The following is a 72,089-nucleotide window of genomic DNA, read 5'->3' as shown; positions in this document are numbered from 1 at the left end:
TTTTACTTCTATGTAAGAAATGATAGATGTATTTCACTAGGGAAGTAGATCTAAGAAAATCATTAAGGGCATGTTTTTTTGTTGGCATAGGAATAGAAAATTAGAATGGAAATATGGAATGGGAATGGAAAAGAGCAATTCCATTCTTGTTTGGTTAACCTGGTATTTGACTGGGAATATGTTACTCCCTTGTTTGGTTGTACAAAAATGGAATAGGAATAAGGTGAATTTTTGTATTTTTAAAAATAGATATAATAAAAAATGTTTAAAGAAAAAAAAATTGAAAATTGAAAAAAATTAAAAATAAATTTAACCAATTTTTTTCTTTTTTTTTTAAAATCAGATTGAGAATAGGAATGGCCCATTCCAATAACAACTATTTTTTGGAATGGACATATGCTCATTTTAGGGGCAAAATTGGAATATGTTTGCCTATTCCCTATTCCAATTTGGGGTATCAAACAGAGAATACATTTCCTATTCCTATTCCAACAAACAAATGGTCCCTAAAGTGTTTGGATATTTGTGTGGTTAAGGCCATTTTGGGTTAGGATGCAATTTGAGCTTACCATAGCCATTATTTTATCTCATACATGTCAATTATGGTTTTAGAATTCCTCTTATAAATGGGGGAGTTGAAGGAGGGGCATTGGTTTTTGTGTAAAAAAATGTGTTTAGGGCCAACTTTTAAGGGAAACCGATAATAATAATAAAAAATTGACTATGATATATCGGTTCCCCTTCTCTAGGATTATTATGTTATTTATCATCATGGTGGAGTTGAAAAAATTCATACATCACCGCATTGGATCCGATAGTTTTTGAAGGAAAAAAAACTTGTAATTGCTAGAATTTTGTATTTTTGAAGAAGATTTTCAAGGTCAACCTCAATTAGCTTGAAGGATAGATTGAAAATTTTTTGCAAAGAAAAGCATACAAATAACAAGGAGGATGAAACTTCCTTGATTGGATTCATAAAGGAAGAAAATATGTTGGATGCAAGTGATGGGTTCTCTACCTAGCAGTGCTTTTTTTTTACGTAACTCTAAACTAATCTAGCACATTGGTCCACATCAATTTCGAAAACACCATTCAAGAGGAATTTGGAATTCCAAAAATTATTTGTGATTCATTCTTGAAACATCCATAATTTGAAATCTTTATTGCAAATTTAAAATTATGAAAATTTGTATTTCAAAATTATGAAAATTTGTATTTCAAAATTATGAAAATTAAACTATGCATAATTTATTATAGAACAAAATTTGTAATAAATAATGTTTAGTAATATATGATAAATAAATAATTAAAACACTTAGAATAAAACATATACATATAATATCATATTAAAATTATAAATTGATTTACAGCTAATAAATATATTACAACCATATTATCACATGAAATATATCTTATTCTAAATATGCTCATATTATAATATTAGCTACCACTTATTTATACCATTAACAAATATATCTATTGAATTATCTCTAAATCTATACGATTACTATGATCTATAACCTATAATAATGTTGTAGAAATAAGTATTATTTAAATGATATAAATAAAATTTCAATGTTAGATGGTAATATAGATAACTATCTATGATAACAACATTCTAATAATATCATCTATCTATCTATCTAATACGAACATTAATGTCTATCTATCATTCACATCTATCTAATATTAATATTAACATAACTAATATTAACATCTATTTGTATATTAAGCAACTTTCATGTCGTAGCTAATATTAATATAACATTATGTGTCTAATAATAACATTTCAAACTTAGATTAATGTATACATAACTATGTAATGACAACATGTATGTAATAATAACGTCTATATCTACCTTTAAAAAATCTATTTTTATTTAATAATTTATAATATTTTGATGCTAGATTATAATATATATTAGGTTCTAATTAAATTAGAAAGCTAACATTAACATCTCTCTAATGTTAATATTAAATCTCTAATACTAATAAATATCTATATATTAAACAACTTACATGAAATAATGGACTTTGAATGAATAGTGTCTATTATTTATAGATTTTGTAATCATTTATCTAGTCATCTATTGAATAAATAATTTATTTATTGTCTAATTTTTTTGTTACTTATTTATCTAGTTATTTGTCTAATTTTTAAATTGTGTATACATCTAATTAAATTGTATAACTATTTTGAAGTCAATCTAAGTAGAAAATAATCAACATAATAGTTTATTCACTTAAAATCTAAAGACTTCTATTTTGATCATTTTTTTCTATAATATCTTTCTAATTCTACCTCAAAAATGATGTTGGATGCAAGTGATTACTTCTAGACATAATAAGAATGACATGATGAATGATTTTACTAGAAAGCAAGATCAATGTTGTTGAGTCCTGCCTAATGTGAGAGAGGAATCATATTCTAAATAGAGGGCAGGGTGGAAGAGAAAGATATGAGAATAGATATTTTAGGCTTATCTCATCGTGTGATAGTTATCAATAAATGAATTTATCTCAATTGTATGATTTTTATCAATAAATGAATTTTAAAAGTTAATGTATATTAAATTATTGTTGTTGAAAAGAAGATCCATTTGAAATTTTTTAGATGAATTATTGAACAATTTATAAAGACTTACATTAAAATAAGTATAATCATTTCTAAATATTTTACTAATAGGGTTTTTTAAAATGAAAAATATTACATTTTCCAAAAATGGGAATAAAGAATTTATAATAAATAAGTAGAAACTTTACAAATATTTTATTAATTGACTCTAAAAAAATTTAAAAATTATATTTTCCAAACCCGGCGATGAAAAATCAGTAGAAAGATTAAAAACATTTTGTTAATTGAATTTTAAAATTAAAATATTACATTTGTCAAATATGTAAAAAGAAGAAGATATAACCTACGAATGGGAAAAGTAGGATGAAGACTTAACCAAAAACCAATCATCATCTACAAAACCATGAACACCTCATTAGGCCTCTGTTACCCATGAAAAAATCAAGAAACCATAATATGTAGACATACAAGTGATGAGATATGTCTCATACTAAAAAGATTCACTTGCACAATCTCTGGCTAAATATCCTCAAAGCAAGAGGAAAACCTCCCTAGCTAAGCAGTGTATCACTTGAAACATTTTCAGCTAGTGCAATAGATGTAAAGCCCAATTAGTAGAGAATAATTAATTTGGACATATGATTAAATAAAAATGCCCATTAGATACTTTTAAATAATTACGATGAGTTCTAGCATGTGCCAAATGTAATTGGCATAAGTTATGAGCATTCATTTCAATAAATGATATCTACAAAATGAAAATAACTTAAGACTTTACCTCCATTCTGGCTCTATGTCCAAGTATGTTAGATGATTATTACAATAGACATATTTCTTTAGAGACACTCCATGGATGAATTATTTTGATCCAAAAAATATTATCCTAACTTCAAGAATATTTGAGGTAAGTTATAACAATCTATTGGTCTTAGATTTCTTAGAAAACTCCTCCGTACCTACATATTCATATGATCAACAATATAAATTATAGAGTTTCCACCTTCACATTGTCGAATCATTTATCCACTTTAAAATATTTTTGCTTTCACCAAATTTGATGTTGATAGCATGGCTAGATTTATCTTATCAATTAAAGATCTCACACACACGTTAACCATAATCTAAGTTATTAATGAGTCAATTTTTTCTTGGGGTATGAAAATCATTGAAAAGTACAAAAAGTAACATCTCAATGAGTTGAGAACTCAAATATCAATGTAATATGAACTTATGTACCACAAGTGTGTCATCTTCCATCATAGATGTACATCATAGAGTGTAGAAATTTTGAGAAAAAGTTAGGATAGTTGAAACATACATTGTACATCACAAAGTGTAGAAATCTTGAGAAAATTCTAGGATACTTGGAACATACATTATACATTGTAGAGTGTAGAACTTTTGAACAAAAGCTAGAATAGTTGAAACATATATTTCGAATTATTTTTATGCTAGGTAGTGCCTTAAATATTACAAGGAAAAGTATTTTCTAACCATGAATCAAATTGGCGTGAAATTCTATCAAATTCCATGTATAAAATCTTAATAGTTCCTCTATTACTAGTAGAGAATGCACACAATACATCCATACACCATCAATCCTAAAACCAAGATGGGTGATCTTTGACCATTTTTGCAACTTGTACTAGTTTATACACACTGAATAACCAACTAATTCTTCAATTGAAAAAATCCCTAATCAACCTTTATAAGAAATAGATTAATCACCTTTGTAGGTTCTAGACCGACAAAACTACAAGCTTGTGCAACTACTCTAGGAAGATCATATAAAATAGAAATAATTCCAATTCCAATAACATCCAAACCAAGCTAGGCAAGAGCCTACAACAGAATGGTAAATTATGAGCCTCTTAATTGGGAGTTCTTGGGTTCAAATCTACTTGAGATTAACTAATAATGGAAATAATTAATCACAACAAATAATAATAATTAACCTTGGCTTGAGCCTCTTACCGATCCAAAAAAAAATCCAGAACAAGCTATGAAAAGAGTGGTGAATAAATGTGTATAAATTTAAAAAATAGAATATAAACTATATCGCTAGTAATTAAAAATTTAATTATAAATCATATGCTAGTAAAGCACCAGATAGAAGGCATCATTGGGGGATAGTAGATACAATCTTAGACTTTTGACTGGTGCATTTCTTTTCAACAAAGATAGTTATTTGTGTGATTATCTTTCTCTTTTAGAAGCTACTAGTAGGTGAACTTTGTATGATTAAAGTCAATATTCTAATTCTGATTTTTTTCTACTTGATCACAACTAGAAGGTTCGTATCAAAATAAGGACTCAAGAAGCACTAGTAACTACCATTGTTGTTGCAGAGAAAGCCAAAACAAAAAAAACTCTATGTTTAAATTGTGTCAAAAAAATCCCAAATCGAATGCATTCAAAAACTATGATTTGTGCCCAAAGATATAAGGAAGATATTGTGACAATCAATAGAATAAAATATGTAGTACAAGTACAAATCAAACTCCAACCTCAAGCACCAAATTCCAATGAAATATTACATGTATCTAGAGGTTTACCAATCACTCACTCCATACAATTTAACAAGAAATTTGAGTGATAAGAATAAAACTTTACAAAATGGAATAATATGTGTCATGAAAAGGCCCCATTTCTGGACATCTACCTGTTGGAAGAGGTAGCAAGTAGCAACACATACATAGATGTGTCTAAAAAAGAAGCTTGGAGAAATATCGTAGTGATTTTTCAATTTTTTGAAATTGAAAAATGAAAAAACTTACTAGAAAAAACCTCGATGACCAATCATAAAATAGAAACAAATGCAAAAAAAATACAACTTTAACAAAAGTATGGGTTGGGCAAGGTTTAGATGTCATGGACTGTTTAATCTGGACGAGTCATGTCAGTGTGACATCATTTTGTAATTTTGTTTGTCATATTTAATATAAAATTTTGTATTACCAATTTTTTTAAAAAAATAAAACAATTATTTATATATAAAAATGAGTAAGACTTTTTTAAGAAATTTCATTTTATTTTTTAAAACTAATATAAAATCATAAAAATGTTGCACTGAGATTAATCTTATTTTTTTACTTTGTGAGATATTTAATTTTATTTTGATGGTATTTTATACTTATATTAATATTTCACTTCTTGCTGCATAATTATATTATTAGACATAAATTAGATAAAGGGAGATAAAACATTTGAGAGAGAAATATAAGTACAAAGGAGAAGGGAAAAAAAAATTGGTTAGTTATTTCATACTAGCACCATCTAATGCCACATGCGAGCGTATTATATTATTACTCCTTTTTTCTATTAATATTTCTCTATATAATGTACATATATTGAAATTGTTCAACTATGGACATTTTTAAAACCTTAAACCTCTTTACATTTAATCTATTTAATAAATACTAACAACTGAAACAAATGATAAATCTTTACACAATAAGTATTTTGAGAAAAAAAATACATTTAGTGTCCCCCTTTCACATATCCTTGGCATACCATTGTACATCAAGATGCAATTGTTAGTTTTCATGAATTATATCGAAACATATGATAACATATGGGTTTTTAACCATCACCATGACTCTTGAATCTAAGTCACATACATATATGGAATTTCTATATAATTCTTTAGTCCTTATATTTTTAATAAGTATTGATGACCCCTTTGTGCAGTTGTGAGTTACATCATCCTATGTTTTTGGAATTGTGGACAACCTTTAACAATAAAAATGGGCCTAACTCCTTGAAAAATGTTCTTTTATAAATAAATTCTAATGTTTCAATGATTTTACAGAATAGAACATGTATATATACGAGGAAATATTATTTCATTCAACTACACAGGGTCTACCCAAATAACCTTTGACAATAAGTTAATCATTCTTTATTAATCTTACTTAGAATTTAGGGACGAATTGTAGAAGTTGTCAATCCAACTTCATGAAGCCAACATCACCTGCACACAAATATAATTTATCATTGGGAAGAATGGAATAACAAAGCAAAGGTTAGGTCTTTAAAAACTATGAAAGATTAAATTATCAAATCAAATGAATGATTAAATAATGAAATGATCAATCTTTATAAAGGAGATTGAGAATCAAACATAAGAAACTATTAAAAAGGAAGATATTTAATAATTATTAGAATTATAAAATTTCACTAATTCATAAAGTGCTAGCTTAAGAGAGAAGTAAAGGTAATTTAACGATCAAGTCAAGATGACTTAATAATTAAGTTATTTCTGTTGGTGTAAATAATTATTCACTATTTACACATACTTGAGTTTACTTAGGTCAATACATTATTTTATTATTTCTTAGGTGAGACACTTAAGAGTTTGCGTACTCTTATGAGTTGCCATGTTGACAACACAGAAGTAAGCAACTCTAATTCAGCACATGGTGTCTACAACACTAGAGTTTGCATAATTAATTGATTTATCCTATAGACAACATAGTTATTCGCACTCCTATTTTAGTACATGGTGTCTACAACATTATTTTGTGTGCTACACCTTTGTAGGCTTATCCTCTCATCATTGCACTTACTCCTATGCTTAATGGAGGATAGCCCACACCTGGTGGACATGTGCCTAGTTGTATGACTTATCATGTTGTTGATTCCTAGACATTCTAGAAGCATTACAGAGGCCTTTACATACATGCACTCCTAGTGTACTTTCACATTTAATTGAATACATATCGATATTTCGATCATACTCTTTTGGTCTACTATTGTGCTTGTGTTTGAGTTCCTTGATCTTGGGTGAAGTTTTCCCTAAAGAAAATTCTTACATGGTATCAAAGCCTAGAGAATTTCTTTTCACATATCCATTTAAGACCATTGTTGCTTCAGCACCTCGACCCAGATCTAAAGTATTGAAGTCATTGGGAGCATCTAGAGCCAAAGCGAACCTCACCATTGCATCTGAAATGTTGATTCAGTAAAAATCGACTATAAATTTGCCTACCCTAGGCCAAAGTCAATTTTGATGCAATTTTTTTTTTGCAAACTAGCACTCGAAGGCCTGATTTGTAACTCCAGTATTATCGTTCTTTAGATCTGCATTTTATTTTTAGATTGAATTTATTTTTTCTATGCAATTTTTGTCTACTTTTTCATGGAAATTTTTTAGAAATTTTTTTTGCCCTTCAAGCCTGCAGAGTAATTTTTTTTGTACAGGCACCAGGCAGTGACACCCTGACCCTTGCACAGAATATTCATGGAATATTTTGTTATTCGACGGTTTTGTTAATTAGCGACCATTTTACAATTTTCCAGTGATCACACAATTTGTGACGAGCTTTTTACAAAGTCTAGCGGCACCGCTTTGGTTTCAGCTTCGTGGACCAAGTCCTTTATAAAGCTTTGTCTACATAGTTACACCACATGTGGGACTAAAAATAAGTCCTCCTGGTTTTTATTCACCAGCACTGGTAGCTCACAACCCTTTCACCAGCTAGCCTTTGCAATTTTTGGTTGCCTTGCAGTTTCCCAGCCCACGGCTCTGATTTTACCTCTCGGTGACTGTATTTCAAATTTTGGCTCTGATGAACTTCTTTGAAAACTTTGCTAAAACTCTTGATCATTGACAATTTTGCATCTTCAATAGAAGTTCATCTTCCTAGCACTGTGATTTCACCATCGGCACCATTGTAACAGTGATTCCTAGCACTATTTTATATTCCCTCAGAAGTAGATCTAAGATTCATGCCACATGGTGCAATAGTAGTTGCCATGCATCGGCCTTGTCTGCATCCACGAAGACACACCCTCCAATCCACCGTGCAATGCAATGACTTAGCCCATGATATAGGTGCAACTTGACCTCCTTCAGCTAGACATGTTGCAACCATAGCCAAAACCTACATTGCCACATCAATAGAGGACACACATAAGAGATCCATGTCACCATTGCCATGTAGACTCCATGCAAGCACAGTCAGCTTAGTTTCATACATCTAACTCAATAGATCCATAATTTTTTGCACCTACTAATGTCATCATGATGTCATCTACCATGTCATCTTAGCAACCAAATCTTTTTGCTGACATTAGGGGTTCGCTATGTTAAAATTGACAATCATATGATCGTCATTTCCTAGAATTTTTGAACTGCTATGATGGTTGTTTGACCATCAAATTTAACCTCACAATTTGCTACACAGACCCCTCTCTAGATTTAGTTTTGATTTGATAGTCTGATTTTAGGAGTCCATAACTCAGTCATTCGGACTCCAAATCAAGTTTGATTTTTTTGATTTTGGGTAAAATTTCTTGAACTTTTTAGTGGTGATGTTCTTTTCTAGTTTTGGTGCACGGATTTGTCAAAAATTGCATTTTTGGAAACTATACCTATCCAATCCTACATTTTGCAAATTGAAATGATATCTACAGGCTCATCTGGACTCGAAAATAAGTTCCATTTTTTTGAAACTACCTAATTTTTCATCCACTTTCCAAATCTACAATTAAATTATAAGGTTTTGTGGACAAATATATAACTTTCAGACTTAGGGCCTTGTCTGCATTGTATTACTTTGATTACTTTTCAAAATTGTTGTACATCAGAGCTACAATTCTTAGTGATAGATTTGAGCCTCAAAAGGTAGTTGTAGATAGCAAAATTAGAAGCCCACATTGTACATTTTGACAAGTGTCCTATTGTACATGCACTACCTATAAAGCATCGAATCATACATTGGGCGGGGAGGGTGTTGATTGATTTTTTTTCATTTTGGGGGGTACATTGATTAGTACATCATGGATGAGGAAGATTTAATTACCTTGACAACACAAAACTACAAGGAGTGGAGTCAATTGTTTATCACTTATCTTAGTTAGCATAATGCATTGCCATGTGAAAAAGGACTTTCCTATAATAAGGACACTAGTTCCATCTTTTGTCATACACTCTTTCTATTTGTGGATATGGAGGTTATGGATTCACTTGATGACATGATGCCAACTGATCCATATGATATTTGGATCTATCTTTCAGAGATGTATGGAGATCTATACATTCCTCCATTCCCAAAAGATCTTTTACCTCCAATTGTAGTTGCATCCTCTCCAGATGAGATCACACCTCCTAATTCTCTTGTTGCTACTACTGATCCATTTCTAGCCACATATGCTCTTGATTCAATGCAATAGGAAATACCATGTCTTCCTACTTCAGCTTCATGGGACGACTTCCTTCTAGACATTGCAAGGTTGTTTGTGGAGTCTCACATTGAATATGTGGGCGACATCATCAATGTTATCCATCTTCTCTTTGTTGAGGCAAATGCTTCATCCATTTCCACAATGATAGGTCCATGTACTTCAGCATAACAGGGTACACCTAGTCTTCCAGCTCTAGCATTAGTGGATGACTTCTTCGTAGATATTTCAAGTTTGTTCATGGAGTCACACATAGAAAATTTGGGAGACATTTTTGATGATCTACATCTTCTCTTTGATGAAGCAAAATCTTCTTCAATTGTCATGATGGCTCACTCTGACCCTCTTGTCCATTCCCTACATGATCAGTCTTCATAAGTTGATATGATTGTGGATCCTTATGTACAACAGTTTCAAGAGGCCTCTTTATCATTTGAGGAGACAATTTGTTCTTTGAGGCATGTTCTACATCCATCCTTGCTAGATTTGCACTTCTTCTTTTCAACAATATTGGAAGAGGTGACTATTAGCATTGACACAGGAACAATTGAGCAAGTTTTAGAGACACCATTCATCTTCAAGATTATTTCTACACATAGGGGAAGCATCTTACCTGTACCTTTGCCATTGTTTCTTCCAAAGGGAGGAACATTATTCAACACTCATGGACTAGCTTCTTCTTTGGAGCAACTATCACTGATCAACACTTTACATTTGGGGGGAGGGACTATCTTGTCTCTCTCCTTCTTCACTCTTATGAGGGGGACTTTTTCCTCTTATGGGGTCTTGTTCTTCTCATACTTCTCTTTTGTATATACTTGATGTATGTTGTAATGGGGGGTCTTGATTACTCCATCCATCCATACATCTTATTTTTTCATCTCTCTTTTTGGGGGAGGGTTTTTCCCATGAGGTTTTTCCTCTTTCTTTTCTTTATGAGAGATTACATTTCATTATGTACATGGGTACCTAAAATAACCTAGTATCCGGGACCCATCTTGCATTTCATACTAGTTTTTGTGAGCTTAAGTGCATTCCCATAAGTTGCACTTAAGGGGGGATGTTTGTGAGAATAATTATTCTCTATTTACACTTACTTAAGTTTACTTAGGTCAATTCATTATTTTATTATTAATTAGGTGAGACACTTAGGAGTTTGTGTACTCTTATGAGTTTCCATGTTGACAACACAGAAGTAAGCAACTCTAATTCAACACATGGTGTCTACAATGCTGGAGTTTTCATAATTAACTAATTTTTCTTGTAGACAACACAATTATTCATACTCCTATTTTAGCACATGGTGTCTACAACATTACTTTGTGTGCTACACTTTTTAGGCTTATCCTCTCATCGTCACACTTATGTGCTTAATGGAGGATAACTCACACCTGGTGGACATGTGCCTAGTTGTATGACTTATCATGTTGCTAATTCCCAAGAATTCTAGAAGCATTCTAGAGGCCTTTATATACAAGAAATCTTAGTGTACTTTCACATTACATTGAATATATATCAATATTCTGATCATACTCTTTGGTCTACTATTGTGCTTGTGTTTGAGTTCCTTGATCTTGGGTGAATTTTTCTCTAAGGAAAATCCTTACAGTTTCTTTATTCTAACACCCCCACCTTAAGATGACTAATAATGCAGCTACAAATAATGCATGAAAAAGTAAAGGAAAGTGAAATGTAGAAAGAAAACTAGGGTCTTGACAATATGACCTTATGAGGTACCCAATCAAAACCAAATCTTTGAAAAGTGGAGAAATAGATAAAACCTAATGGGAAAAAATCTACTCCAAAAAGAGATAGAAATAATGCTGAAAAAATGTGAAGGAAGGAATACTTCATTAAGACCACCCAAGGAAAACTTCCTTTACCTCAAGCACTGAATGTAACTAAAGATAGCACGAAGATGTCAAATGTTAAAGTGAAGATGTCTACAACCTGCTCCTTTGTAGGTATATACTCCAAGACCATAGCACCATCCTAAATCAACTAGCTGATGAAGTGCAGTTGGATCTCAATATGATTAGTCCATTGATGCTCGAATGGATATCAAGAAATATGTATGGAATTATAATTGTCACACCAAAGAAGAGTGGAACTATTAGGAGGAAACCTAAACTCTGTCATCAAATGTCAAATCCATGGAATCACCTGACTAGGTAAAATTGATGCTTAGTACTCAACCTTTTTAGATGGTGATGTAGTAGAAGCCTACTTCTTGCAAGACCATGTGATAGGACTAGAACCAAGAAAAAAAATGAAGCCAGAAGTAGACTTTTGATCATCAATATCACTAGCCCAATCTAATTCAATGAAGCTAATAATGAGAGGGAATCCCAATGTACAATGAATTCCATGATGTGTGGTGCCATGAATGTACCTCAAAATATGATTATCCACTTGCCAATGAATTTCATTAGGATCATGCAAAAATTTAGAGACAAGGCCAACTATAAAGGAAATATTAGGACAAGTATCTATCAAGTTCAATAAATTGCCAACCAATCTCGATATAGTGTGGAATTGGTGCAGGAGCTCCCAGGCAAGGCTATCTAATAACCTAGGGTTCCTAGATGAATTTTGGATTATAGTGGCCTTAGCCAAGCCATTAGTGGAATAAAGAGAGATAGAGAGTCATAGGTTAGGACTTAGCCATTAGGAGGTCTAAATGGGTGTTCATTACTACCTAGTCATCCAAAGTTGCTTAGTGTAGTCAAATTATTGTCATTGTTGCTAAAAATGGCAACTATGCATCTAGAGGGCTAGATTAGTAAACTAAGGTGTGGAATGATATTATCATTTCATAAGTGACATATCTAGGAACTTGGTGCATTTTCATGGGATTTGGACCAAGTTTGGCCTAACGAGGATAAAAATTGTAAAGTTTCTTGACAAATTTGCAAAATTGAAAAATTTGTCATGACAACTTTTCTTGCAAAAAGTGCAAATTTGATCAGATGTTTTTGTAACCACCTCTAAGATGTTGGATCATAGGTGATAGAACTATATAATGCCTCCCTCAACCTGTCACAAGGATTGAATGTAGTTTTGAAGGAAGAACAACTTATGAATGAGCAAGTTTTTTTAGTATTTTGATGTATTTTCTTGTTAATGGTGGTTCTATGGATTGAGCTCAAAATTATGACTTGCGGATGAGGTGGCCTATGTAATCAGTATATTATGTGTATTTTTAGTTAGTGTGTTTTTTTTCATTGTTATTTCTTTTGTAAATTCTTTATTTATGTGCATCGGCGTTGGTCTAAACTAGGTAGTTTGTGTAAATGAGGGCATAACTCATTGTTCCACCATGGCATATGTATTGGATCTTGGAATTAGTGAGATGAATCCTTGTACCATATGTGTGGAGAAGCTTGGGACCTAGAAATTTGGTTTCCTATTTTTGCAATGATTCCATAGGCGAGCTAGTAGTGCATGGCTAGGGAACATAGAACACTGCAAGAGTCTTTCAATGGATCGAATGCATTGGATGCTTCAATTTGAGCATTTGGAGAGGAAGAAAGAAGTGTGAGTAGGGCCCATGCCCAAGGAGAAGTCTGGGTGATGATTTTTGTGAGGTAAAAAAGTAAACCCTTATGTAGACTATTCAAAGTCCATGAAACCCTTATTTTTAGGCTATAATATAGCACTCCATTGTAAAGATAGTTTGAGGAGTGGAGACTAGTAAAATCTTGAAGGGATCCATAAAGGGTATCAAGAAGTGAAGCTTGTTTGGGCACTTTTTTTTTGATAAAATTTGGACTGATTGGTCAAATAGTAAGAAATTAGGCCTAATTCCTTGTAGCCCAAATCATGAGTCATGACAGTTTGGTGCTAGATCCTCAAATCAATAAGGTTTCAATGCAAGTAGGGCTGTTTAGTGTTATAATGGACCCAAAACCTTAGTAACAAGCCTTCCTCTCCATGGTTGATTTTTTTTATCAAATTTGGTCATTAGGTATAGGGATGCAGGGAGACATCCAAGGGACAAGCTTATGACTGAGTTGGTTCTAATGTTGATGTTGGAAAATTGAAGAGAAGAGGTTCAAGTTAGGAACCCTCTTGAGTTAGGGTAGTGAAGAACCCTAATAGGCTAGAGAAGTGGCCTAGAGAATACCCTAAGGAAAATAGGGTTGGTGAGAAAGATTTTTCATTACATCAAATTGGTATCAAAGTACCAAAAGATTTGGGATTGTGGATAGATGTTTCAAACTGTAGAAGAGTTTGTAGGTCAAATAACTATGGTGACTAATGTAGAGTTAGCCAAAGAGATGGGTGAGAAAAGGAGAAGAATAAAATCATTGAAGAAGCCCTAGAAGAAATTTTTTAAGTAGCCAAGAATAAAGATGGAGGTGGAAGCAGTGAAAAAGGAAAGACAAAGGTTGATGAGGAGGACATCATACTTGAACCAGACCCTCCATTGAATGAAGAGCCTTTCTTGAAGGCCATCAAAGAAATAGGAGGAAAAGAGCTAGAAGGAATACCATTGTTTAATGGAAAGATGGACATTGATATAGTGATGGAGTGGATTGAGGGGATGGAGAACCATTTTGAATGTGAAGGTGTCACAAAGGCACAAAAAGTGAAGGTTGGAAAATCAAGACTCAGGGGACCAGCATTGACATGGTGGAAGTACTTACAAGATGAAAGGGTCAGCATGGGCAAGAAACCTATAGCTAACTAGAATGTTATGGCAACCAAAATGAAAGAGAACTATTTTTCAAAAGATTATGAGGTGCAGTTGCATAGAAAGAGGCGAGGCTTGAATGAAAAAGAATTTTATGTGGCCTCTTACACAAAGGAATTCCAAAAACAATTCTTAAGGTCCAAGATTTAGGAGGAAGAACCTATTGAGGTAGCAAGATACTTGGGTGGACTTAAATGGAGCATCCAAGAGGAGCTAAGCCTATGGACCCCTACTACTATTCATAAGTGTCATCAACTAGAACTTAAGGTGGAAGAGAAGAATAGGAAGAAGGGAGATTCAATCTTTAAAGGTAGAGACAGAGACCAAAGAGGGCATAGGGGTGGATACCAAGGCAAAGGCAATGATCAGAGAAGCCAAGGTGAGTCTAAACTAGAAGAACAAGGTAATGAAACTACTCCAAGAGGAGGTTATTCAAGAGGAAGAGGCAATCAAGGAGGCTCAAATAAGGTACAGGTATGAGAAACTCATAATTTGCAAGTATAAAGTGTTATAATTGTGGACAATTGGGCCACCCTGCCTATAGGTGTCCTAACAAACCTACTTCTTCAAGTAGTGATAAGAGGGTTTCCTATGCTCATGAGGACATGATGAGTTCAAAGCCATCTAAGGTAGATCACGTTGAGTTAGAGAGGTGAGAGAACTCGATGTTCAAGAGAGTGTTGATCAAATAGCTAGCCAAGGATGAACCCAAGCATAGAAGAGCTTTGTTTAGAATTAGGTGCAAGATATTGGGAAAGGTGTGCAAAGTCATTATAGATTTAGGCTCCATGGACAACATCATATCAGAGGAAGCCGTGCAAAAGCTCAAGCTAAAGAAGGTACCTCATGCTAACCCATACAAGGTGACATGGTTGAATAAAGGGCAGTGTGTCAGTCAATGAGCAGACTTGGGTTAAATTATCAATTGTAGGCTATAAAGACAAATTTCTTTATGACATATTGCCTATGGATGCATGCCATCTACTATTGGGAAGACCTTGGAAATATGATAGGGGTTTTGTCTACGATGGAAAGGAGAACTCTATCTCTTTCAAGAAGGATGGAAGAACCTTCAAGATTCAGTCCTTGTTGGAGGACATGAGTCACAATCTAAAACTCTTGGTGTATTTCTGAGTAGTGGGAAGGAGTTCATCAAGGCTCTTAAAAATGAAGATAGTGAAGTGTATTTCATTCTCCTTAAGCCTAAGGATGAAGACAAAACTAAACAAGAGACCTCACCCACTAAAATCCAAGAGATGCTTGAGAAATATAAGGACATAGTGATTGATGGGACACCTACAACTTTACCTCCAAGGAGAGTGATAAGTCATCGGATTGACTTTGTGCCCAGTGCTTCATTTCCTAATAAGGAAGCCTATAAGCTTACCCCATATCATAACAAAGAGTTATCTAGGAAAGTGCAAGAACTCCTAGATCAGGGTTTGATAAAGAAGAACATTAGTCCTTATGCAGTGCCAGTAGTTTTAGCATCAAAGAAAGGAGAAAAATGGAGAGCTTCCCTTTTATTAATAATTAGTGCTTTTCCAAACATTCAAAGCACCAAATCTCTTGGAAAAATTTAGTGAATTCCTTAGCCAATGCAATAGATGATGCAAACAATCTATTCAATTTCATTTGCTTAGCCATTTCCTTGAATTGATATCTTCTTGCAAGAGATGGTGCCTAACATCTAGGTTTTTAATATGGTTTTTTGCCTTCACCGTAGGTTTTTTTTTCTCATACTCAGTGTCAAACATGCATTAGAGCTACAAATACTGGAAAGGTATCTCACCAATTGAGTGAAGAAGATTTTGGTTCATGTTGGAGACTAGTAGAAAAAATCAATTGGTATCCTTTCAGCTCCAACAAAACTGATTCCATCAACATTGTTCAAGAAAAGATTACCAATCCAGAGGATTACTGCCAATGGTGTTGCTACTCTCGCATGTAAAATATTCATTTCACTCACCTCAAAACAAGGCACCTCCACAATTTCTATATACTCATTACTTTGAGAGAAAGATTGAGGTTTTCACACATCAAAATCTTGAAAGAAAAAGGCATTGCAAATGTAGAAAATATCAATCCATTTTGTTTTAAAAATGGGCAAGACAACTGCCAAAACCATCATCTATAATAGACTCTATTTTAAAGAAGAACATAGTTTATTATTAATAAATATGCACATGCCCCTCTCTAAACTCATCCTCTAATGTTAGCTAATTATACTCTTATGCATTTGAAAAGTTGACCTCATTATCCGCGATGATCTCCTTTGTGCTTGGGCATCAAAAAATCAAGCTTCCTCATCAAATTTTATGTAGCCTCATAGTGACATGGAAGCCTATAATACATTAAATACTTATGTGGCTTTGATTAATTTCCACTCCAAACAAGAAACAATCATCCACCTATCCATCATCCATCATGTCTTTCACATGCCCAATACTATTACACTAGTAATTCAGTTAGTCACTCCCCAAATGGCTTGGCATTCAACATTATCTCATATATGCTAATCAAAACTTACAAAGAGGTCCTTATTAGAGTGAGAAATGCATGCTTTCATGGTATATTTAATGCCCTCCCTTCAAAATCTCATTTTTTAATGTGTGCTTTCAAACCTTTTCAATTTCACAGTTTCCTTTTTAAACACCACAAATTTTAATATGCATAGGAAAATGTCATTAGATTTAATCTCAACTAATATGATCCTTCAAATTTCCCTAGTATATTGGATTCATTCCATCATTTTCCACCATGGGTATGCCTTCACACATTCATTTGGTCTCATATGATGACATATACATATCAAATTAAAAGAAAATTCAATGCTAAGAACTTGATTCTGAGAAATATACCATTCACATCCCAAACTTCATTTGTTGGATGGAATTAGCTAGCCCCTAGAGTGGGTCAGGCTAAAAACAATTTCAAACTGAAACACTTGATCCTTCAGACTGATTAATTAAATCCATTTCACTGGTTGGGATCAAGTTTGATAATTGGGTGATCATTTATAACTAATCTCTATCCATTTATGAGAATTCTCATTTAATGTTAGAAGGCTGTGGGACTCACCTTAAAACTGAATAAATCAAGCAACCAAGCCCTGAGATCTAACATATCTATTCTTTAGTTCACATTCTTTTACCCTATCATATTGTACTTCATGATGATTTCTTAGTCAAAAATTATTAGCTAACGAAGTTGTGCTTTTCAAATTCCCTGCATTCAAACATGTTAGACAATAATAAAATGTATTCAAATTTGGCTTTGAAAATGGGTCAAATGATCACTTGAGGACATGAAATCTAAGACATTGGTTTACTTTCATGTGGAGAGTATAACTATGATTTGGTCTCATGGAAAATAACTAGAAAAATTTGGCAAGTAGTGAAATTTGGGTACTTGGATTTGCAAAATTGGGAACATTAGCAGAGCAATGATTTTCACATATGGAAAGGACTTAGGAAAGTGTGCAGGCGAATTGGTCAAGACTTGAAAACTAGCATACTTGAAGTATTTTTAGAGTAGAACATGGTGGTACAATCCATTTGGTCTCATCTATTAGACTTTCAAGATTATGACATCCCGAACTAGGCTGCAATCAATCTGCACTTTTAGACACCACCAAAAATTCAGAAGTTGCATTTAGAATCATGTTTGAAATTAGTCAAACGGATTCATTATAAGGTCAAATCTAGAACATAGCATGTCTCTGACCCCTAGAATACAACACAAAAGGAAATTTTACATTTTGGTCAACTGGGTCAAAGTTATAACTGGTCAAACAGGGCTACCCCAAATTCTAAGCAATATGCATCAACATGACAACAATAAACAACCAACTTTGAGGGATTCAAAACCTAGTCAAAATATATTGAAAAAACTTGAAATCTGAAATATAGGTTCTCTGATATACATACTACACACTCCCAAAGTGGTGAGTCATGAAACATTTTGAGGTGCAAGATATTCAATTGCAAACTAGGCCTCCTATTGATGTTTGACACTTGGGCAAAAATGCAGATTTGAGAAATACTGAAAATGGCACTTCACAGAATGGTTTGGAATGACAACTGAGCATCATGGGATGCATGCATATACTGAATGAAAATTTTTAAACACATGAAACATGTCATAGGCCTCAAAATGACAATTAGGTACATATGCATGAAAAGCTCTTATAGGGGCTCAAATTAACTCAAATTTTAGAATGGCACTCAAAATTAGGGCTTTAATTTTGAGTCCCAATAGGCTAATAAGTTAACATATTAGGGTTAGAAATATATTTCATAAACATGTATTTAAGTGTAAAGTGTAGGTTCAAATATAGGGTTTATACATTTCCTAACCATAAACTTTGGTTTATATTTAATATGTACAACAAAATAATTTACAATTACTCTTTAGTTAAAATAAATCTAAAAATCAATGTAAATACATGTTTAAACAATCTAAACATCTAATGCATCTAGAATCATCCATCACTTTAACTTTAATTATGTGTCATATAAAATAAATACATCCAAACATCTAAAATATTAATTTAAATGAACATCTAAATATCAGAAAAGGGAGAGAGGAAGAGAGGAGAGAGGAAGAGATGAGAGAGAAAGAATAAGGGAAATTCAAGGGAGGAGAGACCAAGAGACGAGAGAGAAAGAGAACAGAGAGAGTACGGGAGGAGAGAAAACATAATCTAAATATAATTTGAATAATAATCCATACAAAGCAATAATTTGCAATGCAAATCTAGAATCTTACATATATAAAACCATTAATTATGAATAAAAAAGTAATAAATTGACCAAATTGTAAAGCAAAAACTAAAAGCAATGAAATAAATTAATATAAAATAGATTAAAATACTTGGAAGATTCAAAAATCAGCTAGGGGTCAGTAGAAACTCATATCGGGCTCTTGTTTCCAAGCTCAAATTGGGCTCCCATCTCCAAAGTCATTATTAGTGTCAACAATGACAAAAAAGCTCAAAAAATTGGTTTTTATGTTTTTAAAAAATAGGCACTTGATTTTGAACAAAACGGGTACCCAATTTTAAAAATATGGTTTGAACACCCGATTCATACTCAAAAATTGGGTGCCCAATTTTTTAATATGAATCAAGTGCCCGAACTATAATAGGTACTTGGTTCTTTAAAATTGAGTGCCCATTTCTAATGAAGTTTCATTCCACAAAATGGACTTCCATAGAATTGAGACTCATCTTACCCAAATAGAGGCATAGATGTGTAGTAATGTTAGAATATGCTTACTTAATGGAAGGAGGTTCTTAGAAGGCATGAGGCATGAGCATATGTGTTTTTCTTTAATTCCAAAAGTTGACAAAGAGAATGTAGAAGATGTAATTGTAGGCATTACACTTCTTTTTTAATGAGTTTTAGGTTATTATATCTGATAGTGTACTTATTAATGGATTTCCACCAATGAGAAAGACCAATCATAAGATGGACTTGATTCCAAGATCCAGTTTTCTAAATAAGGCAACTCATAAAATGACTACTAGAAAGTGAAATTTTGGACAAACAAGCACATGAGTTGTTACATAAGGGGTTGATTCGAGAGAGTTAGTCTGTGTGATGTATCAATATTATTATTACTAAGAAAAATGAAGAATGGATGATGTGTACAGATTATTGAGCTATTGATAAGATTACTATCAAGTACAAATTTATACTGCTAGGAATGAATGATATTATGGATTATTTTAGTGGATTTTTGTGTTTCACCTAGATAGATTTGAAGACTGGATATCACTGAATCTGACGCAGTGTAAGGCAGGAGAGTTCCCAAAGGAGATGTCCTAGCCTCTAGCAAATAACCACATTAAGAAAATAGAATAATGATGCAAGATCTAATACCAAATCACAACTCTTTATTCATAAAATAACTATTACATGCAATGTGTTAAGTTGTAAGGCCTTCCTAGTTATGGCCAAATATAAAGAAATTACAATAACAATTCTGTAAGATCCCTCAAGATCCAACCATAACACTAGCTAGTCCAGATCCACACTCTGATAGAAACCTACAAGGAAGATCTCAACTTGTTCTCACAAGCCCATCAAGCAATCTCCTTGTTTTCCAAGCTGCAACTACTAGCTCTTCTCAAATTTTATCCAAGATCCAAGTGTAAACTGCCTCACATTTGGTGCTTTGTCCACACAATTTGAAAATCTTCTCTCACTCAGCTACTCCATCTTCCATGCTCTTCTCCAAGCTAGACTATTAATCACAATCCTATTCTAAACTACCTCACATTTGGCACTATGTCCATAGACAAGGGAAAGACTCAATCTGCAACTACTCTCCACACTCACTCCTCTAACTAAATGAAAATGACAAGACTGTAATGTCCCCATTTTAGTAGTTGACCAAGTGTGTGTGCATTAGCCTTGTTCTACATGGTTTCGAGGGCTAACGAAGGGTTTAATGGGATCCTAGAGTGTTTTGGCCTAGTCATTTCCAATTTGGGCCAAAATGAAGTTGATTTACTCAGTTTCAGGCATACTTACTATTTTTAGTAAGTCGACAGGACACAGTGCAGGTCAATTTTGGTGATTGGATTTGATACTCCTTGGTGAGAGCTTTCCTATGAGCTATCACTCGTATTATTCGGAGTCCAATTGCTAATACATTTTAATGCTTGAAGTTTTATTAAAGTGTTACTTTAATATTTATTTTATGGGGATGTGTACCCAAGGGAGACATAAGGGGTATTTTAATATATGTTTTATAGATTACACATCTTTTATCCCACATTGCCGATATGAGTTGAGCGGATCCTTATAGAATAAAAAGGAAGCATTTGTGGCTTCATTAGACAGGGGTTGAATATGAGAAGAAATTGGTGTGTGAGTTGCAGCTCCGTTCTTGGCATTTGAAGACATTTATCCTCTCTTGTAACATTCTAGACGTCATTCCCTTGGGGTTTGGCCTTTGGAATTCTTTGTTATCAACTTTATTATCAAGCAGTTTAGTTGCATTTTTGGCTACAGGCAGATTTGGTATTTTGCTCATATCTTCCTCACTACTTGTTCGACACTTATGCTGCTTTAAGGGAATGATATTACAAAGGTAGTGGACTGATTGAAGGACAAAGCACTATAGCAGCAAGTTCGAAAGCATGGGCTGGAGTATTATGTCAATAATGCTGAAGTAATCAGTGAGTTGATAAATTTGTGATGTATTTGGTTTTATGAATTCTGAAAATAACATTTTATTGGCAGCAGTTCATTTCCACTTTGCATATTATTGTAGTTTCTTTCTTGTTTATGTTGTATGATACCTATTCCATGCACAAAACACAACAAACAAATAAATGTTGATTTCCAGAGTTATAAGGGGTTTAAAACATTAAATGAAGAAATAAGAGGTTGAATGCAAATTGTTTGACATAATTCCTTTCAGCAATTTGGTTTAGTTTTTTTGGACATTCAGGGGTGCCCATTACGACTGTAATGTCTCCATTTTAGCAGTTGACCAAGTGTGTGTGTGTTAGCCTTGTTCTACATGGTCCTGAGGGCTAACGAAGGGTTTAATGGGATCCTAGAGTGTTTTGGCCTAGTCATTTCCAATTTGGGCCAAAACGAAGTTGATTTACTTAGTTTCAGGCATACTTACTATTTTTAGTAAGTCAACAGGACACAGTGCAAGTCAATTTTGGTGATTGGATTTCATACTCCTTGGTGAGAGCTTTCCTATGAGCTATCACTCGTATTATTCGGAGTCCGATTGCTAATACATTTTAATGCCTAAAGTTTTATTAAAGTAACGTCTAATTTAATTGTAAAATATTAAAGTGTTACTTTAATATTTATTTTATGGGGATGTGTACCCAAGGGAGACATAAGGGGTATTTTAATATATGTTTTATATATTACACATCTTTTATCCCACATTGCCTATATGAGTTGAGCAGACCCTTGGAAATAGACTAAAAAAGAAGCATTTGTGGCTTCATTAGACAGGGGTTCAATATGAGAAGAAATTGGTGTGTGAGTTGCAGCTCCGTTCTTGGCATTTGAGGACGTTTATCCTCTCTTGTAACATTCTAGATGTCATTCCCTTGGGGTTTGGCCTTTGGAATTCTTTGTTATCGGCTTCATTATTAGGCAATTTAGTTGCATTTTTCGGCTACAGGCAAATTTGGTATTTTGCTCATATCTTCTTCACTACTTGTCTGACGCTTATGTCGCTTTGAGGGAATAATATTATGAAGGTAGTGGACTGATTGAAGGACAAAGCATTGTAGCAGCAAGTTCGAAAGCATGGGCTGGAGTATTATGTCAATAATGCTGAAGTAATCAGTGAGTTGATAAATCTGTGATGTATTTGGTTTTATGAATTCTGAAAATAACATTTTATTGGCAGCAATTCATTTCCACTTTGCATATTATTGTAGTTTCTTTCTTGTTTATGTTGTATGATACCTATTCCATGCACAAAACACAACAAACAAATAAATGTTGATTTCCAAAGTTATAAGGGGTTTGAAACATTAAACTGAGAAATAAGAGGTTGAATGGAAACTATTTGACATAATTCCTTTCAGCAATTTGGTTTAGTTTTTTTGGACATTCAGGGGTGCCCATTACAGTGGTATTAGAGCTATAAGTCCTGCCATTCTGTGGAGGTCTTATAGGGAATTTGGAATAGCCATATAGAGGGAAAAGTGTTTGACGAAATCTCAAAACACTAAAATCATAAATAAATAAATAAATAAACATAGGCTAAGCATTTATGTTTGAGCATGCGACAGGGGCCTTATAATTTCTGCAATACCAGAGCAAGACAAAATAGGATTTCAGACTTGCAAAGAAAATAGTCTAGTACATCCGTGCAGGTGAACATTGAATCCAACAATACAAACACAAAGGAGATATTCTTTGATCAGGACAACAATATGGGTGATCGAGATGACAAGGATACATGATTAGGCGGAGGCAGGAATGTCAGTTCAGATCAGGGGGAGGTAATGTTCAGACAATTACTGGATACATTAGAGTAGGGGCAGCGTATGCAGCAGGAGCGAAATAGGCAAATGGACATGATGTTGCAGCTCATGGCTAGATAGATGGGTGTCAATATTAATCCAGGTGATGCCAACAACAGAAACAATAACAATGAGGGAAAAAATAACAATGGGGAAAACAATAACCATGGAGGCCAAGGCAACAACAATGGTCCTAAGAATAACATTAATGGTAATAATGGACACGAAAACAATGGGAATGAGGCTGATAACTTTAGACACGTTGCATGCCCAGCACGGACTGCGAGCTCGAGACCTCTTCTACCCACTTTTCCACGCAGAGATCCAGTTCAACTAGTAAATGAACCGTAGATTATCGAGTTATAGGATCAGTTCAGGAGGGATTGGGAGGCTAGTGGACCAGAGTTTCAGGCAGATATTTCCCTCAGAGATTATATGGACTTGAGGATGAGACACATGCCTAGACCAGGAGGGAGGAATCAAAACTTTGAGCTGAGAAAGAAAGTTGGAAAACTTTCTTTACTTTATTATGATGCTTCAGGGAAGATGACTGCACGAGCTTGGGTGCAGAAGGTAGATACATACTTGCAGCTAAATCCTATGCCTGAGGAGGAGGCTATCAAGTATGCAGCTATGCACTTGGATGGCATTGCACATGAATGGTGGCATCATGGCATGGTGACTTTGGGGCATAATCAGATTACATCCTATGAGGAATTCACCGAAACACTGATTGAGAGATTTGACACTAGGGATCTCGAGTTACATTTCAAGGAGCTAGCACAGTTAAAACAATCAGGTTCTGTGGATGCTTACATTGCCAAGTTTCATCACTTGTTTGTACTTGTTACTGATATCTCTCCTAGGAGATTGGTGGTGTTATTTTGTGACGGTCTTGCTGATCCATTACGAGGTTGGGTGAAGGGACATGATCCACTCACCTTAGCTGAAGCAACTAAAAAGGCACGAGATTTAGCCCCTTCGCTATACAAAGGAAAAAACCATTCAACAGATTCTTCCTACTGCAAGGACAAAGACAAAAAACTGTTTCAGAAAGAGTATAGCAAACCCAAAGAAGGATCAAAGGGACTAGACAATGAAACCTTGAATGAACTTCGAAAGAAGAAGCTATGCTTCCATTGTAGAGAGCCTTGGGACTTATCTCATAAATGTTCTCTCAAGGCTAAGACAAATCAAATGGAGTATTTTTTAGCAGAAGAGTCAGAGTCAGAGGGGGAGGATCAACACTCTAATTTAGATGAGGGTAACACTATAGAGGAGAGCAGCATTCCTTAGGATGATAGATCATTGGCACACTTGACAGGGGCCCAAAAGGCAATCACATTTAAGGTCAGGGGTACTATCCAGGGGCAGAAAGTGATATCTCTTATTGACACTGGGGCTACACATAACTTCATAGATGCACAATTGGTAGCCAGGAGAGGGTTACAGACAGACGAGCATGATGGGTTTAGAGTCATGGTGGCTCACAGTGATAAATTATTATGCACTCGAAAGATATCTAATCTTCACATCAAGTTTGGAGATGGCTACGAGTTGGAGGATGAGTTCTATGTTGTGGACATGGGAGATTATGATGTCATGCTCGGCATGACATGGATGGCTTCACTAGTTGAGTTCACACTCAACCTAGCGAAATTGGAGATGAGATTCTAGCATGAGGGTAGAACTGTGGTACTTAGAGGAATTTTAGATGGAGGTTGCAGAGTAGTGTCCTTGAGGAGAATGCAGAGATTTTTTTGTCATGATGACATAGAGTGGGCGGCAGAGTGCTACATTATGCCAACTTCACCAGAGCCACAAGAAAAGAGTCATCCACCAGATATCCAGAAGATACTTGATAGGCACGCTAAAGTATTTAGTGATATTCCTCATGGGGTTCCTCCTAACAGAGGGATGGAACATGTTATTGAGCTCGAGGAGGAAGCCAAACCAGTTATGATTACTCCCTATCATCATCCTAAGAAACACAAGGATGAGATAGAGAAGGCAATTAAGGATTTGTTGGAGATGGGGCATATCAGGCCCAGTAAGAGCCCCTTTGCTTCAGCAGTAGTATTGGTAAAGAAAAAGGATGGGACGATGTGTATGTGCATCGATTATAGGGCACTAAATAAGAAAACAATTAAAAACAGGTATCCCATTCCTAGAATTGATGAGTTGATTGATGAGTTGCATGGGGCATGCTTCTTCACCAAAATTGATTTGCGATCTGGATACCATCAGATCAGGATGAGAGCAAAGGACATTGAGAAAATAGCCTTCTGATGTCACTATGGCCACTTTGAGTTCATGGTTATGCCATTTGGTCTAACCAATGCACCTGCTATATTTCAGAGTTGTATGAACCAGGTATTCAGGAAGTAGCTGAGGAGATTTGTCTTGATCTTCTTTGATGACATCTTGGTCTTCAGTAAGACCTAGGAGGAGCACTTACATCATCTAGAGGAGGTGTTATCTATTCTGGAGAGAGAGAGTCATTGTATGCCAAGGAATCTAAATGTGAGTTTGGCATGACTGAGCTCCTTTACCTTGGGCATATCATTAGTGCAGATGGCGTTCAGGTTGATCTCGAAAAGATTAGAGCTATTGTAGAGTGGCCTACTCCCACAAACCTTACACAGCTTAAGGGATTCTTTGGTTTATGTAGTTTTTATAGGAGGTTTGTTAAGGGATTCTCATAGATTGCTACACCCTTGACAAATCTTACCAAGAAAGGAGCCTTCGTGTGGACAGGGGCAGCACAGAGGTGTTTTGAGCATTTCAAGCAGATAATGTCTTCATGTCCAATTCTAGCTCTACTAGATTTCACAAAGTCTTTTGAGCTTCATTTTGATGCATCAGGTGATGGGATTGGAGCAGTATTGATGCAGGAGAAGCATCCCGCATTCGAGAGTAGGAAGCTTCGAGGAGTTGAGAAGAGTTATTCTGTCTATGACTGAGAGATGTTGGCCATAATGCATGCATTGGCCAAATTTTGATCATATTTGGTAGGTGGACATTTTGTGATCAAGAGTGATCACAACAGTATTAAATACTTCATGAGCTAGTGTGATCTTAATGACCGGCAACAAAAATGGGTGACTAAATTGCAGGCTTATGACTTTGACATAGAGTTTGTCAAAGGTAAGAAAAATGTGGTGGTTGATGCCTTATCTCGGAGACCTCACTTATGTGCTCTAGCAGAGATTTTAGGAGATTGGAGAGATTAGATTATAGCAGAGTATGTCAGAGATGCTTGGGCTTCTGGATTGATTTCAGGTACCATATAGGATGATCGCTATGAGGTGATAGATGGATTGATCAGAGTTTAGGACAAGGTTTATTTGATTCCATCATCACATTTGAGAGAGGCAATACTTAAGGCATTTCATGATGCACCCACAGCTGGACATCTGGGGATCTTCAAGACCTATAGGCAGATCTGAGAGCGATTTTCATGGAAAGGTCTTAAGGATGATGTTCAGAGGTATGTCAGGGAGTGTGTGGTTTGTCAACAGAATAAGGGAGAGCACACATTTCTTGCAAGTTTATTACAGCCCTTGCCCATTCCTAATAGGAAATGGGAAAGTATTTCGATGGACTTCATCACTGGTTTACCATGAGTGCAAGGAAGGGATTGCATCTATGTGGTGGTGGACCGCTTGATGAAGTTTTCTCACTTCTTTGCTATTCCATCCACTTACACAGCAACACAGGTGGCAGATCTTTTCTTTAGAGAGATTTTCAGGTTACATGGGTTGCCTAGATTCATTGTCAGCGACCGGGATAGTAAGTTTATGAGTGTTTTTTGGCAAGAGTTGTTTAGGTTCTGTGGTATAGATCTTACACCTAGCACTAGTTATCATCCGCAAACAGATGGGCAAATAGAGATTGTGAATAAATGGGTGGAAGGATATTTGAGGAACTATGTAACTGCACAACAAAAGGCTTGGATCAGATGGTTGCATATGGGAGAGTATTGTTATAACACCACTTATCATATGTCCATCAAGATGACTCCTTTCATGGAACTCTATGGTTATGAAGCACCTAGCTTCATGGATTTAGTTTTGGGGGACAGTACAGTGCCCAAAGCCAAAAAATTATTGCAGGATAGTCAGGACATCTTGAAAGTGCTCAAAGAGAATATACAACTGGCCCAAAATCAACAAAAAATGTATGCTGATCAGCACCGAATAGAGCGTAGCTTCGAGGTAGGGGATATGGTTTACTTGAGGCAACAACCATATAGACAGTCATCACTCAAGAAGAGCAGAGCTGAAAAGTTGAAACCTAGATTTTATGGTCCCTACAGGGTGATTCGCAAAGTGGGCAAAGTCACCTATGAGCTTGAGCTTCTAGAGGGAAATCGAGTGCACAATGTGTTTCATGTGTCTAGGCTTAAGAAAGCCATTGTTCAGAGTGTAGTGCCTTCTACAGATTTACCCCCTTTGGATGAGGAGGGGAAGCTTGTGTTAGTGCTCGAGGCTATTCTGGATACTAGAGAGAGGAAGCTTAGAAACAGGATAGTGAAGGAGTATTTGGTCAAATGGAAAGACTTGTCGGAGGAAGATTCTACATGGAAGAGTGAGCAGGTTATTCAACAAGTTGGACTGAGATTGCTTGAGGACAAGCAATTTCAAGGGGGTAGACTGTAATGTCCCCATTTTAGCAGTTGACCAAGTGTGTGTGCGTTAGCCTTGTTCTACATGATCCTGAGGGCTAACGAAGGGTTTAATGGGATCCTAGAGTGTTTTGGCCTAGTCATTTCCAATTTGGGCCAAAATGAAGTTGATTTACTCAGTTTCAGGCATATTTACTATTTTTAGTAAGTCAGCAAGACACAGTGTAGGTCAATTTTGGTGATTGGATTTGATACTCCTTGGTGAGAGCTTTCCTATGAGCTATCACTCATATTATTCGGAGTCTAATTGCTAATACGTTTTAATGCCTGAAGTTTTATTAAAGTAACGTCTAATTTAATTGTAAAATATTAAAGTGTTACTTTAATATTTATTTTATGGGGATGTGTACCCAAGGGAGACATAAGGGGTATTTTAATATATGTTTTATATATTTCACATCTTTTATCCCACATTGCCGATATGAGTTGAGCGGACCCTTGGAAATAGAATAAAAAGGAAGCATTTGTGGCTTCATTAGACAGGGGTTGAATATGAGAAGAAATTGGTGTGTGAGTTGCAGCTTCGTTCTTGGCATTTGAGGACGTTTATCCTCTCTTGTAACATTCTAGACATCATTCCCTTGGGGTTTGGCCCTTGGAATTCTTTGTTATCGGCTTCATTATCAAGCAGTTTAGTTGCATTTTCGGCTAGAGGCAGATTTGGTATTTTGCTTATATCTTCTTCACTACTTGTTCGACGCTTAAGCTGCTTTGAGGGAATGATATTATGAAGGTAGTGGATTGATTGAAGGACAAAGCACTGTAGCAGCAAGTTTGAAAGCATGGGCTGGAGTATTATGTCAATAATGCTGAAGTAATCAGTGAGTTGATAAATCTGTGATGTATTTGGTTTTATGAATTCTGAAAATAACATTTTATTGGCAGCAATTCATTTCCACTTTGTATAATATTGTAGTTTCTTTTTTTTTATGTTGTATGATACCTATTCCATGCACAAAACACAACAAACAAATAAATGTTGATTTCCAGATTTATAAGGGGTTTAAAACATTAAACAAATAAATAAGAGGTTGAATGCAAACTGTTTGACATAATTCCTTTCAGCAATTTGGTTTAGTTTTTTTGGACATTCAGGGGTGCCCATTACAAAGACAAAGCCCTCTACTTATACCAAACCAAGCCACAAGTCAGCCACTAGCAAGTTACATTAAATAAACCCTCTAGCCACAAGTTACATTTAATAATACCACCTATTGAATGCCTTTTCCCTCTTCTCTCCATTTTTTATTTATTTTAATTTATTTTTTCTTCTAATTTTTGTCAGTTTCTCTCTCCTCCACAATTTTTTTCCTTTTTTTTTGAAAAAAAAAAAACAAAAACAAAATTATTTCCCACTTTATTTTCTGATGCAAGATGTTCCTGCATCAGATTCCCCAGGTAGATAGAAAAGTGTGTCCCACACTTTGATGCCAAAGAAAGACCCTCAAAAATCTTCATCTTCACCAAAGGCTTCCACTCCATCAGGGACAAGAAAACCAATCTGCACATCATCCAAATCTACATCACTTTGTCAAATACCAGAATCTTAACCATCCAATCAGCATGTTCATTCCTAGGAACAAACTAAACATAATGCTTCATCGACAAAACCTCATTCACATCAACAACTAGTGAATCCACACCAACAGTAACAAACTCCATACCAGTAACAATATGTAGATCTCCATCAACACATTCCAAACTCACAACACCAACCATCTTACTACTCACAACAAGATGCTCTACAACATAAAAAGTCATCACCAACAGAAACTAGATCATCCACGACTGAGTGCTTCGTAATCTCCATGTCAGACTCAACCAACTGATCATGAAAGCCAATCTCCATCCCAACATCAACAAGGTTAGGAATATCCTTAGAAACAACCTCCAATTTCTTTGTAGGTTTTGTATCATGCTCCAGAAACTAATCAAAAAAATCAAACTCTTCCACCTCAACCTTGCTATGTCATCTCCTCTCTCGAACAAGTCTCTTAACTAGCCAAACAACTCTCTTCTAGGTTGGTAGACTCCAACTCCAACAGCATAGAACTTTCTTCTTTGGTTCCTCAACTCTTTTAGAAAAAGCATCATCCACAATAATATCCACTTGATCTATTGTCTCATTAATCCTCCTCTCCACTATCTCACAAAGATTTGCAATCATCCCAGGGTCCAATCCTCTTGGAGCCATCTTCCAAGATCTTTGCAAAACCTCTGCAACAAATCACCAATAGATCAATCTTCCCAAACAAGATCAACCTTCCATATTTGCAACCATAGATCCATCTACATGTCCTCCCAAGGTCTTGGTGCAAACTGCCTCAACTTCAACAATTTGTCTACACGCTCAAGAACAACCTTCGCTCTGATACCACTTGATGCAGTGCAAGGTAGGAGAATCCCCAAAGGAGATGCCCTAGCCTCTAGCAAATAACTACATAGAGGAAATAGAATAATGATACAAGATCTGATACCAAATCACAACTCTTTATTCATAAAATAATTGTTACACGCAATGTTTCGGGTTGTAAGGCCTTCCCGGATACAATCAAATACAAAGCAATTACAATAATAGTTCTGTAAGATCCAACCCAAACACTAGCTAGTCCAGATCCACACTCTGATAGAAACCTCCAAGGAAGATCTCAACTTGTGCTCGCAAGCCCACCAAGAAATCTCCTTGTTTTCCAAGCCACAACTACTAGCTATTCTCAAACTCTATCCAAGATCCAAGTGTAAATTGCCTCGCATTTGGTGCTTTTTCCACACACACTAGAAATCTTCTCTCACTCAGCTACTCCATCTTCCATGCTCTTCTCCAAGATGGATGATTAATCACATTCCTGTTGTAAATTGCCTCACATTTGACACTCTATCCACAGACTCAAGAAAAACTCACTCTCCAGCTACTCTCCACACTTGCTCCTCCTCTAAATGAATGAAAATGACAAGACAAAGCCCTCTACTTATACCAAAGCAAGCCACAAGTCAGCCACTAGAAAGTTACATTAAATAAACCCTCAAGCCACAACTCAGCTTAGCAAGTTACATTAAATAAACCCTCTAGCCACAAGTTACATTTAATAATGCCACTTATTAAATGCCTTTTCCCTCTTTTCCCCATTTTTAAATTTATTTTTATTTAATTTTTCTTCTAATTTTTGTCACTTTCTCTCTCCTCCACAATTTTTTTCTTTTTTTCTGAAAAACAAACAAAAAAAAAAATATTTTCCACTTTATTTTCCATCAAAATCCATATCAAAGAAGGGGATAAATGGAAGATAGTTTTATATAAGACAAATAAGAGATTGTATGGGTAGTTAGTCACTCCTTATGGGCTAACCAATAAATGAGCACATTCATGTGGCTCATGAACGAGGTATTGAAAGAGTTTCCAGGTAACTTTGTTAATTTTTATTTGGATGATATTTTGATATTGAGGAAAACATTGAAAGATAACTTATGTCTTTATAGGGTGTTTGGGATGTTAATGGAAGATAATTTATTGATTAATCTAAAGTAGTGCAATTTTTTAGAGTTAGTACATATGGTATTTGTAGTTTCAATAGAAGGTCTTAAAATGGACTAGAGAGAGTAAAGGTTGTACTAGATTGACCTACTCTAAGAAGTGATACTAAGGTAAGATATTTTCATGGTTTGGATAACTTTTATAGAAGTTTTAATTAAAAAATTAGTAGTATCTTTGGACCCTTGACTGAAACAATGAGAGAAGATAGGAAATCATTTAAGTGGACTATAAGAATAGACAAAAGTTTTCAATTCTTGAAAAATAAAGTTATGGAACAACCTATTTTAGCAATCCCAAATTTAAATAAGTTATTTCAAGTAGACTGTGATGCTAGTGGTATTACCATTGGTGTTATTTTGAGTAAGGAAGGTTAGCCCATTGCTTATTACGGTAAGAAGTTAAATGATACCAACAAAAAATATTATGTTTGTGATCAGGAATTCTATGCTATAGTCTAGGCATTGAGCAAGTAGAGACATTATCCTTTTCCTAAGTAGTTTGTTTTATCTACTGATCACCAAAGCTTTTCCATATTTGAATAGTCAAGGAAATTTGGATCAAAGGCATTTGATGAGTTGTGTTTTTGTAGAGTTACACAATTGTTTTGAAACATAGGAGTGGGAAGTCTAATAAGGTTGTAGATGCCCATAGAAGATGATATATTTTTCTAATAGAGGTATAGATTGAGCTCATGGGGTTCAAGGAGCTCAAGATTTTGTATCTAGAGGATCCTTCTTCTGGTGAACCTTAGAAGGTTGGTATAGGACTTGTTACTCTAGATAAAACAAAATAGTTGAATTTTATAGGCTGGGATGGTATATTACTCACAAGTAATCAGTTGTTCATTTCAAGGGGTTCTATGAGGGAAAATCTCAACAAAGAGAAGTATAATGGAGGGGTTGTTAAACATTTTGGCTGAGATTAAACCATTTCTCTAGTAAGGGAGATTTTTTTTTTGTCACAATTGCAAAAATATGTTAATAAAAAGAAACAAAGTAGAATAGTAGGTTTCATTAGGCATTACATACACGAGAGAAACCATGGGAGGATATTAGCTTGGAATTTCTTGGCTTCCTAAGGACTCAAAGAAGGCATGAATCATTTGATGGTGTGGTACACATAATTTCAAAGATGACACATTTCATTCCTTGCAAGAAGACTAATGTTGTTGTTCATGTGGAAAAATTATTTTTTAGAGAGGTGGTAAGACTACATGGTGTACGAAAGAGCATAGTTTCAAATCAAGATACCAAGTTTTCTGGATATTTTGGAGAACATTGTGGAAGAAGTTAAAGACAAACTTGAAGTACATCTTAGTAAATCATCTACATGTTAATAAATAGACAGGGGTGATGAATAAGAGTTTGGGGAACTTCTTGTGATGTTTAGTTGGAGATAAACCAAAGGGATGAGATTTAATTTTACTAAAATATGAATTTGCATACAATAATTATGTCAATAGGAGTACTAATAAATCACAATTCTAGATAGTCTATGGAATCAAACACAAAAAAGAAAAAAAAAATGAATTAAGGAAATTGGAAAAAGGGGTGAAAAGTAGTATTGTAGCTAAAGACTTTGTAGGACACTTGAAGAACTTGTATGAGGAGGCAAGGAAGTAGATAATTAAAATGAATACATGGTACAAGGCTAAGGTAAATGAGAAAAGGAGGCATAATGAAATTTAGATTAGAATTGAAGCCATGGTGTTGAGAAGAGAGATTTCTAGTGGGAACATATAATAAGTTGAAGATGTAGAAGTTTGGACCATTCAACATACTAAAGAAGCATTAGTCAAGAAATGCCTACGAAGAAGAATTGCTCAGTGAACTAAATATTTTACTAGTATTTCACATTTTGATATCTGACAAAGTATCATAAAGGAGGTATTGATGATGTGTTCATAGAAGAGCAGTGGAATATTCCAACAACTACTCTAGTTGCGGAGTTTGAAGACATCTTGGATAGTCGTGTTAGTAGGGGCACAAGAAATGAGACATGTGAAGAATATCTATCCAAATGGAAACAAAAACATGTTAGAGATTCATCATGGCTATCAAGGGAGGATGTTAATCATCTTAGTTTTCCTTTGAACACCAAAGATGTGACAATGTCGCCTCTTAAATTGCCCTTTTTTTTTATGCAAGAGTATGTTGGGTGTAAGGGCGATCTTGCATCACCCAAAAATAATATCTAGTTTGTATTATCAATAAGGGTTGTCTCAGTGTAGAGTTTCTATTTATGGAATTTTAATAATTTTAGTAAGTTGGTTGTTAGATCTTAGAATATTCTAATTTATTCCCCAAAGGCTCTCTTTGGACATATCAGCGTGCAAGTAATGTTTCATTGCAAGATCATGTCTAGCTTTCAAGATATTGATTTTTTTTTACTATTGGCAATAAGGTACAAAAACATTGAACTCAGTTTTCAAGGCTTTAGAGGATTTGAAAAGGGTTCACAGCTTGGTTGAATAGATTATGTTCAAGTTTGATGTTGTAGAGAATTCCACATCATTTCTAAATTGGGGTTATAATGTCCGATCAAATTAATTGGTGATGATAATGGTCTCTAGAAGTTGCATTGCCTGAAATAGAAGAAAACAAACTTACTTCAAAATCCGTTTTGTGCTCCAAAATTTGTTGGGGCCTATTCTAAAGTAATAAAATATGAATAATAATATCCCAATGCAATGCAATCCATCATTACCTCACCTAATGGAAGGTCTTCTCCCTTTCTCTAGATCTTGACTCCCTTGTACTTGTATATTTTTTTCCATGTTGCTTTATGAGTTGTCCCATGACTTGTGTAGGTTATAAAATTGTCTCTTCTTTTGTAAATGAAAAGAATGAAAAGAAAGAAATTGTATTGCAAAAAAGAACCTGTAATTGACTTTATGTAAACATTTTTAACACATTAATGTAGTATTTTTTTCATAAATGAAATGAAATGTTCTTTCTTTTTTCACGTTTCTCTCTTTTCAGCCTATAATCTTCTTCTCGACTTAAACAATATATTTGAAGATTAAAATGATCTAAATGTACCTTTCACCTTAGTTGACCAGCTACCTAGCTCTTCCGATTTGAGATAGATGCAAAAATAAGTATAAGTGAAATTTATATGTTTTTCTAGTATAAGGTTATAAAATCTTCTATTATGTTCTAGTGAATATCCTCCCATTTGAAATTATTAAAGTAAGTGGATGGAATATCTTCTATCAAAACAAGAGCTGTTGAGGAGTTAGAGTCCCTGCCTTTGTGAAATAGAATAGTGAGTTCAATGTACTTAATCAAAGAAGTGCTCAATGATATTATTTGACTCTTTTTAAATAGTTGTATCATTATGAGAAAAGGGGTTGATTGTTGAATGATTTGTAGGAAAATATTATTTTTTCATTTTGATTATCTTTTAGATTATAATTTAATAGCTTGATATTATAACAATCAATTACTTTTTATATGCTACTATTAGCATTTGTGATATATATATATATATATATATATATATAACTAATAACATTATTTATATATGTATATTCTAAAGAATTAAATAATATTTTTGATAACATTTTAATACAATTATAATTTAATTAAATAGTAAATTAATATATCAATAATTTTGAATTAGAATTGTTAATTATTATTATTATATTATACCATAATTACTACTTTTAAAATTGTAAGCCTAAAAAAGTTGAAAATTTAAAACTTTTAAATTTAGAATTTTATTATTATTTTGCTTAATAAGTTATACATATTAATGATGTATTTTAAATCTTATAATATATATAATTTAAATAAAAACATATTAAGTGTTAATCTATGCATTTTGATTTGTTCTTTAGGTAGATATTTCTTTAATAAATAATTTTTATTTTTATTTTTAAATTAACTTTTATCTTTTTTATTTATATTTTTATAATTAGTTTTAATTGAACAATAATATATTGTAACATTTTTTTAAAGATGCCTATCAACTTTAATGAGTGTAGAATTTCTTCTTATTAATTTTTTTTCTAAGAGATTAAAACAAACACAAAAGGATAAAAGGGTGTGACCATGATTTATTTTTTGGTGCTATAATCCAAAAATATTTGCACTTGTAGCAATCAAGTCTGGCAACATCAATCAACATCAGCATAGTTGGTGCTTTAAAAATGTGTCAAATGTCTGACAATATATTAAATGCAATTAATTAATGTGTCTGTTTTTTTTTCCATTTTTTGATTGAGAAAAATAATGTAAACCCCACAAAAATTGATAAGATCCAATAAGAAAACATAAATTTTTGAAAAATAATAATTTAAAAATAAAAGGTTTCTAAACTTTAAAGATGAAAATTATTTGAATTGCACAAATTAATTGATAGGATCCACTGAAAACATTAGTATAGGCAGGGACTAATAAATATAATATAATAACTATAAAATTATTAATTATTTGAAAATGGAAATCATTGAAAAGATGTGACTAATGTTATCTCCCTTTCGTTCTATATTTAAGAAGTTTTCCTCTCATTGGAGAGACATTGGATTTGGATTTATATAGTGGATTGGTCATGTGGAAGCAAGGAGAAGTATCCTAAGTCCAGTCTATTATAATAGACTATACTTTGTAATGTTTAATAGAAGGATTATATATAAGGTTTTCTACCTAAAATGATTTTCCTATGCATTGTAATATGTGCATTTATGCATGTATGGTTCTCATTTCATTTATTTTACCTTTTTTTATGATGATTAGTATCTTAAGTTTTAAGTTTGAATATTAAGGGCATATCAGATATGATCTCAATGGATAAATTTTGAAATGAAAATTTATAAAAGTTATGATATACATGAAAAGTAGGCAAATCAAATCACTAAAGAATTTTTTATTTCTCAATCCAAGTATATCAAATAATTGTTGATTGGTTTGGAGAACTCTAAACCGACATGTACTCCTACTATCATCAGATGTAAGATAACTAAGGAAGATAATTCACTAAAATATGATGCAAGTAAGCATAGATTAATAATTGGAAAACTATTGTATTTGACTTCTACTAGACTAGATATCATGTATGTTGTATGTTTGGCAACCATATTTACACTAGATATCATGTATGTTGTATGTTTGGCAACCATATTTCAACAAGCGCCAAGAGAGTCACATGTCATTACAGTAAAGAGGACTTTTAGATATTTGCAGAGATTTTAGATTATGATATCCAAAAGGTTCAAAGTTGACTCTAGTAGATTTTGTGTGTGCGCGCACATGCATGTGTGTGTGCATGTGTGCATGTGTGTGCGTATGTGTGTGTGAGAGACACATAAGGATTGACTACAAGATCTTTTGCTCGTTTCAAGCATTTTCTTTTCACTTAGCAATCGACCAATTTTGAGGTTTTTTAAACTGTGCAAGAGAGGACAAATCCCCTTGAGAGCACTTTTCAAGGTTAGGACAAAAATTCTACCTCTAGCTCAGTAAATTCAAATAGGGTTTGTAGATTAGGCTAATAATAGTAATATCATTTTTATTTTAGGGTATAAGCATTGAAGGAGATCAAAATTGTATCAAGTGCTAACTAGTAAGAAATCATCCTAAATTTATTTAAGATTGCTTTGTTCTAAAAGGGTGCCAGAGAGGAAATTATATAGGTTGTTGATCACAATGATCCAAGTCCAAATCATTGCGACCATTACCTACCAAGTCTAAGAGAATTTCACAATAGAGATGACAAGACTTCATAAGGGAAAGTACTTCATTTGTTCACAATTTCAATTCATATTTTATCAAATCCATTTAACAAGAGATATTAGCCAACATAAGATTTATGATTTGGATCTTCCATCCTTAGACAATTCGCCTATTAGGTCATTCCATGGTAGAGGAAGGAGAGTTTAATAGTAGTTGCATACATGTGTGTGTTTGCCTATTGCTACTTATTTCAAATTTGAGCATTACACTAAGGTCTACAATCATCCATATTAAAATTTGAGCACACTTCGTATACGCCCAAAAGGAAAATTGGTCATTTATGAGTAAGACTTAATCTTCATGTATGTCAGTTTAGTTTTACTCATGTATAAATTACTAGTAAATGCAGATTCAACATTACAAAACCCAAGGATCATATTCAAAACTTGTCTTTCATAATTGAATCGAACTTGAAATTTGTTGTGGCATTAGAATTATATATGTTTGCTCTCTGATTTGGTTCAATGCTTGTGATTTGTTAATTCACCCATTGAACATTGGTTATTTGCCTCTTAATTCAAGAAATGGAAATATAATTTGAATGGTAGAAAAATTACACCAATTAGGTTAACTTAAGGGACATTTTAACAACTCAAAATATTGATGCATTACCTTTTTGTACCAAGCTTTCCCAATATAAAGTATTTTTCCAATGTGGAACCCATAGAGTATACGAACATTACAAGTCAACCCAAGTAAATATGTTATGTGGCTAAACACTTCTCTAAAGATGCATTACAAGTATAAAAAATTACGTAATTAAGAGATTTATTTTCTTGTGCGAGGTGCACAACCACCTTTTTCTTGACAAAATAAAATTCAAAAAAGAAAATTTTTTTGTGACATGTTCTACACCTATACTTCGAGTCTTGTACAATGATGTTTTTGAGTTCAAACATCATTCCTAAGATTTTTGGGGATCTTGTAGGCATCCTCATTTTGTGTCCCCCGTGTTTTATCATCCCCCTGATTTTCCAACTCTCCTTTGCCTATGCCACCTCCTCCCATTTCAAGATGGCGCTTAACAAAACATAGAAATCAGTTAAAAAATCATGTCTGGTTATTATCTAGAATCTTGCGTACCGGCATCTCAGTAGTAGTAGGTGTCTACATTTCTCTCCGTGCTTATAGTTGAGATATGAATCCAAACTATCAATTGCCCTAATCCTTAATTTTGAAACCTTTGATGTAACTCTTTATTTAGCCTCAAACATTATTTAATGATCTATGGCGTGTTATTAACATGATTAAACTGCACGAGTATTTTTCTAATAAAGAAAAACTATGCTGATGTTTAGCCTCCGAAGTAGAAGACTCCCAAAAAACTAGCGAAGGATCAAAAAAGGAACACCTGCAATATAATATTTGAGAAATTAATTATATATATAGCGAATTAGAAGTAAATAATAGGAGATACTGCATTAATTCTTTAGATAGCATTCTATTACGAGTAATTTAACATATCAACACAAAACTTGTGAAGGGGGTTGATAACTTGATTACAAGTACATGTGGATGTGTATTAATATGTATGCATGCATGGGTACCTTTCTGTGTGTATGCATGGTTGGCCATGTAGGTAGTCATCCATGCATGCATGTGTTGGGATTGCTGTTTGCATCCCCTTAGACGTGTGCTTTTACATATCACCAAGTCTAGTAATGATGAATGACATCTTTGTATGGTTTTTTTCATAGGCTGAATCCATACTAGAAATCTAGCTTAACAGTATTATTAGCCAAAACAATCATAAGTGGAGTGTCACCAAAACGTTCTAATGAAAACAAACAGTATTGACCAACCCACCTAACTAGTGCAAAAAGATAAAGGTTGCTTCCAATTTTGAAAATAAGATTGTCAAAATAAAATATGTTGATGCTTCACTATATTTTACAAGGATATAAACCATGTAATATTGTAATACACTTTGCAGGGACTTGGAAACTTGTTCAACAGGAAATTTCTTGTATGAATTCTCAAGTACAAATAATACAATGAACTACAAGCTAGCAAGGAGGCCAATACAAGCATTACCCTTGGAGATTTCAGAGACAATTCTAGTAACCTTACATATGCACGATTAGTTCAGATTGTTTTGCCAGTTGACTCCAAGTTATTTTCACAAAACATCATTGAGAAGTGTCTTTAAGTACTCCATCTGCTCATGTTCGCCAGAGAGTTCTTTCCACTGCACAAATCAAAGCTTATCAAAAGGAGGTCCAAATGAACAGGTTACATAAAAGACAGAAGTAACATCTGGAGAACATTTCTATTAGTGCTTAGGGATTGCAATAAGCATTTAGAGTCAAATGAAAATTACATGTAATGCATTGTTGATGTTCTAATAATGGCTTCCAAAGTAGTATGTATCAATACCTGAGCCCCTAAATTATACATTTCAATAATTATCCAATAGCATAATGTGTGCAAACACGCGTACTCTATTTCAGATTGGACAACTAGAAAACTCATTGTGGACCAAGATTGATATGTGTTTGACTCCTTATCAGTCTGTCTTGGCACTCAAACCAGATACTATTGACTTATTATCCTGTTCCTTTCAGAGTTCAGACTATGATCTGATCTCAATCAAGTGGCATGTAAAAAAAATTGTTTATAAGTGAAAAGCTATGTATATTAATTTTGTGTAAAACTAAAATTCTAAGATTAAACTAAATAAGAGCACTCTAATTTGATAACAGCTTCAAATTTATTAACTAGGAATATAAATCTATAAAAGAAAGTCAAATTTTGAAAGGTTTCTATTGTACCATGAATTAATTCATTTCAAGTGATGGAGTAATGTGAACAGATAAAATGAGATTTCAATGCGGTAAGTCAAAAAACTCTCACAGAATGCCCTATTTGAATTGGCACAACTTCAAAATGCAAAATTAATATGATGGTATTTCCTATCAAATATTAACATGGTGATGAATGATACCCATTTTTCTTAACTAACCATCTACAATTATATTCATTGTGAAAATGTATTTTAATAAAAGTTCACAAAATTCATTTGAGTTCTTGCATGTTAATTATCATTCCAATAATATTAGCTATCCGTTTCCACCATCATGTTATGTGCACATTGGTCAAAAGATCTTCAGTCATACTGTATTTGTGAGTCAGAAGAGTGAGGGGGCACGGAAGGGGGTGGCTATGCTGAGGACCAGGATCTGTGTGTGGGCACGCATTTGTGCATGTCTGCGTGTGTGTGTGTGTGTGTGTGTGTGTGTGTGTGTGTGTGTGTGTGAGAGAGAGAGAGAGAGAGAGAGAGAGCAGTCTGATTGACATTCTGAACAGGAGCCTAGCCTTTGCACTATCATATATGGCTGTTTCAAGATAAATTTTAACACACTGTCAGAAAAGTTAAATTTTTCCCTTTTAACCATAAAATTTCCCATCATAAAAATTGCCTGAAAAAAAACAATGAGCCGAAATTCAAAGCTACCATCAGAAACCTTAATAACAGCTGAGCTCTTTGATGCTGCATATTTCAATTACCAATTCACCCCTATACTTACCATTTTAGAGGTCATATTCTCCAGTATTGAGGTTTTAGCAACCAGTAAAAAGGTAACAAATTGACACAAAAATAGCATGGACTGTGAAAAAATTCAGTGATGTTGGTAAGCAGACACCAATGTGGAGAGAGTGATCATGAAAGAACTGGGCACAAGATGCTGCCACTTATGGGATAAGATGTACAACCATACACAAAACCATCTCCTACACTCCTTACTCCAAAAGAAATGCTATGCCCCCAAAAAATTAGCCTTGTTCTCATCTTCATTGTTATAAATGTTTACGGAGTTGTCAACTAGTGCAGGACATTACTTTAGTACAGTTTTTGGTGGCTTCTAGCACTTTCCTCTATTTGGGGTTTGCAGATTGTCCAAACTTAAATAAGTATATGAATAGGAGATAGGAGTCATTTAGCTCATTAATGTGGAAGTCTTTTGAATGGACTAATTATATATGCAGATCACCCTATTATATTTTGACATTTCAAATTCAATTTCTTGTTTCAGATATGTTTATTATTTTATTCTGCTCTATTTTGTTCTTCTTGTGTAGAACAATATCACTTCTTTTATTGAATCTTTGTTATTTCCCTTGTGCATGAGATTGGAAATCATTACAAGCAATATTAAAATAGCGATTTTGACACTGAATCTGCCAGATAGATAAGGTAATATAAATTAATTAATGTCCAACAAAAGACCACAAAGGGTCAAAGGGACTGCCACAAACAATAAAAAGGGGGCCACTCTGAAGAAGGGGCGCAAAATAAGAGAAGAAAGAGAGCAATAAGAAAAGAAAGAGAGCACAGGAGGAAAGAAAGAACCCTCCAAAAACCGAAAAACCACTTAGGGTTCCGAACAGGCATGAAGACGTGCCGAAACCAAAGGGTAACCAATAGGGCCAGTCTGAACAATGGACTGCCTCAAAGTGCTCCTGGGAGAGGACGTCAGCATCTGATGGTACAAAGACTTGGGCCTCACAGATTTGGAAGGAACGGTGTCATGCGACCGCTTGGTCCCACATGCTGAATAAATCCCTGTGAAGAAGGAAGTGATAAGCTGACAAGGCAGAGATGTCAGAGAGCGGCAATGCTAGAGTGTTTGATCCCAAAGCCTAAGGGCTTCCTGAAAATACAGGGCAAGGCGCTTTTGGCCCTCTGATCTCATAATAAAGAGGTCAACAAAAGATGAAGTGCTCCCTAGATTCTGTCTCCTCCATGCTACAAAGATGAGAAATCCTCTACTCTATGTCCATGAGGTGATTAGTCTCACAACAGAGCCTATGAGAACCCACCATAAAGGAACCAAGGTGGATCCTAAAGAATGAGCCAATGGAGGGAAAGGTGAGATGGACATCTGATTCAGCTCCTAGTAGAGAGGAAGAAGATGGTGCATCAAGTGAATACTAGAAAGGGGGTAGGCAATCCATATCAATCCCAGTAGAGGCTAGAAGAACAAAAGTGTCAACCTACCAACCACGACCCTGGCCAAAAGGAGAATCCTAGGTAGCCATGTGCTCAAAAGAGCAATAGGCCACTCATGGGTATCTGTGACAACCCTCCAACAAATCTGCAGAGCCTTGGTTGTGGTGATGATACCAAACTAGATCAAACATAATCTCAAGCCTAGAGGGACATGCACTGAACTTTGCAAGCATAATGTGCAAAATGGATTACTTGCGTTGGACAATGCAATGAAGGAGGAGAATCAAAACCTTATTAGCAAAAGACTGATCAGAAACCAGCAAAGATGGACCCTACATAATCGAACCATAGAGGACAATAGGCCTGATAAGTATATCCATGAGAATCATCCTAGACAGTGTCCTGAAAATGATGTGGAAAACATTGTCGCTCTAGGAGAGCCAACAAACCATACAATGTCCTAAAAATGATGCTGAAAGCATTGTCACTCCAAGAGAACCAATAAGCCATACCCCTTGTTGATCTGAGGTTAAAAGGTAGTGTTGACAAGACTTTATTTCACGCACTGCCAATGGAGTAACAATTGTCACCAGACTGGAATGTTCAGCCAATATTGCCTAGAAGAGCATGAAGTAAAAACTCTCCACTCACAAGCTCCCAGTAGACCAGGTCTCAATCGTGCAAGAATAGGCAAAGTTGGAAAAGGAGGTGACTGATTTGTAATAAAACAAGTTGAAGCTTCATCATTCTTCTTTGTATCTAGGTTGGGTAATGCACCACTTGAACTTGGTTAGGCAAATATCTTAGGACGTAACTGAGAGGGGGGAGGGGGGGGTACAAGGAAAACAAATAACAGAACCTAAAAGAGCCTATAGAGTTAGAAATCTAATCTACTTATACTCTACTTTGCACTATTATTATCAACAATACATGCTTGAATGGTAGGATAACTTAGATGCATGCTCGATCAATCAAGCTAACATACACAAGTGGTGCAAATGAAACTGGCACCGAAGTAAAGAAAATAAATTAGTTTTCTCCAAGCCAAGGAAGATAGTAGCAACAAAATAGAAAGATCTCGCTATTTTCTAAGGTAAATGAATCCCACGGCAAGCACTCCAAGATTCTTCTACTCAAAACACAGTTTATAAATACCAGCATGCACTGGGTGAAACAAAAGGTATTCCAAAAAAGATAAAACCACTTGCATTCATGAAAATGGTGTTACAATAGTATGGGCAATAAAATCATCAACTTTATGGACCCTAGAATAGTCGGCCTTTCTCTTATTTACAGGTAAATATCTACAATTTGGACGGGAAACCAACCCTTTTGCCCTAACTTACTCACCTACCACCTTTATAGAAAAAATCTACTGCTATCTTCACGTAGAAACAGCTGCGGAGAAGGTAAATTACACTCAAAAAGCCATGAAAATGGGGGCAAAAAAATGGGGAATAGGAAGAGGGGATTTCTCGAGGAAAATCCGATCCATAAATGGTGTTCTTTATACGCTCTTTCTATCACATCTCTGCCGGTTATATCTTCAAGGCACCCACTAATTGATAAGAGTACTCCACTTCTCTGACAACCTTAAATGCATTGGGTACACGAGAAAATGCACAGTTGATAAAAAGGAATTTCTTTAACTGCCCGCTGCATCATTAATAAGTCTGCTTGCCAACAACGGTGGCAGACGACTGGGTTTGGAAGGAATCCCATCACATCCATCCACATGTCGAAAGGACTTGAGTTCCAAGACTTCAAGGCACAGGGCGTTGAGTGTCGGCTACCACTTAATGCAAGTTCACCAGACCAAGTCATAGGGAAGAAGGAATCCTAGACTCGAAACTGTATTTCATAGAGTTGTGGTGCCTCGGAAAGAAAATGAAGCTCCTTCTGAGCAAGTACTAAATTAAACTAAAAGGATCCCTCGATGTTGAAAAGCTTGCTTGTAGGAGGATCCTCATCATGTATCCATCTATGTCACGATACAAGGCACACCTGACATAGAGGGGGATGTCTCATTGACCCAAGAAGATTAATATCACGGCTTCGCTATCATGAAGTATCGATTGTGCAAGCGTCCTTCCTTTGCTAACTCCTTACTTCCGAGGCTTTTCTTGCCTGGAATCCTAGAGTCTTGTGTTGGCAACTGGTCCTTCCATGGTTTAGATCTCGAGATTGGGTTGGCCTAGAACCCTTGGGGAATCGTCTTCCCATCTTGGCTCGAAGATGCCTATTTTACAAGGTAACAACCATCTTCTGGAATTTACACCGGTTCTTGTCCCACCACAATGCATGAACAATTTTTCTAGTCCTCCAAAGCCAATATCCATTAACACTCGTGGAGACCGGACACGCATTAATATCATGATCCTTTTTTTTCAAAATACTATTTTTATCAAACATGAGATATAGGGTTTTTGGGACCTTATGCCCTCCCATCCCTTTAAAGGACGATCCTACTATATAGCAGGGAACACAAAAAAACCAAAAAACAAAAACGAGTAAAGTAGCTTCTAGTAAAAGACAAAAAGAATGGTATCCGGAAGACATACCTTGGAAGCACAAAAACTACCTCATTGGTCGTCGGGGAAGAAATCCCTAAATCCTGAGAACCTGCAATTTTAGAACTTGTGAATATAAAAATGGATAGTTTTAAGCTAGCAAAATATCAATAGTTTATTCTTCATCGAAAACCAAAAGTTCATCGCCCTGACAAGAACTTCCAGCGATGTGGCTTATAATGCTGAGTTGTCCTTACGCGATTGACAAGACCACTATTCAATATTCACTCGCATAACACATGGGATCAATAAATGTTGAGTACTTCTTTAGATGTGACAATCATTTAAATTCAAAATACCAGCCAACTTGTTAATGACACAAGGTAATCAACCCGAGGAGGAATATTGCATCCTGGTAGACAATCAAAGGTGAAAAACCATCATTTACAATCACCCAAGACTATGACAGAACCATTAGCACAGCACTAACAAGCCGCCACTGACCCACCAAGACTGAGGTCACACGTGTGCACGCTATAATGCCTACCCCTAGTTGACTTTTCTTGTTATATTGTCGGATTTTTTTAGGCAAGCTATCTGATTGTGTTTTATGATTATCAGTACTTGGTTACTGGATTTGATTATATGTCACTTCATGCTCAGTTGATTTATGTGACAAATTATTTAGTTATTTCAGTATTTCAAGACTATTTTGATGATGATATATGTATGTTCATACATCGATTTCAATTATTGCATGATATTAGTTAGATGAATGATTTTTATGCAATTTTATGGATACTTACACCATACTTGCATGTGTATGGTGTACGTGTATGTTTTACTTTATGATTGACATTCCTGATGTGGTTAAGGGAGAGAGTCATAGTCACCTACTAGTCAGGATCTACATGATGTACCACTCCCCGCCATTGTCTATTCAATTTAGAATATATGAGTATGTACATGTGTGGATTTTATGCAAATTACAGGTACTAGGTATTGACTTCCCTAAATTGCCAGGATGAGCGTACCCTATCACAGTATCTCAATGGTATAAGTGGGGAGATAATTCTTGAGTCCAAACCCTACCCTAAGCCAAATACTTGTCCTACTTTCTAGGACCCTTGTATGTGATTTTGTCGTTCTTCATTTGAGAAACCTCTGTATATGAATTGAGAATCTAAAATACTTGTTGTGATTCTATTGTTTTTCGTTTCTAAATCGTCTGTGAACAAATAAAGATTGAAACCCTTGTGTATGAATTTGTTCATTCTTCATTCGAAAACCTCTGTAAACAAATTGATAGTTTTGAAACCCTCGTTTTGTAAGTTTAGAGATTTGTATTTTTGTTCCGAGTAGGGTTTGAACAATAAAGAAATCAAGAATGTTGTCTATAGCTTCGATTGATTGTTTGTATTTGTTCTATCAGATCTAGACTGGAAAATTATAAATAAATATATATATATATATATATATATATATATATATATATATATATATATATATATATATATATATGAATAATTACCACAGTAATTATACTGTGATAGTTATTAAAATATAAATTAATAAAAATAATTTTGATTAAGTAGTTTCATTTTACTGGGGGGCATGTATTTTGTTTTATTAAAATAAAATAAAAATTTAACAATTGTATTTGTGGTGGGCGGAGGCCACCACCTCCCCACCAGCAAATAAGGCTGTGCATGGCAAGCCTGCTGCCAACACAGCAAGTTCTACTAGTGCAGGCCTATTGCGGCGGCAGCAGGGCTGCTGCGGCACCCATGCCAAGCCTACGGGCTTTAAATTCATGATGGGTGAGTTGTTTAGGTTTTTTTAGTTTTTAGTTTTAATTGAATTTTATTATTATTTTTAATTTATGTTATTAAATTTTATTCATTAGTTATATTAAACGTTATCAAATATTATTAGTATTATTATTACTAAAAATTATTATTTTATTATTAGATTAATAATTATGTTATTAATAATTTAATATAAGTTATTTTATTAATAAATAATTTATTATTATCTTTAATAAATTAATGATTAATGATTTAATTTTAATAGTATTTAATTAAAGTTTTTTAATTAAATTATTGTTAAAATGTATTCGTACAATATATTGCGGATTGTGAATTGGGGAAAATTGGTTAACTCGAGTTTTGGTTGACACTTCAATGTCATATCTAATTGACTTTTAATAAGATTTATGAATCTGGTATTCTTGTGAACTCGGAAACTTTTGCAAATCAACACTAGGGAAATTTTATGATTCGGAAACCTTGGTAGTTATAGTACTTTGAGAAGACGAAAACGTGAACCCAGATTCTAATCGAAAACTCTATAAAATGTAATAATTGGAAACGAGAGTTGAAACAATATTTGTTTAACTATGGGGTTGCAAGCTTTGGGTTTAACTATGGAGGAAACTCTGTAGTTAAGCGCTCTCAAGCTGGAGTAGTACTAGGATGGGTGACCTCCCGGGAAGTCCCGGTGCTTCACCCCTGTGAGCATCACCTAGATCCAATGAGTGCTAAGTGTTCCATTTATTCTCATGAGAGATGGATTCATGTTGAATCACTACTCATGAAACATGGGTCAATGAGTTTGACTCAAAAATCACACAGTTAAATCCTGATAGCAATATCACAATTTGACTTGCTATGGAAATTATCTCCTACTTATCAATATTTGTTTACTGAACTCTTATGTTTAAAAAAAACATAACGAGCTATGGAAACAAATGTTTAAAAGATTCTGATGAGATGTGTGTGGTTTTACATTTTATGTTTAAACAACTTTTTATGATTTGTTGAATGTTGAGACTCGTGTGGACTCGAGAACTTTATCGAATTTGTAATACTTGAAAACGAAAAATGTAAACTTAAAACCGTGGTGAAAATTGAACTTTTGTGTTCTCAAAACCTAATGAATTATGCAAGGTTGCAGGGGTACTCGTACCCACACCCCTGGTACTCGTACCCACATACCCAAGTACTGGGTACACCTATCCCATGTACTAGGTACTCGATGGAGAGCATCATAGCTAAGGACCTTGATTAAGATTCTGATTTTTTTTTGGTTTTTGGTTTTTGTATTAGCTTGTTGTTTATCAAACTTAATTCAATACCAAATCAGTTTGAAACTTCGATACTCATTAACAATAAACTTTATCACTGTTCAAGTCATAAGTTTATCATTTGCAATATGTCATTTTCATATGGTTTAGGATCTTCTTGTTCATGTTTAAAGTCTGCCTTCTTTGTTATGCATCTAAGCATTTATCATGTATTATTATTTCAAACATATAGCAAATCTGAAACTGAAAACAGTACATTACATTTGCAAACTTTACCACTGTTCTTGTTTTGAAAAACCATTGTCATGACTCATAATTTCAGATTTTTTATAGATATAAAAGTATAATTTTTAAATAAGTTCGACATACCCAAGTAACTCCGTCCCCTATCATGAAAAATACTTTAAACATTCAGCAATAGCATATATATATATAAGTTTGACATACCCAAGTAACTCCGTCCCCTATTATGAAAAATACTTTAAACATTCAGCAATAGCATATATATATATATATATATATATATATATATATATATATATGTATGTATGTATGTATGTATGTATGTATGTATGTATGTATAAGTTTGACATACCCAAGTAACTCTGTCCCCTATTATGAAAAATACTTTAAACATTCAGCAATAGCATATATATATATATATATTTGACTTATGGCTCATATTTTCAAATTTCTTATTTTGAATGCTCAATGTCATGACTCATGACAGATATTTTGATTTTTATATTTTCTATAAAATATTAATTATATAGAAAAAATTAGGCATACACCCATACCCCTGTCCCCTATTTTGAAAAATATGCGTACCCGTACCCGTTCCCGTTCCCGTACCCACATACCCATGCAACCTTGGAATTATGAAAGTTACTTTTGTATGTACTGTATGCGGTGTGTGGTTTACTAGTGTTGGGGTTTCGGGGTTGACTTAGCTTTGACCAAATCAGGATTTTACCAAAGGCTTGAGGGTTTTGTTCTGTGATGATGTTATGGCTTATTTTGGTTACGATTTTTTATACCCGACCATGGTGATGTGTCACATGTCTTCTATGATGAGTTTGATTTGTTGGTTGTTAATGCTTTTCAGTTTCTCTTGTGTAGAACTAAAGTGAATGGTGTGACTTTTTTGGTGTAACCTTTGAGTCTTCGATTAGTTATCTTTGGATTGCTTCCTAGTTGCTTGTATAGGACTGAGGTGATTATGTGATTTTTTTGGGTGATGTCATGTGATGTCATGGGTTGGTATATGTGTACTTGATTTTGGATCAATCCTACTAGGATGGTTGTATTGGTGAAATCTGTGATTTTGATCAATGATATTTCAGTACTTTCCAATTGCTTATTTAAGAACTGATGTGTGCTTTATAATCATATGAGACCACCTTTTGCTGAGCTTAAGCTAGGTTATCTGTATATCATGTTGGGAAGTGACTTGCAATGGAGGCCAGAGCCCTAAAGAGGCTGCCCGGGTAACCCATTGTAAGTTGTTTTAATAAGTGATAACATTTCATTGAATGGGTTTAAAATGAATTAATAAGATACTGTGCCACATAAAGTCACTAGGGGGTCAGAGTCTTGAGAGATTGCTAGGGTAACCTCAGAGTTGACTCGTTAGTATGCCTTGTCTGTACAAAAGGATACTGATGCCGCATAGAGACACTAGGGGGCCAGAGTCCAACGAGGCTGCCAGGGTAACCTTAGAGTTGGCTCATGCGATGACACTTGCCCACTTGCATAGTAGATTTCCTACATGTCTTTGTTGCCTCTACGTTTAGATGATACTTGTGTCTTGGTACCCTTTGAGATAGTTTGCTATCAAGACTTCCTTGACCTAGATGTTGGTTATGACTTGTGTTTTGATATCCGTTTGGGACTTGAGTTTATCTCCTCAGCGCGGTGGGAGTGGGCCATTTAGGTTCCACAAGGTCGGTGGTAGTGCATTTTCTTATACCATTGAGATCCAAATTTTGGATGTCGTTGTTGGATGTGCTTGTGTAGATGTTCCTTTCTTTCTGATCTTATATTTCTGTTGGATGGTTATATCCTGTTATACTATACTTGATTTGTCATAGGTCATATGAGATGATGTATTTTATATATGTTGTATATTGTTTGAGCTTATCATACCCTATGACTTGTACATCGGATGATTAAGCATTTCTGATTATTGCTAGGTGGCATTCGAGATAATTGTATATTGTTTAAATGGATTTAAACTTGTGATTATTCCTTGATGTGGTTATGTTGTGTATTGGATTCAATATTAATTAAACTTAAATGTGATTCAACGTCACAAAACCTTAGGAGATGTAATCTGTTTATGATGGTTGTTATGTATGTGAGTTAATGCTTCCGCTATATTTTATCTCTTATTATTACTGCTTCTATTGTATTATATTTGTTGTTGTTGAGTTATTATCTTTCAAAAAAAAATGTTTGGCAAACATAGTGAAACTTTAGGTTAACTTCTTTTGGGTTCACTAGTGGGGCATTACATATGCAATAGCAACAACATATCCCATACTCTCCATCTTTCAGAGCTACAACCACCAACCAAGCACCCATGAGAGTATGCCTGTAGCCTTTGGGCAAAGCCAAACAGAGAAACTCAACTTGTGAGATCCTACCTCATGCAAGCTAGGACAAAAGAGGATGCTAAAGGGCACCTTGACGTTGAAACCACTCCCTTGGCAAGGGAAACACCCAAGAAAACTAGAAAGAAGCAAATATGCACCACCAAGCCAAATAACCCAAAAGGAAACAACAGAACCAGACCCACCTTCCCCATGGCAGAATGTACTTTGCATTATGAGTTTTGAACGACCAACTAGTGGCCAAAAACTCAAACTACCAAGTGCATTTCGTCAGAAGAACGTTCACCTATTCTGCGAACGAAGGAGGGGTGGAACCGAAGATGCTCTGCCCCACAACAAACAACCGAAAGGGACAAAACAACCAACATGCCCAAAGAAAAAAATTGAATGACAATCACCAAGACAAATGCCCAAAGAGGCGGAGAAAGCAAAATGACCCAAGAAAGGGGAAAAGATGGACCACATGAAAATCAGAAAAAATACTAGCTACAAACAAAAGGAAGAAAAAGGCAAATGGAATACTAGAATGCAAAGATGTTGCAACGTTGAGAAATGCCCTCATCCAAACACGAACCAAAACTAGCTTGACCCAAAAAGCACTCGCAACATTGAGGAATAATTACTTGCAGGCGGGGTGGCGACCCAAATGAAAACTTTTGCTTGCAGAGCAAAACTGTGATTATCAAACAAAGTAACAATTAATCCCTTCAGGTGTCTTAAATAATTCTTCGATCACGGTAATTAGAGGGGGCGTTAATTGTACTTGTCCTTTATTAATAACTTTGCCACGTGTCTAACCCAAGACCATAGAAACCTTTTAAACCTTTCCCCTTTGCCTAAGACATGCGGGAACAAGCTTCTACCATATCCAAAAGTTGCTTTCTCAAAGACCACAGACCCACTTGGCTTAAGGCTAGAATCCTTACTTTTTTTTGACACAACAGGGTCCAACATCTTGGACAGGGATGCGGTGACCCAAACACCGAAAAATGAAAGAAACAAAAAGACTCGCCCCAGCGAAAAGTGAAAAGAGGGGACCCAACTTTTTCCTCACAAAAAGTAGGGATGGGTACGCAACGTATAAAAAATGGCGACTCAACTAGGCAAATGTCTTGCATTTGAGAACTCCAGAACTTAGCCTTTAAAATCACCAGTGCTTTATCATTGTGAAGCAGATCCCTTTATGCATGAACTCCAGGTCTGGAAATCCTAACTCACCATAATCCATGAACCTTTACCGATGTCCAATAGTGAAGTGTGTGCTTTGAAAGTGGGTATATCACTTAATTCCTAGAGAAAATAGAGAGACCAAGCTCGCTCAAGACTTCCTTTCTTTTGCTTTTGTCGGATATCACATATTATTTGGGAACCTGGGATCTTGTTCCTTCACCATTTTTTTTGTGTTTTCAAGGCATGGGAGGTGGTACTTCTTTCCCCAGATAGCAAAGTTTAATTTTTTCATGCAGAGGTACTTCTTTCACCATCCCATCCTTATATGCTTTCTCATTCCGAAAGGAAAACGACACCCATTTTCCAAGATACCACTTAGCGTTTAATTCCATCCAGTTTGAGCCGGGCCGATCTATTTTTTCAGTTGTTATCATGATTCTTCTCTTCCCTTTTCTTGCCAACTTAGTTGGTCATTAAATTAGCTTAAGGCGAGAGCAAAGTTGTCTAGATTCGATGAAGGTTGGTCATTCCCTAAGTTCATCATACCTGCAGTTCTCAACTTACAAGAACAGGGCGAGAGGGTGTCCGCAAGATGGATAAAGAAGCACTTGAATACCATGAGAGAAATTCCACTGAATTAAACAGTGTCATGCAAAGCATACCCACCTACTTGGAGGAACAAGAAACAGGAAAAAGACAAAGACCAAAAACCAAGACCAAAAGAAGAAACAAAGACCTGACCGAAATATTCACAAGGGCCAACAAAGCAAAAGGAAAAGGAATGAAAAAGAATTTACATGGTGAACCTGAAGGTACACTAGAGCAATATTTACAAGCCATTATACATATGGTACAAAAAAGGGGTAATGGAAACCCTTATTTCTTCTTCTTATTTAAAGTAGTGTTTGAGAAACTATCCATTTATGGGCAATGGGACAAGTTCTCTAGTTAGTGAACTGAGACGGTAGGTATTAGCCCCACCGATCTTCGCAGATGTAATAAGGCCCAAGCTAGAGTCATTGGAACTTAGTGTGTTTTCATTTCTTCTTGTGGGCCTTGTTCCAAAGGAGAACTAGGTCTGAAATCTGAAAGGCCTTATATTGGGCTCTTTTGTCAAACCATCATTTAACCACTTCTTGGTGTTTAGTAAAGTGCTCGAGGGTTGCATCTCTTTATTCTTCGAGGTGGACAAGACTGAGGAGGCAAACCTCCACAACGATGTCCCTCTCATCGAACTCCCTCATGAATTCTAGGACTGGAATATGCAAGTTCATAGGGAACACTGGATTACGGTCATAGATAGATAGAAAGAAGTTCCCAGGGTTGTCTTGGTTAGAATGTGATCTGCCCAAAGGGCAAACTTGAGCTTGTGCCAATCCTGGGGATTAAGAGGTTCTTGTTGGTTGATTCTGCTACTCCATTACCTTGTGGATAATAGTTGCTCGAACATTTCAAGGTAACGTTTTTGTCATAAGCCCACTCTAGGAGCTAGGTGGAGGCAAACATCGTGCCATTGTCACAAACGAGGGCAAAGGGCATTCCAAATCCAGTAGCAATGTTCTCCTTAATGAATTGAATTACTTCATCCGTCGTGTTGTTCTTGCAAGGAATGGCTTTGGACCACAAGGTGCAATAATCTGTCGCGGTCAACACATACCAGTATCAGGTGGATTAATTGGGGTTTATCTCCCCGATGAAATCAAATGTCCACCAAGCGAATGGTCTAGCTTCAAAAATTGACTGGAGGGGCATTGCAAGATTCCACTCTCTAGAAGCAGCGGTTTGGCAAGTGGCATTTCCTCACATGATTGTGGACGTCACGAAATAAACAGGGCCAATAATACCCGGCCTAGAGAATTTGATGGGCCATAGCATCAGTGAAGCCATGTTCAGTCCGGAACTGCTCATGGAATTCTTCAATTATTTTGGTTGCCTGCTCCTGATCAAGGCATCCAAGGTATATGCTTTCAAAATTCCGGCGAAACAGAGTCCCGCCCTTAATCATAAAATGTGTGCTCTTAAATCAAAGTGTGAGGCGTTTATAAGTCAGGAGTCCCTCCGAGCACTTGTTATGCTGCAAAAGGTACACGAGATCAACGTACCACAGATCTTGGGTTAGAGTTTCCATGGTGTATGTTTGGCATTCTAATTGTGGATTAGTTAAGGCCATAGCTTTTAATAATCCTTGCCTATGGACTAACTTCATGGACTAAATTTCTAAGTCATATTCTTGGAGGATGGCCATTCATTTCCCACGTCTTTCACCGAGTTCACTTTGAATAAGCAGTGACTTGATTGCTTGGTATGGTACGATTGCGTATACTTTGCTTCGAAAAATATAATGCCAGAATGTTTTTACTACTCAGACAAGGGCGAATGCTTGCTTTTCAAGAGTGGAATACTGCACTTCATTATTCTTGAAGGGGGAGCTCATGAAAGCAATGGGTCTCTCCTCCCCTTCATCCTTTTGAGTCAATACAACAACGTCGGAGTGCATGAACATGAATGAATAAATATAGAATGGGAGGTCATAATCAAGGCGACTTAGGACTAGAGCTTCCGTTATAGCCTGTTTTATTTGAAGAAAGGCTTGTTTAACTCCACTCGATTTTACTGTCCTTTTTCATCATATTGTTTAACAGTTTCACAACCTCAGCAAATCTCGTGATGAAACGACAAACAAATTTTATCTTTCTAAAGAAAGATTTCATTTCTTTCTTACTATTGGGCATCGGTAAGTTCAACAAAGCCTCTACTCTCTCAAGGTCGATAGTAATACCCTTCTCAGACATGATATGTCCCAGTAGTTTTCCTTCGGTGACCCCGAATATGCATTTCTTGGGGTTTAGCGAGACACCGAATTGGTAGTATCTCTTGCAAATTTTGGCAAGATGAGCAAGATGATCACACCTATCTCTAGAAAAGATTGTCAGATCATCCATGAAGATGATTATGCACTTATTAACTAATCCCTCAAAGGCAGTATCCATCACTTTCTAGAATGTGGCCCCGACGTTGATCAGTCCGAAGGGCATCTGTCTATAGGCAAATGTTCCCTACTTCATGTCAACATTGTCTTGACCTAATCTTCATACTCAACCATGACCTGATTGTAACCCGAATATCCATCGAGGAAGGACATCATTTTTGTGTTGTTTACAATCTGTAGGACCTTGTCCAACAAAGGCAAAGGATGGTTGTCTTTCATTGATGCCTTGTTTAGGTTCCATAAATCTACACATAACCTGATTTCTCCACTCTTTTTCCAAACTGAGACCAAATAAGCTACCCATGTGGTATGTTGGATGGGGAAGATTTATTCTTTCAAACAGTAGCTTTTGAACCTCTTGATAAATCAACGAGTCAATCAAGGGGTTCACTAGCCTTTGTTTCTGCCTAAATGGCTTGGCACCTGGCTTGAGAGGTATAGTATGTGTCATCACAAATGTATCGCATATTTCAAATCCTCATAGCTCCATGCAATGACATCGATGTATTCTTGGAGAACCATGAGAATCTTCCCCTTTCCCTCGAGGGAAGAGGAAGTTCCATTGAACCCATTTTTCTCCTCGGTGTTTACCCCAAGTTTGACCTTTTCATACTTCCCTCCTTTAGAGGAGGGAGGATGTATGTCTTTGACCCACGGGTCTAGAACAAAGATACTTTCAAGTTCTATCATCCCCTTTGAGATGGCGTTTGTAGGGAGATCCAGGATCTCTTCCAAATCTTTTTCCTGTCCCGTGTCATCATGTTCTTCCAGGATTTGATCTTCAAATACACCGTTGGTGGCCAAAAAGGATAGAATATGCCAATCATCCTCAAAAACCTGGAAGTACTTTAAATTATCAAGGACAGATGGGGTTATTATCATCTCTACTGAAAAGCTTTAGAGGCGATAACCAGCCATGGGTTCAAGAGTGCTAGCGGATACTGCAAGGGCATCAAGGACATAGTTGTGTTTCAGTAAGATTAGTTTGATACTAACGGCGTCAAAGTCCTCAATCAAGCCCCAAACTCGGTTGCAATAAGCCGCTAGTCCTTTATCGTGCCACGTATATTGGCTCCGAACCTATTTGACAATAAGTTCTGAATCTCCAAGAGCCTAAACACAAGTGACTCTTTTTCGTAGAGCAAATAGGAGACCTAAAACCAAGGCTTCATACTTGGCCACGTTGTTTGTGCATTCAAATTGCAGCCAATAAGATACAAGGAAAGATTTCCCTTTTGGGTCAATTAGTTCTACCCCCTCGCCTGCTCCAGCTTTCGCCTGAGATCCATCAAATTTTATGGTACATAAACCAATTTCCACAGGTGAAGGATCTAGGGGTGGGGTAGAGGGTAGGATTTGTGGTCGAGGGGATTCCAACATGTCCTCCTATGTGGGGACACAGGGGTCCGGGTTACCTCCGAAGGCGACACCAAGGTAGGTCCTTCAATGGCTATCCCTTCAAATATGATCATCGGAGGGTTGTCTAGGGTGGGTTTTTTCTTCTTGCTGCTTTCCATTGACACCATTGAAAAGGCAGATAGAGGCTACGTTCACATAGTGCTCGCATTCCAACTCGGAATGTCCCTCACAATATATTCTACACCATGCATCAGATAGGAGACTGGATAAGGAGGTACAATCACCCTGAAGGTTGATGTCATACTTCAACCGAACAGTGAGGTCTTGAATCATTTGTGTGATGGCCAGATCCTCATCAAGGAATGTCCCTCCTAGAACAAAATCCAAGAAATGGTCCTCATGGCACGATACAGGCCAGGTTCAAGTTGAGCATAGGCGACTTCACTCACCTCACTATAGTCAATAAGAGCTTGTTTCATTTGGGATTCATTGTCAACTTTGAATTGGTTTGCTTCTCTCCAGGGAAGCCATAAGTGGGAAAAGTCCATAGAAACATACCCATTTAGGGCCTTTGACTAATTCCAACTTAACAACATCCCATAGGTTTTAGGGTTGTTTACCACTTGGATGTCAATGACATTGGACACCCAGGGTTCTTGGATGAGCTAGATCCTCCCTTCCATTGTTGGTTACCCAATCATTGGTTGTAATTGTCATTATTGGTGCCTCCAGGACCAGAGTTATAGGAACCCTTTTACCCCAAGAATATATTGCCCTGCCGCTAGGAAGCGAACTGCTGGTTGGTTGTTGCATTCTTGTCTATTTTAAGCTGGCTCATTGTTGGCTAAATATTTTGTAAGTCACTAGAACTACAACTTACAAAATAGGAATTTTAGACAACAATGTAGTGAGATAAATCTCTCTTCTCAGCAATAGGGGAGGCTCCCTTCTTACCGTAAGTGGCTACAATATAGACCCGACTAGAATTGACAAATGGGTAGTTCTCTAAATGAATTCCTCTTTTATTCAAAAATGATTATACTCTAACAACTATTTGAGAATCAACAAAAGGTGTCTATTGCTATGATAATACCAGTGGCTTAGAAATTGACTTAAGAACAACTTCTAGGACAACAGTTACACTTTGATTTGTGCGATTGAGAATAAGAGCCCACAATCTCCTACGATCGATCCTCTTTGAATAAAAGACGAATGGCTAATAAGGCACAAAATCTCTTATCAACTATTCAATTTAAAATAATCTACTATGAGTTAAAACATAAAGTCTTTAACTCTTTGTACTTACAGCCACTATTAACTAAAGTAATTCTATTTCTTAAAGCTCAAAGTCTTCAAGAATAACACCAAATGCTCAAATGCTTCACAAAGAGAGAGGTAGCAAAGGAAAATTAATCAATATAACGTAAGAAACAAAGATTGATTCCAAGCTTCACAACACAAAGTTTGGGAAAACTTGCTTCTTTATTCACTTCAGGGATTTGCAACAAGAAATACAAAGCCTTCAAGTTACAAGCCAGCCTTCTTCTATAAAGAAAAAGATGATTATTTACAATGAGCTCTCTCCTTTATATAGGAAAATAGGAGAGAGAAAAGTGGAGGGAAAAGAGGAACTCCTCAACCATTTTGACTTATTCACTAATAAACTCCTAACTAACTAATTTGACTTATTCAAAGTTGCATGCCTAATGCGATTGCAACTTGACTACATGAGTTGATTGTACAAGGACATGTTATCCTGTAGTTACAACATAATTGCTCTATACATGTAATCATTGCCATCCTACTCTAAAACATATGGAAATTTTGAAATGTTCACAGTCTCAACTATCTTTGCAAATCTTAGCAGTGAGTTACACACAACTTCAACATCAGGCTCACCGGTGTATTCAACAACCATTATCATCTTTCACTATGTACTTGTTACTTTTCCAAAATTTCTTTGATAGAAACTTCCTTTTTGCTTTGTATTCATCTAGTGAACACTTCCAACTTGCAAATGCATTCATCACACCAATATTGAAATCATCCGCTTCAAGTTGTAAGTGAACTGCTCCAATGAACCTTGTAAGAATATCCTCTTCTTTCTTGAGTTCATCGTTCTCAGTGATAACTCCACACGACAGCTTCTTATAACATTCATTCATCATGTCTTCTTGCTCATTAATATTTATTACTATTGCCTCTGTATCTTTCATGAGTTATTATAAAACTTGTTCCCTGTTAATCATCAGGTGTTTGTAATCATAATACATCTCAACAGATGAGATAACTTCATAATCACATAAAGCATCCAAATCAAACTCCATCATGCTTTTCCAAGCACCAATGTCTCCATCCAGCAACTCTAATTGTCGTTTAAGTGATTCTTGAATATCACTTAATTTAGCAGCAGCTTATTTTCCTTTCCTTAGCATCCTGTAGACATCTCGAATGATCTAAACACCCTGTGATTCAATACTGGCAGCCCACTCATCTACAATTTGTGCCTTTTTTTAATTTATTTTATACATTCGGAGGAAGCATGTTCAACACCTGAAGAAGATTTCTTTATCTCCTCAATTGTTTTCAAAAGATGTGCATTCTCTCTTTTCAGCATATTTTTCTTTTCCCACAACCTGTCATTTTTCAAAACTAATGAGTCAAGTGCATCTAAAGCATCTTGTTTGCAGTCCAAACATGTTTGTTTGCCAAGTTCAATCCTAGAAAACTTGTAATCAGCAGGTTGCATTTCTTCTGCCGGTTTTTCAAAAAGAGGTTCGGCAACTTCTGCATACTTCATGTTGTTATCATCCACCATAACCCGAGATATTGTCTTAGCTTTTTTATTCTTGGAAACCCTTAGCCTAGCAACTTGCATGTCAAACTCCTTAAATGGGATTTCTTCTTTCTTTCTCTTCTGCATGATAGTGCTCAACCATGGAGGAACAATAAAAGAAGATGTGCCAATTGAAGTAGTAGTCATCATGGTTAACTCTAGATTGTCCTGCGTGACAATGGTGACTATAGCGGGTGCCTCAATCTGAAAGGTTGTAGGGGTAGGACTGCTATGTGTAACTTTAGTCATGAATTGCTCAAACTAAGCTGAAGTTGCATCTAGCAACGTTGTAGACCGAGTAGTAGTAGAAAGAATTGACAAGGAATAAGTATTAAAAACACTCTCGTAGTCATACTGATCTCCTCTTGTTTCTGATGCAAGTGTAGCCGAGGACACAGGCAATGCTGGAGTTATTGTCACAATATCCTCAAGAGATGGATGCTCAATGGAAAATGCATCCACAACCATGCTCAAGGATGAATCGTGAGATTCATCTAATGTCAGTGTTGAATTTGGAAGAGAGGTTACTGCAAGAACCTCAAGAGGACACGGAAGCAATGGTGAGGGCTCCTTTGATTTCCTAGCATCATCATCACTTGAGTCAATTTGGATAGCTTGCGTTTCAATCCCCTTTACCTCAAGTACTCTCGAGTCCTTCCCTCCTTTGATGGATAGCTTAGGAAAAGTTTGAATAGGAGGTTCAAAAGTTGATGATGATGTCCCATCTTTACCTTTACCCTTTATCTCGGATCTCAACCCAATTGGACCAAAAGGATCAAAGTTTTTCCCGAACTTTTTCATAATACACTTGAGACCTCTTCTTTTCAACCAGGTGTTGGTATTTAGCAAGAATGGATTGAAACCATTCCCAAATTAAGGTGCTTGCCTTGCATGACCATGTAGGAGGAAGAATGGGTTTCCACATTATGCTAGATATAGTCGGGATCCAAAATTTGATCATCATCCTCAAATCCAGGGGGAATTGCTGCTAAGTTGAAATCCACAATTTGTTTCACAATCAACCGAGTGTAGTTCATGCATCGTATATCCATTTGGGTGTGTACATCAATCCAGAGATCTTCTAGGCGATGTACGTGCACGAATTGCTTCCTCATCTTGTCATGCAGTCCTCTCCAGTCAAAGCAACTTCTAGTTGTGAACCTCTTCAATGTGATTCTTTGAAGATCAAACTCCATGTTCTTTGCTTTAGGCACAGTATCCAAAGAGTACCCACCAATCTTCAAGGGGTTATGTGATGAAATCCTCACTCCTGACAGATGCAAACTAGATTGATAAGCTTATACCTCCATGAGTTGTCTTGTCAATTCCATGAGTATAATCTTGTATGTAGGATACCTTGGCAAAGTGTATGGCTCCCCCTTAAAACATCCAATTTGTAGATATGTAAAGGTGGGAAACTGTAGAAACATACAACCATACTCATTTACTTTGTTCCACGCCTCATTAGAAACTCGCTTGTTTGGGAGTTCTTTGTCAAACAAGCACATGTAATGCCCAAAATAGGCATCCTGAATCCTTCGGAAACATATCCATCTTTGCTTCAGAGGCGGTTGATCATAGTATTCCCACACATGCACTATAGACCTGTCATTTTTAGTTGACAAATCTGAGAAAGTACCTAGGGCAGCAATAATATACACCAAGTAGGAATTCATATTGAACACACTTGTAGATAGCACATTCACCAACTATTCACAAATAGCACCACTCACTAGTTCAGCCCAAAATACATTCTTCTTTAAACTTATAATGAGAGAGATGTACTTATACATCCAGGGTTCGGAGGTGTTTGAATCCTTGAGCCTGCTAAGCGACTAAGCAATGTGATGAGATCATTGATTTCTTCCTTGAAATCACAACAGCACACGCCTTTTAGTGGCCATCTAACAAGATTTGACCTCTTAGTGATCAACCAATTATCATTGATGAACTTGGTGTAATAGGAGGTATCCTCGTTCAACCACTCCAAAACCTTTTGCCTAGTGATATTTGTGACAACATGAAAAATACGATCAATAGTTTCAAGATTGAGACTAATGATAGTATTACATTACCATCTTGATCTCTGATGGTTTGAGAGGGTGCATCAAAGTGTCTTACACAAGCAAGAATGAATTCTGGCTCATGAGTTGCCAAGGGGAAAGTGGAGAACAAATGAATACGACTTTGCTTGAGCCATATCATATTCTCAGTAGCTTCAACATCAATTCTGGCAAGGAAATCTTCAATGTTCATATGAGATATGTCACTATCCCGCACTTTATCACAATAGGAAGTTACTTGTGATGGTGGAATGGGGTTATGATACTGATCATACTAGTACTTCATTTTCTTTCTATCTTTTTTTTTTGCTCAAGTAGGTTATCTTGACATTGCAAAATGGTACACCTACACAACTTTCACATGAAAATCCCATAGTGTGAGAACACCTTCATGTGAGGGGTCCATGAGAAGTTTTTGATGTAAAAACACGGGTTTGGGACAAGGTATGGATAGAGAAAATATATGAAATGAGTAGGGATGGAGAATGAACAAATGGGTCAAGCTCAAAATGGCTCAAATAAGAGTAAAATAGCTAAAAAACGGGTTTTTGGGAGTGAATTGCATATACAGCCAAAAAGCTTGGAATTAAGTGAATAAGGGGTAAAATAAGTAACACATTAGGCATAGCATGTGATACTCTATCAAGAAAGCATGTGGGAGAAACTTCAACCATAGGGCAGCCATATGGAGGTACATGAATGCATGACGGTGGGGTCTTAACTTGCATTTGCATGTGGGGAAAAAAGTGAAATTGCCTTTCCTTTGAGAATGGGATTTTACACCCGACTGCATATGCAAGTAATATGAAACCTTGCACATGCAACTTGGAGAAGAAGATGGAAGATGGAAGAAGCAACTTCATGCATACAAAAAAAGATGCAAATCTGAAAATGGAAATGGCAAAGATTTGCAAAAGCAAACAAAACAAATATATATATATTAATGCCTTAAGAAAAATAACAAAGAAATATTACCTCAATTCCACCAAAAATGAGAAAACAAGTCTTTATCCAAATCTTGAGCAAATGTGAAATAAATCCAAGAGATTTAGGGTTTTAGATTTGTCCAATAGCCAAAGACTTCTGTAGATTTCGAACTCCAAATATCATGGTTTGAATTTGGACATGTGGAGATAGTTAGAGAGATACAATGCCCAAAAAGTGGAACAAACTTTGACTTAACAAATCCATATGCAAGAGGATGCAAAAACGGCACCTAGGAAAAGGGACTAGCTTGCAAAATAATGAAGAACAAGCTGGAAATGCGATTTACTTACCCTAGAATGCTTCTTGAAGAGATTTAATGCAAAAAACGCCTATGAATGAACCGTTTTGGGTGAAGATCATGCCCTAAACATGCTCTTTTTTTCAAAACACATGCATTAAGAATACATGCAACACCTTCAAAGATCGCCACCTGCAATTAATAGGAAATTCACAGCCTCCAAACGCCTTTTGGAGAGGCATCTACATGCTTTAAAATACATGCCTTCTTGCTAAATATCACCACTTTAGCTTTGATAGGGCATTTGTTAGCCCAAACGCACTTTTGGGGAGTTATTGCACGTTTTGAAATGCATGCATTCTCTTGGAAAATCGCCACTCATAGCCTTATAAAGGAAAACACAACATTTAAAGGCAAACGTATGTGTTTCAAAACATGTGTAATGGCAAGTAAAATTGCAACTATTAAACTTTATACCTTCATGAGATGTGTTTTAGGAAGTCATTGACATGCTTTAAAAACACATGTAATAAGGTAAGAAATTGCCACCCATGAGTCTTTAGCCTATGATTTAGTGCATAATGCACTTTTGGGATCCATTAACATGTTTTAAATTATGTGCTATTGAGCCAAAAATCGCCACTATGCTTTTGGTGGAAATATAAGTCATTAACAACACATTTTCATAGGCATTTACATGTATTTTAAACATATGTAGTTGGACTAAAAATCGCCACTTTGACTTAGGCTAGGTGGAGATGAGTTTTAATACATATACACATGCAGTTGGGTCAAAAATTGCCACTTATGTCTTTAAAGAGCATTTGCATATTATAAAAATATGCAAGTTAATTTCAAAAGTCCCCTAAGTGATTATTATAAAAGATGTATATGTAATGAATCTATAAAACTCCATTTGAAAGCATTAATATAATTAAATTAAACTATATATGCAACAACATATGTAAATGAGTTAGATTTTCTCACTTACATTAATTGAATAAGCTTAAAATATGTAAATAAATATTAAAACCCCACTTAACACATTAAAACGTGTTATTGCATATAAAAGGTCCATTTAATTTAATGCTAGGGTTCGAGACTCATCCGTTTCGGATTAGTTCCATCTTTGATCCAATCTGGTTCAGCCACCACCTCAGAGGCTTTGCTGACTCCACTAACGGTTGCCACAGATACTCCTACCTTGCTTACTGCTCATCACTTGATATTGCCAATTCCGCCAGGGGGTCCAAGGCTCATTGCTGGTATACCCAAGCCACTACCTTATTGAGTTCGATCAGGATTGACATTGATTATCTTTCACCTTATCAGTTCTTCTTGGATGCTCCAACCCATCTCCTCCCCTCGCAGCAAGAATTGAATGGGCATGTCAAACTTGACATATACAGACAATACATCACCATGACCTAGACTAACCCTCCTAGGCGCTCGTGGATGGCCTTCTATTCAGAGCACTTCCTGGATATACAAGACGGAATTATTGTGCGTCCTTGACACTTGAGCTGACGTTGGAGTCACGCCCTCCTCATCTCCCTAGGGTTGTTCAAAGTCGGTTCCCACCGGCTTTGGTGCCAGACAGATCACCACTTGTCCCATCAGGATTAGATTTGCCGCTTGTGTACTTTATCGGAGACTGAGACCGAGACCCATTTCATTTTCAAGTGCCCTATCTACTACGAGATTAGAGGCAGGTTCTATTACCTATTCAGAGACTACGGATCCCTTTCAGCCTTCTTTAGCTACTCTAACTAGCGGTGCTTAGCTCTTTACCTCTGGGAGATCTCCTAGCTACAGGACCACACTTTATAGCTCATGTTTCCTTAGAGTCAAGCCTCTGATCATCTCATCACCACCTTTTTTCTGTCCATGCCTCCTTCGCAAGGTATGAAGCGACAACTCACTAGACCCATCTCCGGACATACTAGATCGATTAGACCTCACTACAGTTTTCTCAGACAGCGGCACCCTATTTCCAGTGCTTCCCTGAGACGAGCTCGGACCCCTATTTGTATTGAGCCTTATCCTTCGATGCTTGACTTCTTTTCACCGAGCAAGGATCTCTAGTCCTTCTTGTCTTTTGTTCCCTTTTGTTGGTTTCTTATTTGTGCTTTCCCAGACATCATTTGGTGTACCAGCCATTTGATCTTTTTTGTGTTTGTTGTATCTTCCACTCCCTTAGACTCTAGTTGGTCTTTTGTTGGACATTAATATTATTATCTTATCTTATTATCATATAATTTATTGGGAGTGGATTTTCATGAAGTATTTTATATGTAGATGTATGCAATGTGTAATAAAAATCACACTTTTATGCATTTAAGTTCTCTCATGTATTTATATTTTATATTTAACTATAGATTTTAATAAATTAACATGAAAAATACTCTTGAAATAGGCTATTTTCATAAAACATTAAAAACTACGGTCAAATCAACTCGAATGAGTTGAAATTTTAAAACGGACATCAAAATCCACTTTAGATATTAAATATAATTTTATATGATACAATTGCCAATAAAAAGCCCACTTTTATAAGGTTTTTAAATAAAAATATGCAGTTGACCTGAAAAACCCTACTTTTTCCCTCATAACTTGAGCTAGACTAATTAGAATCGGACCTAAGTTAGCTCAACTTGAGTGGAATTCCAAGGGTCATTCACCTAAGGAAAAAAAAAGACCAAAAATTATTTACAACACGAAAAAAATGAAAAAAAGACGTGAAAGTTCACCAAAGACAGATTGTTTGCAGTGCAAGGAAAACTCTTACCAACAAACAGTTGGGGATATTCTCGACGGAAAACCTTCAAAAGAACACATAGACAAGCCTACACAAAAAGCAATTCAGAGATAATGAATTGTTTTCATGATGCCTCATCAATGCATTTAAAGAAAGAGGATGTGCCTACAAATCCAAGAGAAAATTCTATAAGATTGCCTCAATTTTGTGATGTCAGCAATTGAGGACAACACTCATGTCATTAGCCATATTGGTGACAATCCTCCGACCTCCAAAAGGCCTCTATGTCATCTATGAGATGCATAGCTTGGTCAGGTGGTTGTGACGAATACACCTGCATGCCCACTGTAGTAACGGAGATAGCAGGGTTATGCCCACTTGGGCTAGCTGAAAGAAAAGCAGGGACATTGTACAATGATATGACCTGTGGAGTTGTGATAGGGAATGCAGTCCCAGGTACCAAAGGTACTGTTTGTTGAGTCTAGTGAGAATACTTTGGAGCCGGAGAAGGAGTGACCTGTGACGCACCACTATAATGAGAGGTTGGATAAGCTTGTCCTCCTACCATAGCAATCGTGTTCTAAACTACCTAAGTGAGGAGTTCCTCCGAAGTGAGGAAGACATGGCATACTTTTTCGAGCATCAAACGACAATCAATAGCATCCAAGTAAGTCCTCGGGACAACTTCCGATGTAGGCGTGAAGGCATCTAAAAGTCGCCTAAGAGCACATTGGAACCAATTATTAAAAGCAAGTAAAGGTTCTTTGGGTTCTTTCATATTCTAATGGACTGGCGGTGGCACAAGGCGAGGTTGATTTGGGACTGAAATGCTGCGAGAAAATTCAGCTCATTGGGACCCAAGGTCATTGAGAACAGGCGACAAACAATGTCTTCGTGTTCTACATTATTTCTAACCAAAGCATCCTTGAATTCTTGGATGTGTTCATCCGCTGTTCAAGGACCCAAATATTCAAATTTCAAACACAGTTTCTCAGGGCAGGACGACATTTTATGAATTGTTGTGAAAGTTGCCAAGGGTGACAACTGTCCCCCGAGGAATGCAAGTTGTTGTGGAACGACCATTGTCCCTATTGGTGATTGGGACGTAGGTATACTTTGAGTAGTAACAGGATGGGGCGCAGGCGCCTTACCTCTCTTTCGTTTATTCTTCTTATTTCGGACCATAGGTCCATGTTCTACAAACTTTGTGAACACGGCAGACGATCGCGACTGCCAAAGGTGAGTCATCGAAAAGGAGTTGAGTCATGCAAGGTTTGGGGGCTATGATATTCGCTAAACGGTTGTTCAGGCGAAGATCGGTTAGGATCTTCCAGTAAAAAACCAAAATTGGGCCAAGCAGGCGAACTTGAACTTTCTTGTGCCAATTTTCACACTGCACAGAACTGAACGACGCTAAGACTCACCACGGTATGCAAGAAAACCATCTGATAGTTGTTGTGTGCCCTCCTAGCATCATTTATCTGTTGACAGGACTTTTTTTCAAGAACTGCCAAGAGAGTAACAATTGTCATCGGATTGGAATGTTCGGCCAATATTGCCTGAAAGACTGGGAAGCAAAAACTCTCCACTCCCAAGCTCCCTGTAGACTGGATCTCGATTGTGCAAGAATAGGAAAAGTTGGATAAGGAGGTGCCCGATTTATAATAAGGCGGGTTGAAGCTTCATTATTCTTCTCTGCATCTGGGTTGGGTAATGGATCACTTGAAATGGGTTAGGCAATTATCTTAGGATGGAACCGGGGCGGTACAAGGAAAGCAAATAACAAAACATAAAAGAGCCTACAGAGTTAGAAATCTAATCTAACTATAGTCTACTTTTGCACTATTATTATCAAAAATACATGCTTGAATGGTAGGATAACTTAGATACATGCTCGATCAATCAATCTAACATACACAAGCATTGCAAATGAAACTGGTACCAAAGTAGACAAAATCATTTAGTCTTATCCAAACCAAGGAAGATAATAGCAACAAAATAGAAAGATCTCACTGATTTTGAAGGTAAATGAATCCCATATAAAGCACTCCAAGATTCTTCTACTCAAAACACAGTTTATAAATACCAACATGCACTGGGTAAAACAATAGATATTCCAAAAAAGATAATATTACTTGCATACATAATAATGGTGTTACAATAGTATGGATGATAAAATCATCAACTTTACTGACCCTAGAACAATCGGTCTTTCTATAAACGACTATCTACAATGTGGGTGGGAAACCAACACTTTTGCCCTAACTAACTCACCTACCACCTTTATTGACAAAATCTACTGCTATCTTCACGTAGAAACAACTGCGCCTAATGGAAATTACACTCCAAAAGCCATGAAAAGGGGGGCAAAAAGAAGAGGGGATTTCCTGAGAAAAATCCAATCCATAAATGGTGATTTTTACACGCTCTTTCCATCACATCTCTGCCAGTTATCTCCTCGAGGTGCCCACTAATTGATAAGAGTACTCCACTTCTCTCACAACCTTAAATGCATTAGGTACACAGGGAAACTCGTAGTTGATTAGAAGGAATTTCTTTATTTGTCATCATTAACTGCCCACCGCATAATTAATAAGTTTGTCAGCCAACAACAATGGCAAACGGTCGAGTTTAGAAGGAATCCCAGCACATCCATCCGCATGTTGGAAGGACTTGAGTTCCAAGACTTTCGAGCACAAAACGCTAAGTGTCAACTACCACATAATGCAAGCTCACCCAACCTAGTCATAGGGAAGAAGGAATCTCGGACCCGAAACTGTATTTTGTAGAATTGTGGCACCTTTGAAAGCAAGTGAAGTTCCTTCTGAGCAAGTATTGTATTAAACCAAAAGGATCCCTCGATGCTAAAAATCTTGCTTGTAGGAGGGTGCTCGTTGTGTATCCTTCTATGTCATAGTACAAGGTGCACCAGACATAGAGGGGGAGGTCTCATCAACACAAGAACATAAATATCTCAGCATCACTATCGCGGAGTGCCGATCGTGCAAGCATCTTCCTTTTACTAACTCGTTTCTTTCAAGGCTTTCCTTGCTTGGAATCCTCGAGTCTTTTGTTGGCAACTTGTCCTTCAATGGTTTGGATCTCAGGCCTGGCTGACCTAGAACCCTTCGGGAATTGTCTTCCCATCTTGGCTCGGAGATGCCTATTTTACAAGACAACAACCATCTTCTGGAATTTACATTGGTTCTTGTGCCACCACGATCCCCGAACAATTTTGCCGGTTTGCTGATGCAACATCGTCTCCAGCTCCAAATGATTAGAGATGGCATTCTGGTATTGCTCTCCCTTAACATGGCATTTGTATCAATTTCTGAAATTTTATCTAGTAGTCTCCATGTTTAGCTTGCGGACATCTAGTTAGAACCTGCAAACTCCCCTCCTAACAAGGAGAAGATAACAGTACATGAACTATGCTCTTCAAATTATGGGCCTTTGGAGAGTATGGAGTTAATGTTATGCAGTTCCGTTCAAGTATAGATAGTTTTTTAAAAGCCCACAAGTTCAATAGCTAAAAGCCGATATGTTTCTGCAACACTGCAATATTATCACAACAGTAATTTCAACTTTTTGAATAGCTGACCATTCAAGTTGTTATTCTGTGATATAAACAGTGATATTTATTCAAATTAATAACTAAAATCTGTGGATATAAGGTGACTTGTATACAAAGAGCAAAACAGCTAAAAATTTAGTAGCAGGTTTTTAGACCGTAAATCCAGAGACATACAGCTGTAAATGTATAAAGGAAAACACCATACAAATTGGATATTAGCATTGTTGATTCAAATGACCTGAAGCTTCTTTAGTTATGATTTTAGGGTACAGTTGCATTTGAAATATGAATAAATGTATTCACTAAAGATTTTCTATATGCATATATTTCTATCGCAAAAGGAGATAGCATAAAACTCACATCTTTCCAGGACAATGACACAACATTCCAACCAGCAGAAGCCAAGTAGCGCCGCTTCAGCATGGTATGACCAAGAGGAGTTCCTGATATAAATGTAACAAATATGTCACACGCATATCAATCTTAAAGATTCCAAGATGTTGTCAAGGCTTAAAACAATGTAATGTCATGCTAAAATTGATTTCAAAGGAAAAGCTTTGTTGTGCTAATAATGAACAATCATCTCATATAAAAGACACACCTGTATTTCGAGAAAAGTGGGATGGACCATCAATCTCTAAACAAACCTTTTTGTTACTTATTACTGCATCCAGCATATAACCATCTAAACAATATTCTTGGACCCAATCATAACCTGTACTCACAAGGAGATGTCCTACTTCCTTCTGAAGCAAGGAAGTTGTTTTCTTATTAAACCGTTTTGATTTACAAGCTTCTGCAACTCTTTTCTCAAGCTCAGTCCCAATTGATAGTGTGAGATAAGGATATTCCAGCTTCAAACATTGATTGATCTGGTGCAGCTGCTGTGCAAATTTCACATCCTCATGGTACAGTGGTGAAATTCTTTGGGACTCGAACTCGATCATTGAGCTCCAGATAAAAGAAAAGAAAGAACGTCCCATTTGATTCAGAACCATGTATGACCATGCAACTATTGCTAGCTGGTCCCTTGTGAAGTCATTGAATAGAGGCCCTGTTGAAACATGGAGATCCAAATTACTCTCAAGTGTTTCAGAGCAATCATCAAATTCCAAGTCTTGAATAGTCTCTGGAAAATCATTTTCATCTTGATTATGAAATGGATCATTCAAATCCATCTGTGGGATCTTGGCATCATAATTTAGTTCAAGATGATTTAGATTATATTCCCCACTGTTGGTATCATTCATAGCATTTACTTTGGGGTCTATGCAATTGACATTTTTTACTGTCCAACTAGCATGGATGGAGTCGAGCGAATCCAAAAAGGGATCCGCAGAATGGTACAAAACAGAAAATGACCATAAAAATTGTGCAACTTCCTGTGGTCTAAATGAACTTGTCATGCAGGATGCCCTATTTGCCAATTCAGTGAACAGGTCTGGAGCAGAATGCTGCATGGATGCAAATGCACCTGCCAGATTGGCAACATTTTGTGTATTGAACTCCGACATTTTTGTCATGGCCACTTCTGCAATTCTATCCATCTCAGACCGGTAAATAGTCTCCCCACCAATTTTGGACAATGCCCAAGCAATATTGGATATGCCTTGAGCTGAGCAATGAGGCAAGGAGCCCATTGCAAGACTCACAAGCACAGCCATATCCCTCTGCCTTGCAAACGCCAATCTATCACTACTACTCATACAAACCTTTTCCATGTTTTTGGCTATCCTGTGAAGAGAAGTTGACATATTCAATGGATTCAAAGGAGAAGGACTTAGACCTTTACTAACAGCTTCAATCACATCTGTCACTTCTATAAGAACATCACGTGCAGTCGCTGCCTCTATCAAAGCATTATTCAAGGCAACCTCTTTCTTCCTGTTGGTTGGTCCTGAAATGGCTACATGTTTTTCTCTAAAATCTAATTGCATATTATCATACCTTTCACTTATCTTTTCCATGGAATCACTTGCAAATTGAGTATATGAATCAGAACCAAAATCATCATCATCTACTTCGGACTTATTTTTCTTTTTATTGCCTATCTTCTTCTTATCCTTCTGACTTTTTTGTTTCTTCTTCTTAGAAGGCAACAACTTTTCTAAAGAAGATGAGCTAAATCCTCTGGCCTCTATGGCTTTCAAAGCTTTATTCCTAGCCCTTGTAGCCCAATTAACTTCTACACCTTCTTCTTTCTCTTCTTGTACGAATGATTTATCCTTTGATCTCTGCCGTGGAGATTTAAAGCCTAAGGGGTCAATCTCATCCAGAATTTCATTTTTCCAATCGGAATCCACTTGCCCTTCCATTTCTTTCTCAGTATCAAGATCGATGTGCCAATCAAAATCTGCTTCATCTTCCTTTTCCATTTCCTCTTCTTTTGCAATATGAATTGATGACATTCTCATTCTAGAGCGATTGTCATAATCATTCCATTTCCAATGCAATGTTCCGCCAACAAAAACGGAAGGTTTTGCTCTCATAGAAAATGCATTGTTTTCTTTACCTTGCAAATGAAACTTGAATGTACACCGCAACGCCAATGCCTCCATCAGAAAAGCACTATTATTTCTTTTTCGTTCAGAAAACCCTTTTGCCCTTGCTGAGAGTATCGAACTCCAAGGATGGAATCACTCTGAGGATCCCAACCCACGAGGAGCCTTCAAAACTAAAACTGGACTAGCAACGCCAAACTAACGCCAAATCAGGGCTAGACCACATAAAACTTCACTAATTTACCCCTAAACCACATAAATTCCCACCAGTTTATTACTAGAGCACAGCCCAGCCAACACAAAAACACTAACATAACCAAACACTCACAATCTCATTGAAGATAGTTCTTGGCGACTTTAAGCGAAAGAAAGTATTATAATTTCCAATACTTGTTTCAACAGCTACAAACGAGTAGTGTTTAATATTTTGTTTCTTCTCCTACTGCAAACTGGATTTACAGATTGTACAACAGATTATTTTAGAAAAAGTTTAAATTGAGTTACTCAATGAAATAACTATAAAGTTACCAATCATGTATTCCTTGCGACATAATCCTTTGGGGGATGATACGCTACAATTTCCTCAGCCAACAAGTATTTCCTTTGAAGCATGCCGAGTGTAAATTTCTACAACGGGAGCTTGTCTTGGCAAATTCTGCCAAAATATCTCCATACGATTGAATATCGATTACCAGACAATTTTTGCACTTCTTTAGTTTATACAGGAATCAAATTTTTCCAAACGGATAAGGAGGTTAAATATTTACATCCATTGTAATTCCTTGGAAGAACATAATCATCTCGCAGTAAGATAAACCTCGTAAGCATCCTCAAAATCTTTCTGCTGAAATTTTGAAATAAAAAGTAAATAAATAAAGCCCGGGCCTTTTCCCAACCTTTTTCCTTCTCTGATTTTAAAGACCGTAACTATTAAAATAAAATTCAAAACTATTATAATAATAATAAATTGTGATATTGCTATCAACTTTAACTCATTGATCCATATATAATGAGTAGTGATTCATGT

At 35.9% G+C, this 72,089-nt stretch overlaps 1 protein-coding gene across 1 annotated transcript; it reads right to left on the bottom strand.

The window, feature by feature from the left end:
* Positions 1–39,283: 39,283 nt before the first annotated feature.
* RAP (RAP domain-containing protein) lies at positions 39,284–71,882 on the bottom strand. The gene is made up of 3 exons (XM_089819114.1): positions 69,163–71,882; positions 68,922–69,004; positions 39,284–39,617 (listed from the first exon to the last, which is right to left on the bottom strand). Exons 1-3 carry the CDS (start codon positions 71,117–71,119, stop codon positions 39,549–39,551), a joined length of 2,109 nt encoding a protein of 702 aa, XP_089675240.1. The 5' UTR covers positions 71,120–71,882; the 3' UTR covers positions 39,284–39,548.
* Between the last annotated feature and the right edge of the window lie 207 nt (positions 71,883–72,089).

This window comes from Cupressus sempervirens, chromosome 3, assembly GCF_028749045.1.
Source record: "Cupressus sempervirens isolate cs-2001-9-10 chromosome 3, ASM2874904v1, whole genome shotgun sequence".
Taxonomy (NCBI): Eukaryota; Viridiplantae; Streptophyta; class Pinopsida; order Cupressales; family Cupressaceae; genus Cupressus; species Cupressus sempervirens.
Note: the sequence above shows the minus strand (reverse complement) of the source record. Positions and strands in the feature narration are given on the sequence as shown.

Bases quoted from the DNA above. Each gene is read 5' to 3' on its own strand.
- RAP (XM_089819114.1), bottom strand. From the start codon at position 71,119: ATGGAGGCATTGGCGTTGCGGTGTACATTCAAGTTTCATTTGCAAGGT. The intron at 69,005-69,162 runs GTGTGTCTTTTA...CATTTATATCAG, and splicing joins CCACTTTTCTCGAAATACAG to GAACTCCTCTTGGTCATACC. The intron at 39,618-68,921 runs GTGAGTTTTATG...TGATTTGTGCAG, and splicing joins TGTCATTGTCCTGGAAAGAT to TGGAAAGAACTCTCTGGCGA.